The sequence below is a fragment of the Hemiscyllium ocellatum genome, chromosome 24 (assembly GCF_020745735.1).
Source record: "Hemiscyllium ocellatum isolate sHemOce1 chromosome 24, sHemOce1.pat.X.cur, whole genome shotgun sequence".
Lineage (NCBI taxonomy): Eukaryota > Metazoa > Chordata > Chondrichthyes > Orectolobiformes > Hemiscylliidae > Hemiscyllium > Hemiscyllium ocellatum.
The window spans coordinates 51,822,736-51,894,824 of NC_083424.1; the positions used below are offsets into that span (position 1 = coordinate 51,822,736).

Below are 72,089 nucleotides of genomic sequence, written 5' to 3' on the forward strand. Positions count from 1 at the left end.
AAATGATGGAGCAAGGTAATACGGAGCAATAGGAATGAAGAAGGAAATCGGCCAATAATGCAGAGTGAAGATAGAGGAACATTCACCCTATTATGTGGTGATACACCACAGATAAAGAGCATTAGGTTAATTGTGCTTGTGTTTACAGAGAAAAAAGACATTTGGCCAATTCCATCTGTGTCACTTTTAACAGTAGCTCTTGAATAGCCCCACGACCCTATTTAGGAACATAGGAGTAGGAGTAGGCAAGAGAGCCCTTTGAACCTGTTCTGCCATTCCAGATCATCTATCTCAACGATATTATCAGAGAGTACATAAAGCTCAGAAATAGGCCTTTCAGTCCAACTGCTCCATACTAACCAGGTTTCCCAAATTAAACTAGTCCCACTTATCTGTATTTGGCCCACATCCCTCTAAGCCTTTCCTATTAAAATACCTGTCCAAATGTGTTTTAAATTATGTAACTGCACCTCCATCCACACTTCCTCTGGAAGTTCATTCCACATATGTATCACTCTGTGTGGAAAAAGTTGACCCTCAGGTCACTTTTAAATCTTTATCCTCTCACCTTTAACCTATGCCCTCTAGTTTTTGAATTAACTATCCTTGGGAAAAGATCTTTGCTATTCACCATATCTATGTCCCTCATGATTTTGGAGCAGCAGTCCCAGAGCTAGTGCTTCTAAATAAACCTGTTGGACTATAACCTGGTGTTGTATGATCTTTAACAAGACTTTAAAAACCTCTTTAAGGGCACCCCTCAACTTCCTACATTTCAGTCAAAAACGTCCCAACCTATCCAGCTTCTCCTTATAACTCAAACCAGACCTGGCAACATCCTTGTAAGTCTTTTCTGAACCCTCTGCAATTCAATAATATCCTCCTTGTATTCTCTTGTTAACCCCATATCCCTAGTAATTAGAAATTATTGACTAGAAATCTATCGCTTTCTCTTTCGGGCGATTGCTGAGCCCCAATATCCATCTGTGGTAGAGAATTCCAAAAATTCATCATTGTCTGAGTGAAGGCATCTCAGCCTAAATAGTTTGATTTTTATTCTGAGACTGTGCTTCTTGGTTCTAGACTTCACAGCCAACGGAACATTCATTTCTGCATCTGTTGTGTGTGTCCCTGTTAAGAATTTCTATAAGACCACCTCTTTTTTTTAAATTCCACAGAATACAGGCTCAGTGTCCTCAACATCTCCTCATAGGATAGCCCCACCATCTCCAGAAATCAGTCTGATGAACTGATTGCACACCCTTAATGGATAAGATATCCTTTTTTAGACAAGAATACCAAAATTGCACACCGTTTACCTTGTGTGGTCTCACAAGTGATGACCTAGTGAGGACATTCCTGGTGAAGGGCTTATGCATGAAACATAGACTCTCCTGCACCTTGGGTGCTGTCTGACCTGCTATGCTTTTCCAGTGCCATACTTTTTGACTCTGATCCCCAGCATCTGCAGACCTCAATTTCTCTCACTAGTGACCTATACATTTGAAGCAAGACTTTGTTTCTCTTTTACTCAAATTTTCTTATACCGTCTGGCTTGTGAATTGTTTATTGCACCCACAAGATAACTTTCAGTGATTTATTACAAAGATACAGAGGTCTCTTTGGACACCAACACTTTCCAGTCTCTCACCAATTAAGAAGTCCTCTGCTCTTTGGTTTATTCCAAATGATAACCTCATGTTTAGCTACATTATAATCCATGCTCTTGCCCACTCACTCAGTCTGTCTAAATCATCTTGATGCCTCTTTACATCCTCTTCACAACTCTTATTCCCACCAAGTTTTGTACCATCTGCAAATTTGTAAATACCATAATTGGTTCCCATGTTCAACTAACCGATATAGATTGTGAACATCTGGGGCCCAATCACTGATCCTTGCAGTAGCCCACTAGTCACAGCCTGCCAACCTGCGAAAGACCCATTTATTCATACTCTTTGCTTTCTGCCTGTTGAGCAACCCTAAATCATGCTAGTACATTGCTCCAAATCCCAAGTGCTTCTAGTTTGTTTATTCCTTCCTGGGTGGGAGTTTACCAAAACCCTCGTGAAAATCCAAATTCACAACAACCACTGGCTTCTCCTTATCAACTGTGCTCATAACATTCAAAAAACTCTTATCAGATTTCAAACTATTTCCTTTCATAAATCAGACAATTACTTTCTAAATCTCCAATATGTATTGTACGTTTTTATGTCGAAATCAAATTTTCTTGACTCATGCTGGGAACTCTGTCTCAGTGAAAGAGCAATGAGCCTGAAAGATTTTTTTTGATACAATTGATTCCCAGCTGAGTCCAATCTTATCATTACTAAACTTTCACATAAATCCACAACAAGCTGAACTGATTGGAAGTGATCGGGGTTAACACCTTTTGGCTGATTCGTCCACTCCAGTGCCATGACTATGAATAAAACATTGCTGTCTGAACTATGCTAACAATTGTAAAGCTTAAGTCGAGCCTTGACCCACCTTCAAAACTTTCACTGCCACACCAGAGTCCGTTCTGGAGCTGAGTAGCTCAAAACTGTACAGTTTTAAACACAAACAGGTGTGTTTGTAGTTAGAATAATTTCAAGTTTGATCTGTTAGTGAACTGAACTATAATATTAGATTACATTCTTACATTTACAGTAGCTGTAAATAATGTGTACATGGTAGTGATTTTATTTCCAAGAAAATAGTCAAGAAAATGCTATCGTGCTTGAAGGTGACTGTGCATGATGTAGAACAAATTATATTACTGCTTTTAGATCCATGCCTTGAAGTCTCATTAGGTGTGTGCAATAAAAACCAGTTTAGGACAGACTAGTAGTTCTGTTTTTACAGTGAGTTGCAGAAAAATATATTTCTGTTTAGATAAATGCAATGATTGGTCTCATTTCACCAAAAACAGATGACCTAGAAACATAGCAAAGTACAAATTCGCACTGTTCTTTTGCCAGCTAGAAACTATTCCACTATGGGGTGGAGGGTAGGGGTGAATGGTGTGCTCGCTGTATGGTGATGGAACTCTGCCCCAGGCCATGTGTGAAGGTTAATGATTCATCATGGGGACAGAAGCTGGTCTGTTTGAAGAGCAGTGGAAATATCACAGGCTGCCCTGAAATCAAGTACTCCCAACTAGTGACTTGGGTGTAACATGGTAACAGCCTTCCAAGTATTGATAGCAGAGAGAAATACAGAACACCGAATCACAACTAATTTCTAAAAATGGAATTTAGAGTATCAAATTAACACACAAATAATGTGACAATCTACATATTCTAAACTATTTTGTTTTTCTTTTGCACAGTATATGTTACATTTTGATGATCTTGTGTTCTAACTACCATCCTCATTATCTTGGATCACAGAGTATATCCAAGCAGTTCTTTTGGGTTCTGTTAAATGTGGCGAAGAGAAGATTCAACAACAGCAATTTGCTTAAATGTAGATGTTTATTAGGTAAAAATAATGATAAATGGAAAAGAAAGGATAAAAAAGCAATAAGTCTCACACCCTTCTGCCGGTTGGGGACCGCTCAATTGAGGTCTGGAGTCTTAGGTTTGTTCCTGGCACCATTTGCAATCCTGAGGTGAAGTCCAACTCTTGGGATGAAAATCTCTCTCTCTCTCTCTCTCTCTCTCTCTCTCTTATATACAGTGTAACAAAGGACCAGCACAGAAACAAATACCGAAGACAAACTGCTTGCTAGTACAGAAAATATTGATTGTGCTGTCTGTAGCATGTATGGGGATGTTCAAGGTGATGCAAGGTCATGCAGCTGTCGAATATCATCAACAATTTTAGCCCTTCAGCCCATCCCATACACTCATTCATTTGTGAACCATTGAAAAGATCTGACCCTTTATCTTCTGTTCACAAAAGGATGCAACTGACTCTTCCTTTCAAAGAGTGCCACTTAGAAACTACTGAATGTCAATTTGTGCTCTTGTTTAAATTTCTCAATGCCTTCATGCCACCATCATGCTTCTAATACATTCTGATCTGGAGCTGTACATACAATGCTGTGGCTGTATCCATCTAGATTTTGTACAGCTCACTCAGTTCTTTCTCTTTCTTTAATTCAAATTGATTTTCTCAAAATATTTGGCATTTATTTTCTGTATAACATTTGGGTTTTACTTATAAACATCTGGTGGGACCCAGAAAGTCTAAAAGCGTCACGTTGTTAATGCCCCAGGGAAATACCATTGACTAGAAGCTGAACTCCACTCAGTGTGGCTTTAAGAGCAGCTCACAGATGCTGTGGCAAGAAACTCAGAGTGGCAGCAGTGGGTATCACAAAAGCTTCTTTGATAGCACTTTTATTTTACTCATTCATGGAATTTATTGCCTATCCCTAATGGCCCAGAGGCCAGTTCAGAGTCAATCTTAGGATCTGGAGTCACACATAGGTCAGACCAGGGAAGGATGGCAGTTTACTTCTGTAATGGATATTATTGAACCAGATGGGTTTCTTTTCCGATGACCAGTAATGGATTCGTGGTTGCTATTGGACGCTTGAGTTCCAGATTTTTATTGAATTCAAATTCACAATTTGCTGTAGCAAGATTCAAACCTAGATTTCCAGAACATTATCCAGGTCTCTGGATTATCAGTCTAGCGATAATACCACAAGGATATCATTTCCACACAATTTCTACTTTCCGGGCCTACAACCTTGACCACCTAAAAAGACAAGGGCAGCAGAACCATGGGAACACCAAGATCCCCTCCAAGACACACATCATCCTGACCTGGAATATATCACCATTGTTTCATTTTTGGTTGAAACCCTCCAATTCCCTTCTTAACAGCATTGTGGATGTAGCTACACCACATGCGGCAGCTCACCACCAACTTCTCCAGGGCATAAAGGGATTGCCATTAAGTGCAGGTCTAGCCAGCAATGTCCACACCACATAAAAAAATTAGACACAGATACTGGAGCTTTCTTTCATGGAGATGTTAAAAATATGTGTGGCAGCATGATCTCATGTTGGATCAGTCATGGAGGACTGAGTGATGAAGCATTTTGGGGATGCATTTAGGCTTGTCCAGGGCAACATAGTTCCTAAATCATAATCATATAACAATATTAACATTGAAAATCAAATCCGTTCCCCATTGATATTACATGCTCTTTTGAAATCATGGTCTTGGACTTCTGTGGGGTTTGGGTGACTTCTTAATATGATTTCTGTGGGAAACAAATGAAGTCTCCAGGAAACCAGCTATTTACTGCATTTGCCAGAAAAATACACTGGAGTTTTAGGGTCCACGTCTCTTCCAGTTTGATACCTTAGCACGGTTATTGAATGAAACTGTCTTTAGCGGATATTCTCAGTACAAATGTTTACATGGATAATAAAAATCTTTGTTCATTCAACATGTTTTTAAGTGTCCCTTTGGAAATGAAGATAGGAAAGAATTCTTCAGTATTTATTTCAGTTCAAATTGCTGGGGGCAATTTTATCTATCATCTCCGAACAAGACACAATGGCAAGGAAATGACTGATGAAAAGGTCATTTGAGCCTATCCTAATTCATTCTGTTACATTAAAACTTTTTTTTTAATTCCAGAATACTTGCCTGCACTGCTCAATCTGGAAATTGATTCCAAAATTTATTCAAGGTAAATTTTGTACAGCAACTTGAAAATTACCTTTTACTGATTTGAGGATGTGTCCCTTTTTCTATTCAAATAAATAATTGTATGTATTATGGCACATTACCTTTTATCTATACCTCTTTTATCTCTATCAAACCACCTCTCCAAAGATTTCCATTCTCAGCTGGTAATCTCAGGCTCCTTCGATATCTCCTTGTAATTCAGACAGTTGGTGACCAACTGCTGTATTTTCATTCAAGAGGCAGGCATTCAGAGGAGTCAGACATTTTTAAACTGCCTTGTCAGAAAGTACCTGTAAAGGCAGATTTTTCGCTACGGAACTGGAGATAACTCACGTCAGATCCATTGCTCAGAGAAGGAGGTTGGAGGCAGGGTTGCTGGGTGCTGAGGCAGTCTGGTAGATGTTCTGGGACTTCGTTTAAAAAGACTGACCTGTGCTCAACCCTTACACTCTTGCACCACTTCTCTCACACTCGCCATAGCTCCTCATGCCCTCTATGCCAACTTACGTCCCTCTCCCAACCTCTAGGGCCCCTCATACTTCCGGCATATCCCAATTGTTCTAGGCCAACCTATGGCTTTTTCATGCTCATTCATCCTATGAGAACTCTGTACATTGTAAGCTACACAACATTTATTGACACCACAAAGAAAGAACTGTTAATCAAACAGGGTTTTCTCTTGGGCAAAAATGGTTTTAACAGGCTAATGGATACCTGGACTATCAGCCAAGCATGCATAATAAACAGACAACATGGATTTTTTCATCCCAGGTCATGCCCTATCCCACTACCCCTGTTGTGTACAGTCAGTAGGAGCATCCTTGGGATTCATCAGCATTGAATTGGGCCCTATGAAGTTTCATGGTATCAGGTTAAATGGACAAGGAAGTCTGTAGCTGATTACTACCTCATTTGATGAATCAGTGCTCACCATGTTGAAGTTAGGGCAGCACTGACACAGAAAGTAGTCTGAGTGCAGAAATTCAAGCCCATTATCAATTGTGGCTCAGTAGCACCATTACTAGTTGAGTTCTGAAAGGCGTAGCTTCCAGACTGAGCCTACAACTAATGATAAGACAGAAAAAATCCTTTTGTTGAACTTCACTAATCTACTTAGAGTCATAGAGATGCACAGCAAGACAACAGACCCTTTGGTCCAACTTGTCCACGTCGACCAGACATCCTGATATAATCTGTACTTGGCCCATATCCCTCTAAATGCTTCCTATTTATATACACATCTAGATACCTTTCAAATGCTGTAATTGTACAAGCCTCCACTACTTCCTCTGGCAGCTCATTTGATACACACATCACAGCGTGAAAAGGTTGCCCCTTAGGTCCTTTTTATATCTTTCCCCTCTCACCCTAAACCGATGCCATCTAGTTCTGGACTCCCCCACCCCAGGGAAAAGACTTTGTCTATTTATCCTATCTATGTCCCTCAATATTTTATAAATCTCTATAAGGTCACCCCTCAGCCTCTGATGCTCCAGGGAAAACCCCCAGCCTTTTCAGCCTCTTAGAACATAGAACATAGAAAAATACAGCGCAGTACAGGCCCTCTGGCCCTCGATGTTGCGCCAACCCAAGCCCACCTAACCTACACTAGCCCACTATCCTCCATATGCCTATCCAATGCCTGTTCAAATACCCATAAAGAGGGAGAGTCCACCACTGCTACTGGCAGGGCATTCCATGAACTCACGACTCGCTGAGTAAAGAATCTACCCCTAACATCTGTCCTATACCTACTTCCCCTTAATTTAAAGCTATGCCCCCTCGTAATAGCTGACTCCATATGTAGAAAAAGGTTCTCATGGTCAACCCTATCTAAACCCCTAATCATCTTGTACACCTCTATCAAGTCACCCCAAACCTTCTTTTCTCCAATGAAAACAGCCCCAAGTGACTCAGCTTTTTCTCATAGATCTTCCTACCATACCAGGCAACATCCTGATAAACCTCCTCTGCACCCATTCCAGTGCCCCCACATCCTTCCTATAATATGTCGACCAAAATTGCACACAATACTCCAGATGCGGCCGCACCAGAGTCTTGTACAACTACAACATGACCTCAGGACTCCGGAACTCAATTCCTCTACCGATAAAAGCCAGTACGCCATATGCCTTCTTCACAGCACTACTTACCTGGGTGGCAACTTTCAGAGATCTGTGTACATGGACACCAAGATCCCTCTGCTCATCCACACTACCAAGTATCCGACCATTAGCCCAGTACCCCATCTTCTTGTTACTCTTACCAAAGTGAATCACTTCACACTTAGCTACATTGAACTCCATTTGCCACCTTTCTGCCCAGCTCTGCAGCTTATCTATATCCCGCTGTAACCTGCCACATTCTTCCTCATTGTCAACAACTCCACCGACTTTCGTATCATCTGCAAACTTGCTCACCCAACCTTCTAGCCCCTCCTCCAGGTCATTTATAAAAATGACAAACAGGAATGGTCCCAAAATAGATCCTTGTGGAACACCGCTAGTAACTGCACCCCAAGATGAACCTTTACCGTCAACTGCTATCCTCTGTCTTCTTCCAGCCAGCCAAAACCTCTAACGCACCCTCAATGCCATACCTCTGTATTTTTTGCAGTCGCCTACCATGCCGCCATTTCCGCCACCTCCAAACGGACCCCACCACCAAGGATATATTTCCCTCCCCTCCCCTATCAGCGTTCCGCAAGGACCACTCCCTTCGTGACTCCCTTGTCAGATCCACACCCCCCACCAACCCAACCTCCACCCCCGGCACCTTCCCCTGCAACCGCAGGAAATGTAAAACTTGCGCCCACACCTCCACACTCACTTCCCTCCAAGGCCCCAAGGGATCCTTCCATATCCGCCACAAGTTCACCTGTACCTCCACACACATCATCTATTGCATCCGCTGCACCCGATGTGGCCTCCTCTATATTGGTGAGACAGGCCGCTTACTTGCGGAACGCTTCAGAGAACACCTCTGGGCCGCCCGAACCAACCAACCCAATCACCCCGTGGCTCAACACTTTAACTCCCCCTCCCACTCCACCGAGGACATGCAGGTCCTTGGACTCCTCCACCGGCAGAACACAACTACACGACGGCTGGAGGAGGAGCGCCTCATCTTCCGCCTGGGAACCCTCCAACCACAAGGTATGAATTCAGATTTCTCCAGCTTCCTCATTTCCCCTCCCCCCACCTTGTCTCAGTCGGTTCCCTCAACTCAGCACCGCCCTCCTAACCTGCAATCCTCTTCCTGACCTCTCCGCCCCCACCCCACGCCGGCCGATCACCCTCACCTTGACCTCCTTCCACCTATCCCACCTCCATCGCCCCTCCCCCTAGTCCCTCCTCCCTACCTTTTATCTCAGCCTGCTTGGCTCTCTCTCTCTTATTCCTGATGAAGGGCTTATGCTCGAAACGTCGAATTCTCTATTCCTGAGATGCTGCCTAACCTGCTGTGCTTTGACCAGCAACACATTTGCAGCTGTGATCTCCAGCATCTGCAGACCTCATTTTTTACTCGAACCTTATCATATGTCTTACTAAAATCCATATACACCACATCTACCGCTTTACCCTCATCGACCTCCTTAGTCACCTTCTCAAAGAATTCAGTAAGGTTTGTGAGGCATGACCTGCCCTTCACAAAACCATGCTGTCTATCCTTGATCACATTATTCCTTTCCAGATGTTCATAAATCCTATCCCTTACAATTCTCTCTAAGACTTTGCCCACAACAGAAGTGAGACTCACCGGCCTATAGTTACTAGGGTTATCCCTACTCCCCTTCTTGAAGAAGGGAACCACATTTGCTATCCTCCAGTCTTCTGGCACTATTCCTGTAGACAACGAGGACATGAAAATCAAGGCCAATGGTTCTGCAATCTCCTCCCTTGCTTCCCAGAGAATCCTAGGATAAATGCCATCAGGCCCAGGGGACTTATCTATTTTCACCCTTTCCAGAATTTCCAACACCTCTTCCCTAAATACCTCAAAGCCATTCATTCTAATTAATTGTGACTCAATATAATCACATCGGCAACAATGTCCTGTTCCTGAGTGAATACTGACAAAACGTATTCATTCAGTGTCTCTCCAATCTCTTCAGCCTTCACGCACAACTTCCCACTACTATCCTTGACTGGACCTATTCCTACCCTAGTCATTCTTTTATTCCTGACATACCTATCGAAAGCCTTTGAGTTTTCCCTAATCCTACCATCCAAGGACTTTTCATGTCCCCTCCTTGCTGCTCTTAGCTCTCTCTTTAGATCCTTCCTGGCTACCTTATAACTCTCAATCGCCCCAATTGAACCTTCACGCATTATCTTTGCATAGGCCGCCCTCTTCCCTTTAACAAGGGATTCCAATTCCTTATTAAACCACGGCTCCCTCACACGACCCTTTCCTCCCTGCCTGACAGGTACATACTTATCAAGGACACTCAATAGTTGCTCCTTGAACAAGCTCCACATATCAATTGTGCCCTTCCCTTGAAGCCTACTTTTCCAAGCCACGCATCCTAAGTCATGCCTCACCGCATCATAATTTCCCTGCCGCCAGCTATAACTCTTGCCCTGCAGTACACACTTATCCCTCTCCATCACTAGAGTAAAAGTCACCGAATTGTGGACACTGTCCCCAAAGTGCTCACCCAGAACCAAATCCAGTATGGCCTCACCTCTTGTTGGCCTGTCTACATATTGGGTCAGGAAACCCTCCTGCACACATTGGACAAACACCGACCCATCTAACGTACTCGAGCTATAGCTTTCCCAGTCAATATCTGGAAAGTTAAAGTCCCCCATAACAACCACCCTATTACTTTGACTCTTCTCCTGAATCATTCTCGCAATCCTTTCTTCTACGTCTCTAGGACTATTAGGAGGCCTGTAGAAAATTCCTAACAGGGTGACCTCACCTTTCCTATTTCTAACCTCAGCCCAAACTACCTTAGATGGTGAGTCTTCATCCATTGTCCTTTCCACAACTGTAATACTATCCTTAACAAGCAATGCCACACCTCCCCCTCTTTTACCCCCACCTCTGACCCTACTAAAACATTTCAACCCTGGAACCTGCAACAGCCATTCCTGTCCCTGTTCTACCCATGTCTCCATAATAGCCACAACATTGAAATCCCAGGTACCAACCCACGCTGCAAGTTCACCTACCTTATTTCATATACTTCTCACATTGAAGTATACACACTTTAAGCCACCTTCCTGTTTACAGGCACCCTCCTTCGAGATTGATGCCATGTTCCTAACCTCCCTACACTCAAGGTCCTGCACCCTAAAGCTACAGTCCAGGTTCCCATGCCCTTGCAGAGTTAGTTTAAACCCTCCCAAAGAGCACTAGCAAACCTCCCCCTAAGGATACTGGTGCTCCTCAGGTTCAGGTGTAGACCATCCTGTTCCCCAGAAAGAACCCCAGTTCTCCAGATACCGGAATCCCTCCCTCCTGCACCATCCCTGTAGCCACACATTTAACTCTTCTCTCTTCCTATTCCTCAACTCTCTATCACGTGACACGGGTAACAAACCAGAGACAACAACTCTGTTGGTTCTAGCTCTGAGCTTCCAACCTAGCTCCCTGAAAGTCTGCCTAACATCCTCATCCCTCTTCCTACCTATGTCGTTGGTGCCAATGTGGACCATGACTTCGGGCTGCTCCCCCTCCCCCTTAAGGACCCAGAAAACTCCATCAGAGACGTCACGTACTCTTGCACCTGGGAGGCAACATACCAATTGTGAGTCTCTTTTGCCCCCGCAAAACCGCCTATCTGTGCCCCGAACTATCGAGTCCCCAATAACTATTGCTCTGCTCTTCTCCATCCTTCCCTTCTGAGCAACGGGGACAGGCTCCGTGCCAGAGGCCTGAACCCCATTGCTTACCTCTGGTAAGTCGTCCCCCACACAAGTATCCAAAGCGGTATACTTGTTCTTGAGGGGAATGACCGCAGGGGGTCCCTGCACTGGCTGCTTCCTCCCAGTCCCCCTCACTGTTACCCATCTGACTGCAATCTTTGGAGTTACTACTTCCCTAAAGCTCCGATCTATGACCCCCTCTGCCTCCCGAATGATCCTAAGTTCATCCAACTCCAGCTCCAGTTCTCTAACATGGTCTTGGTGGAGCTGGAGATGGGTGCACTCCCTGCAAGTGTAATCAGCAGGGACGACAATGGCATCCCTCACCTCAAACATGTTGCAAGAGGAACATTGCACTGCCTTCACTGCCATCCCTCTAAAAGTAACTTTTAAAAAAACTAGGTCTAAAAAATTGAACAAGCAAAATGCAGCACTTACCTGCTTTCCACAACGGGTCTTATTATTAGGTTAGAGGAGGAAGGCGGGTGAGAGGCACCCCTGTAGTGCCTCGGGTTCCTCTCCTGCGTGCCTTTATTGGAAAAACCTACCCAGGTAAGCTTGTGCTACACCAGCTTCCAGGTCCGCTCCACGCTTTTTTAAAAAAAACTTTTAAATTTGAACCATTAAAAAAACGTAACCGCGTCTACAAAGAGACACTGCCAAACAGCCCTTACCTGCTCCTCTGAGAGAGTGCATCCTATGACTCAAATCCCCCAACTCTGGTAACATCCTTGTAAATCTTTTCTGAACCCTTTCAAGTTTCACAACAACCTTCCGATAGCAAGGAAACCAGAATTGCATGTAATATTCCAAAAGCTTCCTAACCAATGTCTTGTGCAGCCGCAACATGACCCCCCCCCCCCCCCCCCCCCCCCCCACCGCCAACTCCTATACTCGATGCGCTGACCAACAAAACAAAGCAAAGCATACCAGCCACCACTATTCATGAATCTGTTCATGATACTATTGAATGGAGTTACCATTGCACAGTCCTTGTGGAGACCATGTCCCATCTACACTCTATACTAAGCATGCTTCATTTTGCTTGATACTGGAGCCACTCTAAATGTGATAGGTGCAGAACTGGTCTTACTGCTCAAAACTGGACATCCATGAAGTGTGCAATTCATCAAGAGAGGCAGAATTGTATTCAACCACAATCTGTAACATCATGGTCCAATACATCCCCCGATCAATTATTACCACCAAACTGCGGGACCAAAGCTGATTTGAATTCTAGTACAGGAGAGCATGCCAGGTGCAGCATCAGCTGGATCTAATGATGAGGTGCTGGTGAAACTGAAACACATGGCAACATGTTAAACAGCAGATCCCACAACCAAATGGAACAGATAATATTTCTGTAATTCTGCAAACTTTCATTGAAAATGGTGATAACCAATGAGATAGTTACATTAGATGGACTGCAGCAGTTCCAGGAGACATCTCAGTGCCACCTTCTCCAGGGCAGTTAAGGGTAGACAACAAAATGCTGGTTCAGTCAGTGACAATCACATGTCATAAATGAATGAAAGAAATTTGGGAGTTGCGGGATGGAGAATATTGTGCTGGACTGCTCATCTTCATGTGAGAAGGTCTTCAAGTCTAATGGACATCCAGAGACCGACAGGAATATGATTTGGCACCGGCAATAACTGGTCTTCAGGTGAGATGTGGCCAAGGCCATGATGATGCTTGGTAATATGTGTTCCTATTTGTGGGTGGAAGCAGCAGGCATTGCTGTTTGTGTTACTAAATGTATTTACCCAAGTAATCCAACATGATATGTGCTGTGAAGGGAACAGAGATTTGCAAAAGTAAGCACGGAGCTACGTAGCCTTTGAATTAGCTGTACAGCCCAGGGACAAACTCTCCAGCTGTCACTGTTGACAGTGCTACTGTAATGAATGATAGATGTGTTGAAACTTTTTTTCAGGATGTTGCATCACTTAACCTTTCTTCAAGTCAGGGAAGGTGTTGTAAAGACCCATGCTGAGTTTTATTGCGATCTCAAGAGTCTAATAAAAGAATGGAACACTCAATGAGTCGCACCACTTTAATCTTCCTTCAAGCCACCGATTGAAACTTATTCAAACCTTTCCAATCCTTACACACTGCACTTGTATTATAACTGTAATTGGGAATATTAGCAATGACTTTTCTTCGAATCAGTGCAGAGATTAATTTGTCAGATACCACGGTTTCCATGTTGCATTTTCTCGAATTCTAACGTATTTGTCAAGCTTAGAAATATTGGTAATAAAAAGCTGAATACTAATAAGGTAAATTGGGCCAGTTGATGGCACGATGGCTCATGTGTTAGCACTGCTGCCTCACAGCGCCAGAGACCTGGGTTTGATTCCACCCTTGGGTGACTGTGTGGGGTTTTCACATTCTCCCTGTGTCTGCATGGGTTTTTTTGTGTGTGCTCCAGTTTCCTGCCACAGCACACCTTTCTGAGATTCCTATAATGTTCTACTTGCATATGAAGTCTCTGTCAAACATTCCAACTGATCAAAGTTCTACCCCCCGATTTGAGAGCCTGCTTATTCTTCAATGTGTAATCAGGGGGCCTCTTTGCTGACCAGCACCAGATTCATGACAAACTGTGTGATTGTTTGTTCCTCAAGGTTTTAGCCATGCTGTGAATGTTGAATTTATTGAGAGTCCCTTCTTTCCCCAACAAGGTGTTGGAGTACTTGCTTTGAATCTGCTACAATTTGTGGTGATGGTGAGATGGTAATGGAGCAGTTTTTTGTTGACATGGTATTGGAGCGGGTTGTTGGTGAGATATTGGAGCAGTTTGTTGGTGAGATGGTATTGGAGTATGTTGTTGGTGAGATGGTTTTGGAATGGTTTGTTGGTGAGATGATATTGGAGCGGGTTGTTGGTGAGATGGTATTGGAGCGGGTTGTTGGTGAGATGGTATTGGAGTGTTGTTGGTGAGATGGTATTGGAGTGTTGTTGGTGAGATGGTATTGGAGCGTTGTTGGTGAGATGGTATTGGAGTGTTGTTGGTGAGATGGTATTGGAGTGTTGTTGGTGAGATGGTATTGGAGTGTTGTTGGTGAGATGGTATTGGAGTGTTGTTGGTGAGATGGTATTGGAGTGTTGTTGGTGAGATGGTATTGGAGCGTTGTTGGTGAGATGGTATTGGAGTGTTGTTGGTGAGATGGTATTGGAGTGTTGTTGGTGAGATGGTATTGGAGTGTTGTTGGTGAGATGGTATTGGAGTGTTGTTGCTGAGGTGGTATTGGAGTGTTGTTGCTGAGGTGGTATTGGAGTGTTGTTGCTGAGGTGGTATTGGAGCGTTGTTGGTGAGATGGTATTGGAGTGTTGTTGGTGAGATGGTATTGGAGTGTTGTTGGTGAGATGGTATTGGAGTGTTGTTGGTGAGATGGTATTGGAGTGTTGTTGGTGAGATGGTATTGGAGCATTGTTGGTGAGATGGTATTGGAGCGTTGTTGGTGAGATGGTATTGGAGCGTTGTTGGTGAGATGGTATTGGAGCGTTGTTGGTGAGATGGTATTGGAGTGTTGTTGGTGAGATGGTATTGGAGCGTTGTTGGTGAGATGGTATTGGAGTGTTGTTGGTGAGATGGTATTGGAGCGTTGTTGGTGAGATGGTATTGGAGTGTTGTTGGTGAGATGGTATTGGAGCATTGTTGGTGAGATGGTATTGGAGTGTTGTTGGTGAGATGGTATTGGAGCATTGTTGGTGAGATGGTATTGGAGTGTTGTTGGTGAGATGGTATTGGAGCGTTGTTGGTGAGATGGTATTGGAGCATTGTTGGTGAGATGGTATTGGAGCGTTGTTGGTGAGATAGTATTGGAGCATTGTTGGTGAGATGGTATTGGAGTGTTGTTGGTGAGATGGTATTGGAGTGTTGTTGGTGAGATGGTATTGGAGTGTTGTTGGTGAGATGGTATTGGAGTGTTGTTGGTGAGATGGTATTGGAGTGTTGTTGGTGAGATGGTATTGGAGCGTTGTTGGTGAGATGGTATTGGAGCGTTGTTGGTGAGATGGTATTGGAGCGTTGTTGGTGAGATGGTATTGGAGCGGGTTGTTGGTGAGATGGTATTGGAGTGTTGTTGGTGAGATGGTATTGGAGCGTTGTTGGTGAGATGGTATTGGAGCGGGTTGTTGGTGAGATGGTATTGGAGCATTGTTGGTGAGATGGTATTGGAGTGTTGTTGGTGAGATGGTATTGGAGTGTTGTTGGTGAGATGGTATTGGAGTGTTGTTGGTGAGATGGTATTGGAGCGTTGTTGGTGAGATGGTATTGGAGCATTGTTGGTGAGATGGTATTGGAGTGTTGTTGGTGAGATGGTATTGGAGTGTTGTTGGTGAGATGGTATTGGAGTGTTGTTGCTGAGGTGGTATTGGAGTGTTGTTGGTGAGATGGTATTGGAGTGTTGTTAGTGAGATAGTATTGGAGTGTTGTTGCTGAGGTGGTATTGGAGTGTTGTTAGTGAGATAGTATTGGAGTGTTGTTGCTGAGGTGGTATTGGAGTGTTGTTAGTGAGATAGTATTGGAGCAGGCTATTAGTGAGGTGATATTGAAGTAGTTTGCTGGCAAATTGTATTGGAGCAGATTGTCCATGAAATGATATTTGAGCAGGGTATTGGTGAGATGGTATTGGAGCAGTTTGTTTGTGAAACGGTAGTTGAGCAGGTTGTTATTAAACGGTAGTGGAGCAAGTTGTTAGTGAAATGGTTTTGCTTCATAATGTTGATGATTTCACATTCCGTTTCTGGTAAATCAGCACTTGATTGGACCAGATTAAACAACCATTTATTGTGGCGGAGGTCCTTTCTGACAGTGAAACCGTCTTCAACATGGCCACAAGGTGTTTAGGATTATAAATGATAGTTTGCCTTAACCAATTAACACATCTGACCCCACTGCATGAGCTGAAGTAAACGTACATTGTGAGAACAATCTGTGACAATTGTTTGCTTTCAGCTGTTAACTTTTACCTGATAAGCTTTGTGGCCTTAGATGTTAACTCTTTGCATGCCAATTTTAAAAGCAGAAATATTATTAGTTAAAAATTCAATACGGACAAAAGTAAATCAATGTTATCATGCAAGTAGTGCTGTAAAGCTCAGTGCCTGCAACTGCTTAAAGATACAGGCCACCCTCCAGTGTCAATGTAGTGTCTAATTCTGTTACTGTCAAGCTGTCATTGACCTGTATCTTTTGCATATTCCTTTCCAGACACAAAAATTGCATGTCTCCCAGTACCACTGGATGCTGTCAGTGGTTGTGCTCTTAGCATCCAGTATTGGTAATTGATACGCAAGTAAAGATATCACTCTAATGGAAAGAATTTAACAGAATATGATGGGAGGTGATGGGCTAGTGGTGTTATCACTAGATTGTTAATCCAGGTAATGTTCTAGGGACCTGGGCAGATGGTGGAATTTGAATTCAATAAAAATGTCTGGAATCTAATGATGACCGCAAATCCATAATTGATTATGGGGAAAAGCCCATCTCGTTCACTAATGTCCTTTCGGGAAGGAAACTGCCATCCTTACTTGGTGACTCCAGACCCATAGCAATTTGGTTGATTCATAACTGCCTTCTGGGCAGTTAGGATGGGCAATATGCCACCCTCATCCTATGAATGAGTTAAAATAAATGCACAGTTGGAAGGCATTTTGTGGAGAACCAGAAGATGATTATTGATGCAGAATACATTTGGTATTAATGCAACATGTCTCCCTAAAAGTGAACAAGGGCAGCAAGAGGAAAGGAGGCTGAGGAGTAGCCTGAACCATGCGGGGCATTGATATGTTGAATAGCCAAGGCCTTTTTCCTTGAGTGGGAGAGTCCAAAACTAGACGACAGCAGATTAAGATGAGAGGAGAAACGTTTGAAAAGAATAGTTAGCATCACTCATCAAAGAGAACAATTGAACAATAGCAAACTCTTGGAACGTGAACTGCAAAATTGACTTCTTATCCAATAATCTCTGCTATTAGTTTGGGAAGACCTTTAATGACCAGTTCCTGGGAAAGAATTCTCATTTAATATGTTTCTAGACAAGATATCTCAAATTATCAAGCTTCTGGATGAGGAAAGATGAACTGGGCTTCTCTTCTTTACTCACTTGGTCATTTCGGTTGGTCACAGCAAAGTGATTAAAAAGGAACCCCTCCCTCATTGATACGTTTTGCCCTGACCCAACTTATCTTATGCTTTAAAAGGGGCCAATATAATCAGGCTTTCTTTGTTTAATGAAAGAGTGAGTTTACAAGTTACCATCTGCTAGAAGAAATAATAACACACCACACATACACAAGGCTAGAAATGTAAAGTGAGTCCAGAAAAGATAAAAGTTAAAGCTTGTAAAGGTCAGTCTCAGTTATTTGTGAAGAGTAGATTGTGAACAGTTCATTTTGGGATTCTTAGCCTTGTAGGCTAGCTGAAATTCTTTTGTCCACTTTCTCTTTGGCTTGCTAGCTGCCTTCCAACAATCAGAGTGAGAACCTTGCAATGAAAGGATGACTACTGGATTGTTCTTTGACTGTGACTTTCACAACACACTGATGCTTGAACCCAGGCTAAAACATAAATGTATCTCAATCCACTAGCACACACAGACCACAGTTTAAACTTGCTTCTGTTTCTTTTTCTGTTCTTAATGCCCAAGTCCCAGTGGGCTGAATCTTACTAGAAATCAGTTTTGATTTTTGAAATATTTCACAGAGGGTTTCTGTCTGTGAGTCATAAGATGGTTTTTCTTATGTTACCACTCAACTCACCTCATCAACCATGTACCATGTCTCCTTCATGTGCCACTCATCGTGTTCTCCTACTCACTCCAGGTGAAAGTACTTACCACTGTCAGGGTCTTTTGGGATCTCTAGCACTTTGAATCCTAGCTGTGCACTGATGAGTTGTTGGCAGTCCTGAGTTGCCCTTCACTGTGCACATGGGGATACTGTAACCACCCATGACTGCTGGCTTCGGGCACATAGGCAGCACAGCTGACACTTCGTTGCTCATGCAACTGCACGTTTGTATATCTATCGCTATATAAGCACCAAGCTACACAATTTGCCTGACCTATGTCACATCCCAGCTTACAACCCTGCCTATGTCAATGCTATCCTTTCCCCAAAGTCCCCATATATTCCAGCATGTGAGACACCACATACAGGAAAGCCTTCACAGGCTTCAAACCATTGACTTTTATTCAGCAGCAGCAAACGTGAACAAAATAAAATACATGGAAGCTACATTTGGCATTAAGAACAGAAACAGATTGCCTGCCTTCGAGTACCACCATATTTATCATCAATGAGTAATCCTTGTACCCCACACATTTGTTGGGACTTCGTGTCAATTGAGTCCCATCTGGTTTGTTGCACTTGATGCTATTGTGCTCTGTCGTGCAGAAGGTGATAGCCTTCCTGCTCAATGTCCTCATCTTCCTCCTTAGAAGACAACTGTCACTCTCTCAGATTTTCGGAATCTGTCACTTTCCCTGTTTGCCTGCTCCAGTTCTGCATAGCACATTGTATTGGGATTATGTGGTACTTTCTATCTGGAGACAATAGATCTGCATGATGAATGGGCTGCATTATGTCTACGCTGTGCCTCAATCAAAGGAGTTGTCAAACTTAATCATCAGTCATGAGCACAGAGGAGAGCCCACTGATACTTGTATCCATCCCTGTGAGGCATCTTGAAATGCAGCAGGAACATGAGAATTCTCAAGGATACCATTATGTCAGCTCCCAGGATGCCTGGTGTAGACTTGTAATCTGGCTTGCACACTGATAGAATGGGACCCTTTTATGTTGATGAACTCCATAATGAAATGCCATCTCAACACAACATGTGTACAGTCCATCATGTCCTGTACCTTGGGAAACAACTATGTTGCCTAGTCATGAGGAAAAGACATAAAGCAGTGTGGTCCAGCACAAATTGCATTGGTAACAGCCTTGATACATTTGTGGTTCCTTGGAAGGAGCTAGTGGCATTAAAAATTCAAAACAGCTGTCACCTTGACGGTCACTGGAATCAGATGGCCACTCATTCCTTCATATTGCAGATCTTGCTCCAGCATCTGGTATAGTTCTGGGAAAGTGGCCCAGGAAATCCTCAGGCTGTGGAAATACTCTTCTCTCACTCAATTGGAGGAAGTTGCACTGAGGACAAAAGACTCTGGCCCTTCTGATACTCCTGCGTATTGTGATGGACCTTCAGTTGTGACCTCCTTATATAGAAGCTGTTTGACATCCACAGGAGGTTGCTGCTGACCCTGTGCTTGCTGACACATCTGTTCCCCATCCATTTACCTTTGATGCACCACAGCAACAGCGATGATAACACCTGTTATGAATGAAAACATCAGTCACATTTGCAATTAATCCTTTCAGGGGCATTTAAAAGCAGAACAATTCCTTAGTAATGCGAAAAGTCAGCATTCTCATTGGTCACGAATAACAGTTATAGCATAGGCTTACATGAAGTGCAACAAGGAACATGTTGACATAGGACATCATTTTGATGAATGTACCAGCAGTCATTAGGAGATTGTAAGTGCTGTGTAAACACTTAGATCTTATCCTCACAGTCCCACATCACCTAAGCAAAATGACTTTACATAGAAGAGCATGTTGGTGAATACTTAAAGTTCATAAGTTCAAGGTGAGTAGGAATCAATTCCATGTCCACTGTGCAGCTAACGAAATCTCACATCATCTTTGTGCTTTGTGGTTGTCACTTTAAAATCATCTGTGATTACTTCCGCTTCACAGAGATGATGATCTTAAATCTGCAATGACCCAATTTTATGGTCAAGATTGCCAGTATTTGTATCCAACACAATCGGACAATATTTACAAGTGACTTCAACATGTAATGCGAAGGTAACCGATTAATGCAGTTCCTCCTTGAAAGGGCTGACATTGTCCACAAGTGGAGCATGTATTTAAGACAAAAAAATAACCACTGACTCTGCTCAGTCTGTGTGTGTGTGCAAGAATTTGCAGTTTGCCTGAGTTGCAAGTTGTGCCTGGTAAGCAAGATGCCGCCTCCACTTCCCTTTTGTCCTGACACTGCATGGCCAGCCCATCACTACTGACCTTCACATGTTTCCATCCGGCACTGGATTTACATTTGTAGCTGTTACCATTACCCTTATCCTCGGTCCTACAGTTTAGTCTTGCATACCATCATGCTTCACATTCTCCTTGCTGAGGTCACCTTTACAGTGACTATTGACTAATAAACCCTTTCCTATGGGCACCCATGTACATTGTACTCCCTCAATTGCCTCACTGACTTCCCGAGAAGAGGCATGGCCCCTGATGACCCCAAGATTGATCCTAAGACTGATTGTGCCCCCTTCTGGACTCACTTGTGAGCATCTCCTTAACTGATTTTCCATGAATCCTGTGAAATTATGGACCTGCTGGACTGACCGTGACTGTAGTGAAACTGACCGCTTAACCCTGACTGCCCCAAGTGGGCAACTGATCCAACTCCTGGGACTGAGATTGGTCAATGCCTTTGACTTAATGTACACGGATCCCCTGATTGATGGCAGCCTCCTCTGGCCTGATTGAGATTACTCCTCTTTGAGACATGGTGAACGCTTTAGATGTGCGATTGACGTAGCACAGTGCAGTGCAGCAACATGTCCACCCCTTGACTGTTAACCATAGAAGCTATTTGGCTTGTATCTGCAGCAAGTAACAGAGCAAGATAGAAATACTGTGAGCTTTCAAAGTGTGGCTAAGGGGAAAAAGCATCAAAAGGCAAGGCAGGAATGCTGTGATAACCAAAGCAGGCACAAAGTGAGTGAGTGCTGCATGATCACTGTAGTATAAGTGGATCAGAGGTTTGCCATGAGGGTGTGGTAAAGCTGATACTTGCTGAGTGCCAAGGTCTGTGGATGGGGAATGTGTGCAGTCTTTGCCCAAGGTGTATGCCCCATAATGTTGGTGCTTAGTGTCCAAGATAATAGTCAGGTGGAGCAAACTATGAGCTGGAGTTGCCCAGTAACATTTCATGTCAGGGATTGTGACTATCTAATTTCTATCCATCAGTTGAGAGAATAGGAAACTGCATGTAATGGGGCAAAATTAACTAATAAGAGGGGCTAATGCATGCAAATAGCCTCTCACTTCTCACTTGCAAGAATCTAGTTTTCTCCATGCAAAGTTTGGTTGGAAAATTAGATTTTTGTTCCAGACATCTAGAAAGGGTCAGGTGAATTGGCCATGTTAAATTGCCCGTAGTGTTAGGTAAGAGGTAAATGTGGGGGTATGGGTGGGTTGCGCTTCGGTGGGTTGGTGTGGACTTGTTGGGTCGAAGGGCCTGTTTCCACACTGTAAGTAATCTAATCTAATCTAAAAACTCCCGACTGGCCATCTCATGTGATTTTCTCCACTTTCTCGTCATGGCCCACATCATTCGAGGCCTGGAAAGATTACACCCTATGTAATATTGAAAAGGGAAAATGCAAACATGCCTCTCACCCAGACTACTTCACCATTTGAGATGCTCATAGGAGTTTACAGTTCAGTTTCTAGTGCGTTAGTCCCTTGAAGCTTCTTTGATATTGCAGGCATGGCAGTGTTCCTCTCCATGATGATGTAACTGAAATTACATCTGTAGTCATCTTTTGACTGTATTTGATCTGCTTAAAAAAAATTGTTACATTTTAAAGTTCAATACCCCCACATGTGATCCAGGGTTAAGATTTGTGGCCATGACAAAGGCAACGTTAATACTTGTGAAGAACAGAATACAACTAGATTCTATGGGGGATGCAACTTTTCTGTAATCATGAATTATCAGATAGAATGGATATTAGAAAACAAAAACAGAATACTTTGAAAAGGTCCAACACGTCAGCAGCAGCAGTGATTTAACAGTGAAGATGTGAACTGTTCCTCTCTCTGCCAGACTTGCTGAGTATCCCCAGCATTTTCTGCTTTTGTTTCAGATATCCAATGACCACAATGTTGGTTTTATGTTTAAATGTAATCCTCAACTTGTGAAAATGATTGCGCAATTTTTGAACGAAGTTTGAATTGCCATTCAATCCCCTGTTTTGTAACGACATATTGTTTCATCTTTAATTGCGTGAGTGTGCCAGATTTGGATGCTTTGAAACTATGACAGAACAAGCAATGGCTGAAACATCAGGTTAAATCCCTAAAAGCAAACCATTCTGTCCAATTGAACAAATGTCAGAAGCACAACCTAAATTTCTCATACAGTGAGTCAATTTTAATTTGCAGTTGACCACTAATGCATCTTTGTCTGGCAAAGCAGTGCACAGTGTGTGGCCCACTAGAACAGGAATCTTACTGAGGATGATGCATGTAAAAAAGATCAGATGAGTTAATACTTTATGCAAATAAACACTTTACACAAAAAATGTGAATAGATTAAAATAGATTCTGCTTTCACAGGATATTTAGACTCTTATGACAGAGTGTTAAGTGAATGTGGTAATGTATTTGTGCAGTATGCCTTTATTTCTGTTGTGGCAGGTGTTTGCTCTGCTTTGATGCTAACTGTAAGTATTACTTTGAATGAGACGGGGAATATCAGTTTTCCAGTTCAGCTCCTATATATATTCGAATGAGCAGTGTAGACAATAACAGCAACAGTTTACTAAATGACATAACATTGTTCAAAAGTCATTTTACAAGTGCAACAACTTTACTGAATGTTTCAAATGCAAATAATAAATGGAAATATCATGAAATTGGATTAAAACATGTCTTGTGTTTGCAACCTTTTGGCAAATTAGTTACTTTTTAAATCTGTCACTTATTAACAACTGGGTGAAAAATCATAAAGATCTCTGGAGAAATCTCTTCTCAAGATAATAGGCCAGGGACCTGAGCAGAATTTCCAATGTTTCACATCCACCTGAAAAGGTTGACAGGGGTTCAGTTCAATCTCACATTGGAAAGGTGGCAGCCCAGATTTTTGCAGAGTTTATAAAAGGCTGATCCTTTTTTTCCCGTGAGAAAGAGGGTGAGTCATGAAGCACACAGGGCAGAATTGTCAGTTACCTGGGCTATTTTAATTCAGTGCATATAACAAGTACATGTAAATACACAAGGAATGTCACATTTGTAAACTGTCAAGTTATGTAAATCCCCACCTTTTAAAGTTTAAAGAGAAAAAAAAACTGCCTGCCTTTGTCTGATTAAAAGAATTGTTCCAAACAATTTGAAGGCTGTTGACAGCACTTGCCCATTGTGGCAGCATTTTTACTCATGTACTTCCACAACCTGTTGTTATCCCAGTGGGGGCCTGTAAGTTCGCAGTTTGATTAACATCTCAAAGAGGATTAATGTAAGGTTACATCCTTAATGTAAAGTTATGAATGCAAATGCTTCTTTTTATAAGTAATTACGTACCTGCAAAGATTTAAATGTTATTGAATGGGTTTTCATGATTGACTATTTATTTTAAATACGGTAAATCTATAATAGATACTTAGAACTTGCCCTAAACGTCGATTTCGCTGCTTGTTGGATGCTGCCTGAACTGCTGTGCTCTTCCAGAACTTAGAACTTTATTTCATCTGAGAGTGGTTCTTGAGGTCTGCCTGTGATGAAATGACATCTGGCCTTGGAATGACAACATTTATGTCACTCAGTTGCCAGAAAGTGACTATGTCAAACACGAGAAAAAATAATCATTTCCCCAGAGATGTAACAAGCAAAGTGAATAATCGGGCTGCTGTTGTTGGAGTATATTTGGACTTCCAGCAGTTATTTGATAAGGTGCCACACAAAAAGTTATTGCATAAGATATGATCATATGAGGTTGGGGCAAAATGTTAGTTTCGATAGAGGATTGGCTAACCAATAGGAAGCAGAGAGTTAGACTAAATGGGTCTTTTTCTGGTTGACAAGCTGCAATTAGTGTGGTGTCACAAGGTTCAGTGTTCAGACTGCAACTATTATAATCTACATTAATGACTTGGAGGCAGGCAGAAAATTTGCTGTAGGTAAAATAGGTAGGAAAGTTGCAATAAAGAAATAAGAAACTTAAAAATGGATTTGGATAATTAGGTGAATGGATCAAAATGTGGCAGATGGACTTTAACATGGATAAGTGTGAAATATCCAATTTGGTTAGAAGGAAGAAAAAAGCAACTTATTAACTAAATGGAAAGAAACGTCAAAACTCTTCTGTGGGGAGGGTTCTGGGTATCCTCTTGCATGAATCATAGAAAGCTGATTTGCAGGTACAGCAGGTAATAAGGAGGGCAAATGACAATTTGGCACTTGTTGCTGAAGGAATGGAGTATAAAATTAGGGAATGTTATTGTAGCTGTGCAAGTCATGGAAGAGACTGGATCTGGAGTACTGCATACAATTGGTCCCCTTACTTGAGAAATTATGTAATTGCTTTGGTGGCAATTCAGAGACGATTTACTTGATTAGTTCCAGAGATGAAGGAGAAGTCTTATGAAGAGAGGTACAGCAATTTAGGCCTATAATCACTAGAGTTTAGAAGAACAACAGGAGACTTAATTGATATATATTAGATGGTAAAGGGTATTGACAGAGTAGATGCAGAGCAGATGTTTCCTCATGTGGGACAGTAAAATTATCTATTTTAGTGATTTGGATGAGAATGTATAAGGCATGATTAGTAAATTTGCTGATGACACTAAAGTAGGCAGTATCATGGACAGTGAGGAAGGTTCTCAGAAATTGCAGCAGGACCTTGATCAGCTGGGGAAGTGGGTTGAGAAATGGCAAATGGAGTTTAATATAGGTAAGTGTGATGTCTTGCATTTTGGAAAGTCAAATCAAGGTAGAAGGTTCATGGTGAATGGTAGGGCCTTAAGGAGTGTAGTGAAACAGAGGGACCTTGGAGTTCAGGTTCACAGCTCTCTGAAAGTGGAGTCACAGGTAGACAGGGCAAGAAGAAGGCTTTTGGCAAACTAGCCTTCATCTGTCAGGGCACTGAGTATAGAAGTTGAGAAGTTATGTTGCAGTTATACAGGATATTGGTAGGCCACACTTGTAGTGTGGTGACATCTTGGAAAATGTCTGTACTACAGAGAAGGAAGTGCTGGATGTCTTGAAATGCATAAAGGTGGATATAGGTGGGGGTATAGCTCAGTGGTAGAGCATTTGACTGCAGATCAAGAGGTCCCCAGTTCAAATCTGGGTGTCCCCTTTATAGGGTGGCATGGTGGCTCAATGGTTAGCACTTCTGCCTCATAGCACCAGGGTCCTGGGTTCGATTCCTGCCTGTCTGTGTGGAGTTTGCACTTTCTCCCCATTTCTTCTGGTGCTCCGGTTTCTTCCCACGATCCAAAGATGTGAATTGGCCATGCTAAATTGCCCACAGTGTTAGGTGTGTTAGTCAGTGGTAAATGTAGAGGAATGGGTTTAGGTGGGTTTCTCTTCGGAGGAACGGTGTGGACTGGTTGGGCTGAAGGGCCTGTTTCCACACTGTAGTGAATCTAATCTAATCTAAACTAATCCCCACGACCTGATCAGTTGTACCCTAGAACTCTGTGGGAAGCTAGGGAAGTGATTGCTGGGCCTCTTGCTGAGATATTTGTAACATCGATAGTCACAGCTGAGGTGCTGGAAGACTGGAGGTTGGCAAACACGGTGCCACTGTTTAAGAAGGGTGGTAAGGACAAACCAAGGAACTATAGACCGGTGAGCCTGACATTGATGGTGGGCAAGTTGTTGGAGGGAATCCTGAGGGACAGGATGTACATGTATTTGGAAAGGCAAGGACTGATTAGGGATAGTCAACATGGCTTTGTGTGTGGGAAATCATGTCTCACAAACTTGATTGAGTTTTTGAAAAAGTAAGAAAGAGCAGTCAATGTGATCTATATGGACTTCAGTAAGACGTTTGACAAGGTTCCTCATGGGAGACTGGTTAGCAAGGTTAGATCTCATGGAATACAGGGAGAACTAGCCATTTGGATACAGAACTTGCTCAAAGGTAGAAGACAGAGGGTGGTGGTGGAGGGTTGTTTTTCAGACTGGAGGCCTGTGATCAGTGGAGTACCACAAGGATCGGTGCTGGGTCCCTCTGCTTTTCACCATTCATATAAATGATTTGGATGTGAGCATAGGAGGTACAGTTAGTAAGTTTGCAGATGATACCAAAATTGGAGGTGTAGTGGGACAGCAAAGAAGGTTACCTCAGATTACAACGGGATCTTGATCAGCTGGGTCAATGGGCTGAGAAGTGGCAGATGGAGTTTAATTCAGGTAAATGTGAGGTGCTGCATTTTGGGAAATCAAATCTTAGCAGGACTTATACACTTAATGTTAAAGTCCTAGGGAGTGTTGCTGAGCAAAGAGATCTTGGAGTACAGGTTCATAGCTCCTTGAAAGAGGAGTCGCAGGTAGATAGGACAGTGAAGGCGGCATTTGGTATGCTTTCCTTTATTGGTCAGAGTATTGAGTACAGGAGTTGGGAGGTCATGTTGCGGCTGTACTGGATGTTGGTTAGGCCACTGTTGGAGTATTGCTTGCAATTCTGGTCTCCTTCCTATTGGAAAGATGTTGTGAACTTGAAAGGGTTCAGAAAAGATTTACAAGGATGGAGGGTTGGAGGATTTGAGTTATAGGGAGAGGTTGAATAGGCTTTGGCTGTTTTTCCTGGAGTGTCAGATACTGAGAGGTAACCTTATAGAGGTTTATAAAATCATGGGGGGCATGGATAGGATAAATAGACAAAGTCTTTTCCCCGGGGTGGGGGAGTCCAGAACTAGAGGGCATAGGTTTAGGGTGAGAGGGGAAAGATATAAAAGATACCTAAGAGGCAACATTTTCACTCAGAGGGTGATATGTATATGGAATGAGCTGCCAGAGGAAGTGGTGGAGGCTGGTACAATTGCAACATTTAAAAGGTATTTGGATGGGTATATGAATAGGAAGGGTTTTGAGGGATATGGGCCAGGTGCTGGCAAGTGGGATTAGATTGGATTGGGATATCTGGTCGGCATGGACGAGTTGGACCGAAGAGTGGACATATCTATGTCTCTAATAACTTTTCTCAAAGGGTCATGAATCTGTGGAACTCACTACTGTAGAGTATAATGGATGCTGGAACACTGAATAATTTTAAAGAGGAGATTGACAGATTTTTAATTAATAAAGGATTAAAGAGTTGTGAGGGGCGGACAAAGAGGTAGAGTTGAGGCCAGGATGTGATAGTTCAGCCAAGATCATATTAAATGGTAGAGCAAGCTTGATGGGCTGAATTGCCTCCTCCTGCTCCCAGTTCATATGTTCTAATGTTCTTGGCATTCAATGGCATTATTGCTGAATGCCCTCACTGCAAAAACCCTGAGGTTATCATTCACCAGAAACTGAACTGGGCCAGCCATGTAAATTTTGTAGCAACAAAAACAGGTCAGAAGTTAGGAATTATGCAGCAAATAACTTCCCCACTGACTTTCCTAAAGGCCATTAAATGAATTATAGGTCAGGATTGTGGTGGAATACACTCTATTTGCAATGCCCTCCATCTCCAATGAGTGCAGCTGCAATAATATTCACGTAGCTCGACAGTATCGAAGACATAGCAGTGGATTTGTTTGGCATTTCATTCATCACCTACAGCACGCACACCCACTACTGTCACACAGTAGCAGCAGTATTTGCCATCAAGATGCACTGCAGTAATTCCCCAATGCTCCTTTGACACCGCCTCCCAAACTCACAACTTCTACCATTGAGGAGAGCAAGGGCAGTAGATGCATAGAAACACTGTCACCTGCAAGATCCCCTCCATGCCACACTTGACTTGGAACTAGGGGAGAAAGTGAGGACTGCAGATGCTGGAGATCAGAGCTGAAAATGTGTTGCTGGAAAAGCGCAGCAGGTCAGACAGCATCCAAGGAACAGGAGATTCGACGTTTCGGGCATAAGCCCTTTAGGAATGAGGAAAGTGTGTCCAGCAGGCTAAGATAAAAGGTAGGGAGGAGGGACTTGGGGGAGGGGCGATGGAGATGCGATAGGTGGAAGGAGGTCAAGGTGAGGGTGATAGGCCGGAGTGGGGGGGGTGCGGAGAGGTCAGGAAGATTGCAGGTTAGGAAGGCGGTGCTGAGTTCGAGGGATTTGACTGAGATAAGGTGGGGGGAGGGGAAATGAGGAAACTGGAGAAATCTGAGTTCATCCCTTGTAGTTGGAGGGTTCCTAGGCGGAAGATGAGGCACTCTTCCTCCAACCATCGTGTTGTTATGGTCTGGCGATGGAGGAGTCCAAGGACCTGCATGTCCTTGGTGGAGTGGGAAGGAGAGTTAAAGTGTTGAACCACGGGGTGGTTGAGTTGGTTGGTCCGGGTGTCCCAGAGGCGTTCTCTGAAACGTTCCGCAAGTAGGCGGCCTGTCTCCCCAATATAGAGGAGGCCACATCGGGTGCAGCAGATGCAATAGATGATGTGTGTGGAGGTGCAGGTGAACTTGTGGCGGATATGGAAGGATCCCTTGGGGCCTTGGAGAGAAGTAAGGGAGGAGGTGTGGGCGCAAGTTTTGCATTTCTTGCGGTTGCAGGGAAAGGTGCCGGGAGTGGAGGTTGGGTTGGTGGGGGGTGTGAACCTGACGAGGGAGTCACGGAGGGAGTGGTCTTTTCAGAACGCTGATAGGGGAGTGGAGGGAAATATATCCCTGGTGGTGGGGTCTGTTTGAAGGTGGCGGAAATGACGGCGGATGATACGGTGTATATGGAGGTTGGTGGGGTGGTAGGTGAGAACCAGTGGGGTTCTGTCTTGGTGGCAGTTGGAGGGGCGGGGCTCAAGGGCGGAACTACTAAACTGTTACTATACTTTTACTGAATCAAAATCCTGGAATTCTCTTCCTAACAGCACTGTTGATGTATCTCCCCATCACGGATTACATCTGTTAATGATTGTGACTCAGCACCACCTTCTCAAGGACAATTAGGAATTGGCAGTAAATGCTGGGCATTGACTCCCATAGTCCTTGAAAGATTTTCTTTTAGCAAAAAAAAACACAGAAAGATGGTGGGTTGGCATGAGTGGCACTAAATTGACATAAGGTACCATAGGACTGAAAGGGAGTTTGTGTGTTGGGAATGCGTTGTGTAGGGGCCATATGGGTCCATTTGGATGAGTGGGGTATGTGAGCATTATTAGAGACTTTTAGGGGTTAGTTGGCTTTTGGATTGGCATGTTATTGGGGGATTAGGACTGGGTGAGGGTGGGGGTTGGGGGCAGGTTGAGAGATCGTATGAGGTGAGGGCTTAGGGGCCTAATATTTAATGAAGCAACTAGGAAAAAGCTTTAAGAATACCAAGGTGGAATTAGACTTTGGGGCAGAGGGGGATCTGACAGATGTTATGTGGGGCATGGAAAGGATGAATAGAAAACAGCTGAACCCTTTAATCGAAGGGAGAAAAAAGATGTGTACATAAAGTCTAGGCAACTGAAGACAGATGAAGCTTTGAAAGAATATCAGGAATGTAGGACCAATCTGACACAAGGAATTGAGAGGGCCAAAAGGGGTCATGAGATATCCTTAGCAAACAGGATTAAGGCAAATCCCAAAGCTTTTTATTCATATATTAGGACCAAGAGGGTAACTAGAGAAAGGGTTGGCCCACACAAGGACAAAGAAGGAAAGTTATGCACGGAATCAAAGAAAATGCGTGAGATTCTTAATGAGAACTTTGCATTGGTATTCACTGAGGAGAGGGACATGTTGAATGTTGCGGCTAGGAATAGACTTTTGATTACTCTGGGTCAAGTCGGCACAAGGAGGGAGCAAGTGTTGGGTATTCTAAAAAACATTAAGGTGGATAAGTCCCCAGGTCCAGGTGGGATCTATCCAGATTATTGAGGGAAGTGAGAGAGGAAATAACTGGGCTTAAACAGATATTCTTGCAGCATCCTTGAACATGGGTGAGGTCCCTGATGACTGGAGAATTGCTAATGGTGTCCCCTTGTTTAAGAAGGGCCAATAACAGAGGGGCATCATTTTAAGATGAAAGACAGGAGGTTTAGAGGGGATTTGAGGAAAACCTTTTTCACTCACAGGTTGGTGGGGATCTGGATTAAACTTCTAGGGAGGTTAGTTGAGGCAGGAAACCTCATAATTTCTAAAAGGTATATGGATGAGCACTTGAAATGTCATAGCATTCAAGGCTAAAGTCCTAGTGATAGAAGGTGGGATTAAATATATTTAGCATAGATTTGGTGATGCAGGTTTAATGGACTGAAGGGCTTCTTCTGTACTGTATGATCCTATAATTCTATGTTTCTAAACACACCCATTTCAGCAGCCTGGGTCCCCATCTCCAGTCTCCAATCTGAAGAGTGTGCATTGCCTTCTGAGCTGTAGCATGGAAAGGTAATTCCTGGAGGGAGGATCCAATTGTCCTCCTTACAGTTTCTCCAAGTGGGTTGGGGCAGGGTTGAGAGAGGGGTGAAAGGAGGATAGTGTTGTTCGCCTCCAGTTAAAATTACAGCAACAGATCAGTAGTAGCCCCACACCTCCCCAGTGGAATAATATTTGAATAGAAACTTCTTTGAGAAAGCAAGCATTTGCCCAAATTGCATAGGATTTACAAAATTATAGAAAAATACTAAAATGAGACATTCAGCCTAACTGGTCAATGCTAACATTTACGCACTGGGTCTGAACTTCCTTGCACTCTACCTCATCTAATCTTATCAATAAAACCTTTATTTCCTTTCTCTCATGTGTTTATCAAATGTCTCTTTGTGTGAACCTCAATCTCACATGAATGCAACTTCAATATTTTCACCACCCTCTGGGTTTATGATGTTCCTTCTGAATTCCGAATTGGATTTATGAGTGACAGGCTAGTACTGGTGCCACTAATAAGTTAAAGATCTTTTGCCGTAGGTTTGGTAAAGGTCTTTCACTTAAAGAATAAAAATGAAGATCGAAAATAAAGCTGCAGTACCCACAAATTAATCACCTACCTCTTGTCCTGTGACCTCAGGCTTTCATTGTATTTTGATGATTTACGGTCCACTTTTGAGTCTGTAATGCCATCTTCTCAGCTGCTATTGTGTTTATATATCTCCAGTCCTCTCCTGCATTGCTTAGGTCTCTGTTGTTGCTACTGCCATACTGTTTATAAACCTTCAGTCCTCTGCCATGATACTCTGATCTCTGTTGCGACTCTAGTGCTTATGTATTCTAGTGTACTCTCCATGCTGCTCTAATCTGCCCAAACTGTTTTACCAAAGTGAACTTAGCTCAAGTTTGCACTCAAATGACTTAATAAATTTTCATCAATTTAAAGCCCTCTGTGAACCAACTGATTGAGCAGTGATTTGGAATGTAATACTCGATTATTTCCTCTTCTGTTAAATGTTTTCTTGAAATGACTATGATGTTATTTTAATTTGGTGTTGTTTTAATCTACCCAAAGTTATGACTTTAATGACTGGATTCATAGTGACCATGTACCTGTGACCTCAGATCAATGTTTACTTCAGAGCCTCTTATTTCCATTTCTTTGGTCATGCCTTCTTGCTGTGGTTGAACTGAGCTGTCAGTATATTTTTTTAACTTCTCACTTTCCCAGTCTAGATTACTTCACTATTGCAACACTTCCCCTGGCCCACCAGGGATTTTAAGCTTTATTCATAGCAACTCCAATGTCTGTTCGCTCATCACTAAATTCTGACTTGGGATTTCTCCCACAGATCACTGCTTTATATTGCAGTCTGTACCTGCTTTGGAAATACTAATTCTCCTTCTCCAGGGAGCCAACTCTGCTGTTGAAATCTATCCCTTCACAAGTCAGAAATACATTTACCATTTGCTGAAGTATTCTCCTTTGAGAATTGCCACGAAAGTTTCTTCTATAGGGTGCTTAAATCTTTAACTATTGACAGTGCTGTATGAGTAGGTAACTTAAAGCTGCATCTAAAGATCTCACACTGCTGCTCAGCATGTTGTATTAGCATCCAAATCAAATCCCCACCATTGCCCACCATGTTGTATGGGCAGAGCTAGGTTACTACGTTGTATAAGTTGTTGCTCATGACAAAGGCTACTGCCACCATCCTAGTGAGCTTGTACAATCTAGTGTGAGGGGGGTGGGAGTGAACCACATCCTGGTCTAACTAGAAGAGTTTCTTGTCACTAACAAGACATGGCTTACTGTACACTAGCAACAATCATGTACACTCATGTACTGATCTGGCCAGTCGTGGGCTTCCCAAGCCATTGAGCACCTAAGAAAGGAGAAAGTCAAGCCCTGAAAGTTCCCAGCTAATTAGAGGCTGGCAGCTCTCCCCAACTGGGAGCTGCTGGTGATATTCCAAAGTTTTCATCAAGGATTGTTTCTGGATCCCTGGAGACAGGAGCTGGTGAAATGGGTTTCACAGAGAGGGGATCACTTGCAAATGGGTCAGAGGTGCCAGATGGAAGGGTGGGAAGTGGCTATCAAAAGCCCCACAGCTTCTCATTAACAGGCCTCTGAGTGCCCGTTAATGAGGGACCTGACCCCCACCCACAAGAAGCCCCAGTAGTTATTGCTCGACAGCTTACTGACATGTAAGGGGAGCTTGCAAGTCCCCTTAAATCCCTGAATCATCATTAAATCCTGGTTGGTTTAGAGGTAATTAGCTTGAAATGAATTGGCAGCGAACCACTTGTGGATTTACAGGCTGACAATCAACTTGTTTTGCCACGTTGTGAACGCACATTCCATGTTCGACAAGCTCTGTAGTGGGTCTCAAACTTATGATGCAGAAGCCAGAGAATGCCACCCACAGTGCCACTGGTCACTGATTACCCTAACTTTACAAACAAACAATGAAAGAAGACTGATTAGTAATCACATCAGTGAAGCCCCCTGCATTAAAAAACAGTTCTGTTAGGATGCATAAATGATGCCCTTGCATATATTTCAAATATAACAGTTGATATCCTCTTTTCAAAAACATAAGGAAACAGAAGACCAAATCAACCTGGTTGTCATAGAGATTGGCTTAGAACTACACATTCAGTATCTTATTATTACACTTAATGCAGTCTGTGGAGTTTTTGTAGCAAAATTGAAGAACAAATGCATCAATGCTAAAGAGAGAACCACATGTAGTTGTGAAATATTAGGAACAGCAATTGTTGTGCAGTTAAGTCATTTATATTGAAATTAATGGGGGTAAAGAGGGTGTCCTTCCTCATCCTTACCTCAACTTTCAATCATTGTTTATTTCAGCTGTTTTAATGGAGACAAAGCAAGGACCATACTCTATGTTCATGGCAGGAGTCATAGTTGTTAAACATGTACACTTGGCTTGCTCTGGCTTCATGCTGCACTCTGTGTCATTGATCTTGATTTTAGTCTCTGTCCATGCCATCCAAACCTACTTTTACATTCCAGCTATTCAGTCTGGTAGTCTCTATATAAATTCTTTCTCCTATTTCCCAGAGGTCTTTCATTCTACCAAATTACTTCACTGCTTACCGATATTTACGTTTGCTACACAAGTGAAGGTAACCTTCCTCATAATTCCAGATATTTTCTAAATGATTTATTTAGGGATGTTATTACACACTTCTGGCATATGTGAGACTTGAACCTGGGTCTCCTGGACCACTGCACCATAAGAACTCTGACTATCACATACAGAGAGAAAGTGAGGACTGCAGATGCTGGAGATCAGAGTCGAGAGTGTGGTAGGAAATCCTGATGAAGGGCTTATGGCAGAAACATCGATTCTCCTGCTCCTTGGATGCTGCTTGACCTGCTGTGCTTTTCCAGCACCACACTCTCGACTACTATCACGTGCAACCTGTTTGCTTCCATTTGAAACAATTTGTATAATTAACTACATTAACCATCGTGATATCACAACAGTGGATTTACTTGTGGCTCAAATTTAATTATTTTATGGCCAGCAGATTGACAGAAAGTTAAAGCCTGTTGCAAAGTTTTTTTAATTATGACAATAGAACAGCTCCAATGTTCAACGAATAAAATGAACAAATTGTAAAGAAAGCCTTTGTTAATGTTACATTCATCCAGAACTAATGCATTAATACTCAAAGGAAATTGTCTTCTCTTTTTCCCTACTTTCTTTTCAATTGCATTTTCAGTGTTGCTTTATTTCTATCTGGCACACCAAGTTCTGTTTATTCTATTCCTTGTTAGACAATAAAAAATAAAAGCAGAAATTATAGGCTGTTTAGCCCATTAAGGTCTGTGAGATCAATGAGATCAAGCTGACCTGATAATCCTCAATTCCAATTTCCTGCCTTTTCCCCATAACCTTTGATTCCTTTATTGGTTAAGAGTATGTCCATCTCATCCTTGAAAATGCTTAATTATATAGGCTCAACAGCCCTCATCAGTAAAGAATTCCATAGATTCATTATCCTCTGAAGAAGAAACTCCTCCTCATCTCTGTCTTAAACGAGAGATCCTTTACACTGAGATTATGCCACTTGCTGCTTCTGTGGAGGCAAATGTGATGGTCGCAGACACTAATTTCCCCTCCCATAACCTGCCATTCCCTCTGATTCTGATCCACGTACCACCCACTCATCTTCAGATTCCATCATCTCTGTCCTTGTCTCCAGCTGTCCAAATGCTCCCAAGCCTTGATTTCCTTTTGACAGTGGTATCCCCACCTTGCTGCACTGACAGGTCCTTGAATTAGATGGACCACCACGATTGTAATTGATCTTGGCTTTTGACCAATGTTGATGTGAAGTCGAGAAGTTCTTAGACATGAGAGATGTACAGCACAGAAACTGACCCTTTGGTCCAACTTGCCCATGTCAACCAGACATCCTAACCTAATCTAGTCCCATTTGTCAGTACTTGGCCCAGATCCCTCTAAACCCTTCCTATTCATATACCCATCCCTTTTACCAGCCTCCACCACTTCCTCTGGCAACTCGTTCCATGCATGCATCACTTTTTGCGTGAAAAAATTGCCCCTTAAGTCCCTTTTAAATCTTTCCCCCTACCTTAAACCTATGCCCTCTAGTTCTGGACTTGCCCAACCTAGGGGATAGACCTTGTCTGTTTAACTTATCCATGCCCCTCATGATTTTATAAAGATCTATCAGGTTACTGATGCTCCAGGGAAAACAGTCCCAGCCTGTTCAGCCTCTCCCTAAAGCTCAAAACCTCCAACCCTGACAACATCCTTGTAAATCTTTTCTGAACTCTTTCAAGTTTCACAACATCCTTCCTTTAAGAGGGAGACCAGAATTGCACACACAATACCAAAAGTAGCCTAACCAATATCCTGTACAGCCCCAGCATGATCTCCAACTTGTATACTCAATGCTCTGACCAATGAAGGAAAGCATACTAAATATCTTCTTCACTATCCTATCCATCTGCAATTCTACTGTCAAAGGACTATGAAGACTCTATGACTCCATGACTGACCAGATATGTCATTGCTGTCTTTACAGCTCTCTGACCAAAGATATGTGACTTGCCTGACTGCTACGACTGGTCCTACAGGATTGACAGCTGAACACTCCCTGGACTGGACTGGGACAGATTTCCTGAATGTGAGCATTCCAAATGGATGATTGACTGTGGCCACGCACCTGGACTGTGTGCTGACTGTGCCTTTGACTGATTTGACTGATGTTTGAGAACCCCTTACTGACAGTGGCCCTCACGTACTTGGACCTGTCTTCACCAATTGGGAGGGGGGAGGAGAGAGGCAAGGGCTATTTGGTTGAATAAGTGTGCGTTATGTTTGCTGTGCAGGCAATTGACACATGTTTTAGGTGTTAGATTGGTATCTTAGTGTACCTGACATCAATATGTCACCACCCCCATCCCTGGGACAGATCCCTATTGACAAGTAATCTGTGTGTCTGCCTTTATCTGCATCTCAAATCACATTACTGATAATCCTTTTGTATCACTGTAGCTCCAACACACTAATGGGCACCATACGGTAAGGCTTGGATTCTGCAGATGTGGAAGTAGGTGTTAAGCAAGGCAGCAAGAAACCCTGAAATGCAGCCTGATTCAACACTTGAATTGTGTGCATGTTCCTGCATGCAAAATGTCCCTCAGCAGCCTTTCAATGCTGGTTGCTGATGTGACCTGCAATGCGAGTCTGAGATTCTTAAATGGCCTGCAAATATATTGGAAGACAGCCATGAAGGTCATGAGAGTTTCACATATGCTGGGTGTCAGTGTTTGTGGATGAAGACAGCATCTGCCTGGTGTCCTGTGTCAGGATCATGTCCTGAGATGCAGATTGGTGTAAGCAACATGGAGATTCCTTGGAACAACTCGAGAACCAGAGGACCAGTTCCACCACAGAACACACCAGATAGCCTCCTTCTTTAAAGACCACAATTTCCCCTCCCACCAGAGACCTATTTCCCTCCCCACCCCTATCTGCTTTCAGTAAAGACCATTCCCTCCGTGTACTACCTCATCAGGTCCACGCCCCCCCAGCAACTTACCTTCCCCTCCCGGCACCTTCCCCTGCCACTGCAGGAATTGCAAAACCTGTGTCCACAACTCCCCTCTTCCCCCCCCTCACCTCCATCCAAGGCCCCAAAGGAGCCTTACACATCCATCAAAGTTTCACCTGCACTTTGAGGAGACACGGTCTCCTCAACATTGGGGAGACAGGACGCCTACTTGCAGAGCGCTTCAGAGGACATCTCCCAGACACCCACACCGAACACTTCAACTCTGCTGAGGACATGCAGATCCTGGGCATCCTCCATCGCCACTCCCTTAGCACCCCACACCTGGATGAAGAACCCCCATATCTTCCACCTCGGGACCTTCCAACCCCATGGCATCAATGTGGATTTCACCAGTTTCCTCATTTCCCCTTCCCCCACCTTATTCCAGTTCCAACCTTCCAGCTCAGTACCACCCTCATGACCTGTCCTACCTGTCCATCTTCCTTCCCACCTATCCATTCCACCCTCCTCTCCGACCTATCACCTTCACCCCCACCTCCACCCACCTATTACGCTCTCAGCTACCTTCTCACCAGCCCCATTCCCCCTCCCATTTATCTCACCACCTCAAGACTCCCAACCTCATTCCTGATGAAGGGCTTTTGTCCGAAACGTCAATTCTCCTGCTCCTCAAATGCTGCCTAATCTGTGCTTTTCCAGCACCAGACTTTCGGCTCTAATCTCCAGCATCCGCAGGCCTCACTTTCGCCCAGAGAACTGAAGATGTCAACCATCCACTCTGGTTTCCACATTGTTTTCTTGGCATCTACCATGTTTGCATGTTTAATTTGACAGCTGACAATTAATGAGGCAGGTTAGACCTTCAGCAAGACATATGGCGAGCAATAATTTCCCCCTAATTGGCCACCCATTGCAGATTGGGAGAGACTGGCCACCCCTGATGTCAGAAGAGTAAATGTCAGAGTAAGGTGTTCCCAACATTGAGATAGGCCTTTTTGGACTTCTCATGCAATTTTGCTACAACTCTTGCCATATTCCATGGCACCCTAGACCCTTGTAAGATTCCACCATTAGCATTTTTGGGAAACTATTACTGTCCTCCACCCTAAAGACTGATGCAACTGATTTATTCAACGCTGCCATTTCTTGGTTCTCCATTGTTATTTCATGTGTCTTGTCCTCTGGGGGACCTTTGCTTAGTTTGGCTTCACTCATATATTTAAAGAAGCTTTTATTGTCTGTCATTATATTTCTTGCTAGCTTGCCCTCATAGTTTACTTTATCCCTCATCATTATTATTTTGGTTATTTTTTATTGACTTTTAGAACTTTATCAATCTTCCCGTTTGCCATTAATCTTTGCCATATTGTATGATTTTTCTTTCAATTTGTTAATGTCCTTAACTTCCCTAGTTAACCAGACTCAGTGTATTTAACTTTTCTGCTAAATTCCTTTATTAGTGCTTTCAAGCCAACCCAGCCCTCATCCCTATGTAATTACCCAGACTTAAGTTCAGCGCAATTGTTTCGAACAAAAGTTTCTCACTGTCAAACTGTTTGTTAAATTCTAACATGTTATAGTCCGTGTTCCCAACAGAGTCTTTACACTGAGATCATTTATTAAACCTGCCTCATTATAGATGACCAGATTCAAAAGAGCCTGGTCCCTGGTTAGATCCACAATGTAGCGTTCTAGGAAACTGTCCTGAACTGTTCAGTTGCATTTATTGCATTGTCCCAGACGTTTATGGCAAGATGAAGAATGTGCTTCTGCTGCTGATTGCCTGTTATTGAATGGATGAGTGTGTGTTGAACAAACCAGTCATTTTTATTCTTGCATTTTTATACCTCATGATGTGCTTCATCTTTGCAGTAGTTGATTTTTCATTGGTTTCCAATAATCTCAGTGACTCTTGGAGTATGAAATGACTGTGGGATAATGGAAGTGGCTCTCTCTTACCATCGTCTTCACCACTCTGTGAGAATGACAGACATGTGACATGCTGCCCTATCCATCATCTTGTTGTATGGCATTGGCTAGGTAAAGAAACCTGCAGTACTTACAGAAAGCCTTTGCTGCATTTTGCTGCTTTCTGTCTCTTAAAACTGGCTGGGAAGTTAGTGCCTTTGAAGGGAAACCTACACTTGTGTGTCAAATTCACTGTGTTCAGCTAATTGAAGAAATCAACTTCACAGGGTGAAAAAGACAGATGCAGACTGGCTCTGCATTTATTAAATCCTGTCTTCCAGCTCAGATTAAAATCAGCACCGTGTCAATGAGTGGGATTCATTTTAAAAATGTGATCACTAGTTTTCTCGTAGTTTTAATCTAGCAGTAATTACATCAAAATGGTGATGGTAATAAGTCCTTGGTTACTGGAACAGATAACATACGAACATGTGGCTTTGTTGCTTAGAAGCATGAGTAATGAGAAATCAGAAAGGCAAATTGTTTAGCTTGCAACAAAGAAGCTTAAGAGAATCATCTTACTTTTATATTCTATCCTATTATTCAACCCAGTGATCCGGCATAGTTTTTTAATTATCTTCTCAACTTCTTATACTTTCAAAGATTTGTGTGTACAGTTCTGTTACTCTAACCTCTTTGAATATTTACTTACATTGTGTTTATTTATTTCTTCTTGCTTCCCTTTATTTTGTTTAATGAATATATCATTTCATACTTCTGCGTTGTTGGATAAAAATCCTGGAATGCCCTCCTTAAAAGCATTATGGGTGATCCTACACCACCGTATATCCCAAAGATTGCAGTGGTTCAAGACGGCAGCTCATCATCATCCTGTCCAGAGCAGTGATAACACAGGAATGTATCTTAGGTGGACAAAAGCTGTCTGATGAAATAGGCAGACGTGAGCAAACAGATGAAATTGAATGGAGGGCAACATTTTTAATTTGTTCAAGGGAATGTGGACTACACTATCTAGGCCAACATTTCTACACATCCCTTGTAGCCCTGGATATGGTGTCTCTGCCCCTGCAAAATGATCTCCTTTTTTGTTCCTAATCTGTCTTACTCTCCCTTTCACTGTATTTGTTTCTATTTGTTTATAAAAGACTTGGGCTCCATTTTATGTTCACAACAAATCTATTCTCAGCCTCTTGTTGCTCCCGATTCCCCTCTTAAATATCCTTTGTGCTCTTTATTCTTAATAACAGTCAGTTGGTCCTCATTTAGTTCACCTTATCTTCTTCAAGACCTACCTCAAGGCAATCTTGACATTTTTTCATATCATGAAGTGTGGTGCCCACGTGGCCAAAATACTGCTACTGGGTCCTAACCAGTGTTGAGAAAGATTGAACATACCTTCCTTGCTTTTGTACTGTATACTACTTTTATAAAACAAAGGGTTTCATATTTATTTTAACATCTTTTTCACCTGGTAAAATCTCTGCTCTTCCATTATCCTTAAACTTGTACAAATTCTTGCTAACCATTGTGGAAGAGAAAGCAATGGGTTGTCAGCCAGTTTGTGCTTCAGATGTTTGCCTGTTAAAATCTGGATTGAAACCTCCTGAACTAATTTCAGTTCAGGATCTTTACAACTGGCAGAGAGAATACTTTAATTGCATTAGTCTGTTGCTCAATCCAAATCCAAGCCACCCCATTTTTTCAAGCGATACTTAATTTCAGTGTATTGTGCTAACTACAATGAAAACGTATGAGTTGGAAGCTTTATCAAATTTTAATCAATTTTCTGTGTAATAGGATGGTTTTAAATGCAATGATGAAACAGCCTGCTATTCGTCTTTTTCCGATGATTGCAATCAATATAAACAATATTAACAAAGGAGTGATATTTTGCCTTTATTCATTGAATGGTTAAGATTCGGACTGCATTGACTGAAAGAGTGGTCGGAGCAGATTGCTTTGTCATATATATACATGAAAGGAAGAAACACACTGAAGTATGGAGTAAGAACAACGGGGTTAATTGACAGTTTAAAAAGCTGACATCATCATGTAAGCTCAGAAAGTTTCCTTCCTTGCAATATATCTTAAGATTCAATAAATTTTGAATTTCGACCATCGCGTTACCTACAAGTCTGTGATTAGATTGTTCATTTCAATCTGTTTCATTTTTTTAACAGACTGCCCAGGTCACAAGTTACAAATGACATATCATTTTCATCTCCATTGAAGTCTATGCAATGTCACAATGCAGTACCAATTCTTTATGAGGATATTTTCCTGAGGCAAATATTTATTCTCATCACCATCTCCTTTTGTTGTTGAAACTCTTGAGTGTCTAAGTATTGATCCTTTTGTTCACGTTGTATGATTTTGCATCCAAATCTAGTCTTGTTGCATGAAATGCATTGTAATTTTCTCCCCAGGGTGGATTTAATAATCTCAATATTTCCTTTGCTACAACCAGTTGTGCTTATAAGCTAATGCAGGCGCTGCTGCATTTTCTGTGTATAAAAAATAAGTTAGTAGGTATAATGATGGGCTGGAGCAGAGGCAACTGTGACCAGGACAGATGTCTCCTTAATTGAGCCCTATATTTTGATGTAGGAGCATAAAGAGCTTGGAGACAATACACTCTCATATGAATGACCAGTTCACAACATTCTCATAGTCTGTTGCATACTGAACAATTATGGGTTTGTTAAATGCAAGTTAAATTCCAAATCTGAGACTGATCTATTTACCTGCATTACTTATTTCTTCCTTTTGCAACCTTTCTTTCATCAATGGCTTTCCTACCTTGTAAGAGATCCAAGTGCCAGAAACATGGCTGAACTAGTGTCTTTCCAGTTGAAGGAGTCAGTCGTATGGAAGACAGATTAAATTGCTTTTCAGATCTGATGTTGAACCAAAATCATTGTCACCTGAGATTTAAAGGTCCCATAACACCTTTTCACAGAAGAGGTTCTTCATTGAAGGACGTTCTTCATTGTGCTGGCCAATTTTATCCCTCAGCCAATATCACGTAATCAAAGAATTATTATGGTGCAGGAGGATCTCAGGACTTGTCATGACTGCACCGGCTTTCTGAATAAGCAGTACAATTTATTACCATTCTCCTTTCTTTCCACAAAACCCTGAACATTATTTCTGTTTAAGTAATCATCTGATGTCCTTTTGAATTCCTTAGTTTAACCTGCCACCACTCCACTTCCAGGTAGTGTATTCCAGACCCTAATTCATTTCCTTCTTTTGCAAATTACTTGATCTATGCTCTCTCATTTTTGATTCATTAATGAGAAGGAACTATGTCTTTGGATCTACTCTGTCCAGCTCCCTCATAATTTTTAAAATAAACTTCCTTTGAAACTCCTCTTAGCTTTCTTCTCTCCAACGTCTCCAGTCTCTCCACATGACTGAAGCTTTTTGCCAGAACCATTCCCATAAATCTTTTCTGCAAGCTGTCCAAAGTGTTAACGTTGTTCCTAGCTGAGGTCTAACTAGTGTCTTATACAAGTCCAACACAACCTCTTGGTTCCTGAACTCCATATCCCTATTAATAAAACTTTGGATACTGTATGCTATATTTAGTGTTTGCTACTGCAACTTTAGTGATTTATGCACACATAGATTTGTTGTTTTGACTAGACCCTGGATGAGTTTCCCCAGGATCCCCAGGGTAGTAAAGTGGCTTAGTGGTTAACACAGCTTCCTTACAGTGCCAAGGACCCAGTTTCGATTCCAGCCTTGGATGACTGTCTGTTTGAAGTTTTCATATTTTCCCCATGTCCACATAGGTTTTCTCATCCAATCTAAAGGACATTTAGAACATAGAACATTCCAAAGCAGTGCAGACCCTTTGGCCCTCGATGTTGCGCCGACTTCTAAAACCAATCTGAAGCCCATCTAACCTACACTATTCCATTATCCATATGTTTATCCAATGCCTATTTAAAAGCCCTGAAAGTTGGCAAATCTACTACTGTTGTATGCAGGGCGTTCCATGCCCTTACTACTGTCTGAGTAAAGAACCTACCTCTGACATCTGTCCTGTATCTATCACCCCTCAATTTAAAGCTATGAACCCTTGTGCTAGCCATTACCATCCGAGGAAAAAGGCTCTCCCTGTCCACCCTATCTAACCCTCTGATCATCTTATATGTCTCTATTAAGTCACCTCTCAACCTTCTGTCTAACAAAAACAACCTCAAGTCCATCAGCCTTTCCTCTTAAGACCTTCCCTCCATACCAGGCAACATCTTGGTAAATCACCTCAGCACCCTTTCCATTGCTTTCATATTCATCCTATAATGTGGTGAGCAGAATTGTATGCAATACTTCAAGTGCGGCCACACCAGAGTTTTGTACAGCTGCAGCATGACCTCATGGTTCCAAAACTCAATCCCTCTATCAGTAAAAGCTAACACACTGTACACCTTCTTAAAAACCCTATCAACCCGGGTGGCAACTTTCAGAGATCTATGCACATGGACACCGAGATCTCTTTGTTCATTCATTCTAACAAGAATCTTACCATTAGCCCAGTACTCTGTATTCCTTTTACTCCTTCCAAAGTGAATCAGCTCATACTTTTCCATATTAAACTCCATTTGCCACCTCTCCACCTAGCTCTGCAGCTCATCTATGTCCCTCTGGAAGCTGCAACATCCTTCAGCATTGTCCACAAATCCACTGGTGTTAGTGTCATCTGCAAATTTACTAACTCATCCTTCTACACCCTCATGCAGGTCATTTATAAAAATGACAAAAGCAGATCCTTCCGGTACACCACTAGTAACTGAACTCCAGGTTAAACATTTCCCATTAACTACCGCTCTCTGTCTTCTTACAACTAGCCAGTTTCTGATCCAAACTGCTAAATTACCTTCAATCCCATCCCTCCGTATTTTCTGAAAAAGCTATCGCAGGGAACCTTATCAAGTGTTTTACTGAAATCCATATACACCACATCAACCGCTTTACCCTCATCCACCTGTCTGGTCACCTTCTCAAAGAACTCAATAAGGTTTGTGAGGCACGGCCTACCCTTCACAAAACTGTGTTGACTATCCCTAATCAAATTATTCCTTTCTAGATGATTATAAATCCTATGTCTTGTAATCCTTTCCAACACTTTACCCACAATCGCAGTAAGACTCACAGGTCTATGATTATCAATCTCCTCCCTAGCTTCCCAGAGAATCCTAACAAAAATCCCATCTTACCCAGGGGACTTATCTGTTTTCACACTTTCCAGAATTGCCAACACCTCCTCCTTATGAACTTCATTCCCGTCTAGTCTAATAACCTGTATCTCCATATTCTCCTCGACGACATTGTCTTTTGCCTGTGTGAATAATGATGAAAAATATTCATTTAGCACCTCTTCATCTCCTTGGACTCCACGCACAACTTCCCACTACTGTCTTTGACTGGCCCTAATCTTACTCTCATCATTCTTTTATTCCTGATATGCCTATAGAAAGCTTTGGCATTTTCCTTGATCCAACTGCCAAAGACTTCTCATGTCCTCTCCTGGCTCTTCTTAGCTCTTTAGGTCCTAACCTGTAACTCTCAAGCACCCTAACTGAGCCTTCATGTCTCATCTTTACATAAGCCTCCTTCTTCCTCTTGACAAGAGATTCAGCATCTTTAGTAAACCACGGTTCCCTTGCTCAACCACTTCCTCCCTGCCTGACAAGTATTTACTTATCAAGGACAGTAGGTGTTCCTTGAACAAGCTCCACATTTCAGTTGTGTCTATCTCCTGCAGTTTCCTTTCCCATCTTACACAACCTAAATCTTGCCTATTCACATCATAATTGCCTTTCCCCCACCTGTAACTCTTGCCCTGTGGTATATACCTGTCCCTTTCTATCGCTAAAGATGTGCAGATTCGGTGGATTAACCATGATCATAGTGTGCAGAGATGTGCAAGATAGATGGATTAGCCATGGTAAGTGTGGGGTTAAAGGAATAGGGTGAGGGGACGTGTCTGGGTGAGATGTTCTTCAGAAGGTTGATGTAGATATAATTGGCTGATTGGCCTCTATCTGCACTGTAGGAATTCTGTGATTCTAGGTTATTATCATTGCAGCAAGATACCTGAATTTGTTAAACTCCCAGGGGATGAAACATAAAATGGCTTTCTTGCTTTATTCATCCATCCACTTTGATGGTCATGACAGAGTTATTTTAAGAAGGATCCTTTCAGTCCCAAATGAATTACTGTTTTAAAAGGAGCCAATTTAAGTAGGTTTTCTTGAATTAACAAAAGAATGAGTTTGTTAGTTATTCAGTTCAAAAGAAGGTATAACGTAATGTACATATAGACTGATTAGGAGTAAGAAGTCAGTCCAAAAAGATGAATGTTAAATTGGTCAGTCTCTTTGTGTGATTTATAGAGAGTAGGTAGTGGGATATTGACATTTGAACAGTTGATTTCATGATTCTTGGCTTTTGTACATTAGGTGAAATGCTTTTGCCTGTTTCCTTTTGATTGTAGTTGGTTGGCAACAGAAAGCAAGAGAGTCCTTCTTCACCTATGTCTTTTTGACTGACTTGATAGCTAGTTATATTTTAGCACTCCAAGTTAGAGAGAGCCCTTTTACTCTAGGGGTGGCGAGCAATTAGTTCTTCAACTGTGGCCTTCATGACACACGAGCACTCAAATGTAGGCTAGTACGCATGGACCTCTGGTCACTAGTGTATCTCATCCACTAGTACATCTTCTTTTGTGTTCTCATAGGTCAGGCAATTGCTTTTTAACCCCTTTTTTTTTGTTATTCCCGGCAGGACAAAACACCAAAAATGTCTGCAAGAGATGGCTTTCTGCTGTGCAGAGGAAGAGATAATCAACTTTCTCATTATCTCTTCCCGTTGTCTCTTTCTCTCTCTCTCTTTCTCTGTTTGAACTTTCCCTGACAGTCGACAAAACCCAACATTCCATGGCTCCTCCATAGGACTTGGCTAGACAGTGACTGAACTTACACCCACAGATATTCAAAATGGCAGTGCTGGCAGGGTAGGGAGCTCCTGAGCTCACCCATTCGCAACTAGCCACTTCCTTCCTTATCCTTTTCATTTTCTTTCTTCTTTACCTCATCATCTTCCTGTCAGTGGTGGCAGAGAAAGTGACATTTCTGAGGAGGGTAGCAAGCAGTACTGTTGCTGAGTTGGATATGGAGGCATGGCCTAGCAGCAGAGCCAAGGGTCTCCTGGTTGCAGTTGACCCAGAGCGGAGACTCCGGCATTGGTGACGTGGCAGCTGCAGTGGCGACACTGTGGTATGCCCAAAGCGGGGACTCCTGGTGACATCAAAGCAGCAGCCCGCCCAGGGACTCCTGGTTACAGTTGTGGTAGGCCCGGAGTTATCAACGAGGTGGCGGCGGCAGTGGAGCTGGTGCCTTTTGGTTGCAGCACGAGTGTGAGTTCAGCACAGGACTTGATATCAGCATCCATGGCGACTTTGGCAAGGTGGGCCCAGCGATGGAGAGGTGGCATTTGAAGAGTGGGACTCCAACATTGATGGGTCCGGTGCAGTCAGGAAGGTGACACAGATGTGTTAGTGAGCCAGCTCAGGGCTCAGGACTCATGGCAGACAGAGGCAGCAGAATGAAGTTAGACTCTCTTTCAGTTATATCTTTTTGTTCTTAAATGCTGGTTTGTGGCAACAGTTGAAGCTTTTCAGTGCAATTTACCCTTCTATTCACCGTAAATTATAAATGACAATAAATCATTCAATTCAATTCAGACTTTTTCTTTGGATTGTGGCAGTGCTCTTTTAAAAAATACATTTTGGAATCAAAAATTAACAGCATTCATAATATTTGGTGTTCAGATCTATTGTCTTGATGCTACTTCTGCCCACCTTTTAATCACTAGGACTGATTATCCCATTGCTATTTGTGATAGCTTGCTGTAAACTCAAGTTAAAGCCCACATGTTACTAGTTTAAACTCCAAATAAAGGATATTCACACACCTTACATCATACAATATTGCTGGGATGTCAGAGCAGAATTATACTGATGTCAGAGCAGTCTTGCTGTGATTCTGGAGAATATTGCAATGTTGTCAAAGCAGTAATGCTGTGATATCAAAGCAGAGCTATTTCTACATGACAAACCTTCTCAAACAGCAATGTGATAAACAACCACATAATGACAAACAACCACATAATGATAAACAACCACATAATGACAAGTGGTTTGTGATTCTTTTGCATCAATCTGAGAAAGCAGAGGGAAGTTCAGTTTTAACATCGAATTGTGCAGCAATCTCTCAACATTCAGTGCATGCAAGATGCCCAACTCTGCACAGTCAGTTCAATCTGGCTGGCAAGAAATATGTGGCATTATTAGAATGGCTCATTTGCTTTGTTAGATGAATATAAAAGTGCCATTAATGTGAATCGGGGAGGATTTTCTTGCAGTTGCCAGTGGTTTCTTCAATGCTCAATAAGCATCCTTCATGGTATATTTTAAAACCATTGCTATTCTATCCAAACTCTCTATGAAACATGTTATGTTCATCTTGTCTGTGTTTATTTGAAATGTCAGTGACGTCAATGCTTAGGCTAAATGTACTGCTTGAAACAAGAACCAATTTTTTCTGCTTTTTGTGTTGTATAATGTTTTGTGATTGGCGGAGGGAGATCATTAATGTTCCGTGTCTCTGAGTCAGCTAAAATGAGTCAGTCCTGCTTTGTCCAGCTGTCTCTATAATCTCCAACTCTGCTTTGCTCTCCATGAATAAACAAACATGCAGACTAATCATTACCTCGAACCAGCGACACTGGTTTCAAGTGCAGCCATCTCCTCTTACCTCACCATACCTTTAGCCAATCAGGTGTCAGGTTCTGGGATTCTCTCCCTAAGCTTCTCCATTAATCCCTCCTTCACTGCTGCTAACATCTCCTTTTGCTTGCTGTGTACGTCTTTGCCTCTGTAGACCCCTCGAGAGTGTTTGCTAAGGTCTTCCTAATTATGATATAGTGCGACATAAATGATAGCTGAAAATGTGTTGCTGGAAAAGCGCAGCAGGTCAGGCAGCATCCAAGGAGCAGGAGAATCGACGTTTCGGGCATGAGCCTTCCTGAAGAAGGGCTCATGCCCGAAATGTCGATTCTCCTGCTCCTTGGATGCTGCCTGACCTGCTGCGCTTTTCCAGCAACACATTTTCAGCTCTGATTTCCAGCATCTGCAGTCCTCACTTTCTCCAATATAAATGATACACATGTTTTGTGTATGAGAATGTAAACATGAGCAGCTAATAAAATGGTAAGCAGTTTGGGGAGAGGATACGATGTGATGGGTTGGGAATGATGTACAGAGATGGACCTGATTGAGAAAGAGTTGGTTATTGTGTGAAGAGTTACTGTCAGGAGAGAAGATAATGATTGTGTAAGGAAGCAGTGGGGCTCAGTTCTGGTTAGGATAAGTGGTGCAATGAAGAGACAGGGCAAGATCATAGGAATCAAATTTTAGGGAATGATCTGGAGACAAGATAATCAAGAAAGAGGATTGTGAATGGAAGGGGGTATTATTCAAGAGAGAGAATGATTGGGATGGGGGAACAGGGTGAGCAAAATGTGAATGAGGGTGTGGTTAGGGAGAGATGAGCAAGATCAGAGTAGAGAAGGCTATTCAGGAGGGAAGGAAAATTAGGAAAGTAAGGAATAATCAGTGAAGATCAGGAGGTGTGGGTGATCAGGGCATAGAGGAGATTATTACAGAGGGAAATCAGAGGAGGGTGGTAGTTGGATGAATAGGGTAGATTGCAATGCAGATGGCAGTTGGGAGAGAGGAGAATGACTGAGATTAAGGCAAGGTGTGGGGTTGTGGTTTTGGGATGCAATTTGCGGCTGGCAGCAGCCCATGGTCTTAATGTGCAATTTGGAGAATCTCGCAGCACCATGTGCAGGTTAGGGTTCATAATCTTGTACGTTTAATGGCTTGTAGAGTGTTGTTTTAGGTATCACCAATTGGGCTGGATACCGGAAGGTCCTCAGCCTGTTCTGCACAGCTCATAGTTTTGTAAAGGGCACCAAACATCTTGGTGTAACACCTTTTTCAGGCATTGTCCTGGGCACACCTTTTGATGTTAATATTAATGTGATGGCCAGTGTGCTTTGACACAGATTGTTTACACACTACCCACTACGCTAGACATCTTGGTGTTAGTTTTGTGCAGATAATAAAGGAGTTGTATTCCTGAAGTTTGAGATGTTTTTTCATGGAAATGAAATAACACTCAGTCTCTACAGAGTACAAATGCAAGAGATGTTGGAATAAAGAGACCAGAAAATCTGCAAGTACTGAAACAAATACTCAGCAGAATGCAAGTTTCTGCCATGTTTCTGTGGTGACTCCAGGGTCTGTTGAAGGTGTGCTTGGAGCTATTGTGGTTACATAGGGCACTATTGAAGGCACAATTTAATTTATAATCGTACTTCTTTTTGTAAGAAATGAGAAATCTGGGCGTTACTCCCATTTTTCCTCCTGGTATATGCAAGAATTGAAAAGGCTAGAGAGAGTGTTGATGAACAACTCACACTCACATCTTATGATGTCACTTAAACCCCTGATAAACTACCTTTTTTGTAAACAAATTCAAACTTCTGTTTCTAATATATGTGCAAACATTTAAATGACTATATTTGGATCCTTCTTATGCTCTAAATAATTCTGTGGAAACAGTTGGGGTTCTTCATTAGAATAACAATATTCATTTCAGCTTTGTGATAAAGAAATGTGAAAGCTGCTTGAATACAGAGCTCTGAACCACTCTGAAATAGCTTTGCTGTTTGCTGCTAACTCTCCATCAGTTTTCATCTCAGTTTCACAGGCAGTGTAGGTGGAGTTCAGAAATATCTAACAGATGTCGATGAATAAATAGCACCAGAACCTCACTGCACTAAAAAACTTGATAACAAGTGGTAAAGAAAAAGGCAGTTTAACCGCGTGGGTGGAAATTGTCGTCAGAGCTCTGCTATCCTATTGAGAAATTTACCTGAATCCTTGCAGTCCAACCCCAGCAACTGTAACATAAAGTCTAAGCTGACCATGCAGGGCAGTATTGAGAGAGTATTGCACTGTCAGAAGTATGGTCCTTTGAGTAAGAAGTTCAGTTGGTTCTCCACTGACTTTCCCTTAGAGAAGATGGAGCATTGATTTAAGATCTCATCAGAGAGAAGTCAACACGCTCAGTGCTTCACTCTAGTGACAATGTGATTTTGTGCTTGTCTCTTCTCTTTATAAAGCTGTTTACATTTCATATTGTAACATTCCACAGGCTGCTACAGTTCTAAACACTCTCCCAGGCTTATTGTTTTAAAAATTTAGATGGCATACCCATCAGAAAATCTCATGCAGTTCCCTATTGTCCCAAAGGAATATTGAAATATATATTTTCTAATGTTTCTTACCCACAGCTCGTACAGTTCAGGATGGGTGGGATATTGACCAATGCCCCTTTTGCAGACCTGCCTTGATACCATCCCAAACCAAGGAGGATTGGAAGGAAATGACTGCAGTTCGGTAATCATTCCGCTTATGCAAAACAAGCCAAACCTTCTTAGCTGCAGCTGGTGCTTTCACCTCGACAAGTACATGCCAGTGTGGAAAAACACTCCGAGTGTTGAAACCTGATGATGGATGTTCTGAATCAGCAGCTAGCAAAGTGGCCCAGAAATGACTGAGTGACAATAGGAGACAAATGCTTAAAGTGCTTGTGTTATGTGACTTTGTCCACTATTTGGATACAGGCATTGTTAACCTGTTTAATGGTTAAAGCCTAATTTCAATGAGACTTTGACAGCATTTCCCAAACCCATGGCCTCTGCCACCTAAAAGGACAAGAGCAGAAGATGTTTGGGAACACACCACCTATAAATTGTTCTCCAAGTCACACACCATCTTGGTGTGGCACTATATTACAGTCTCTTCATTGTCACTGGCTCAAAATACTGGAAATCCCTTCTTACCAGCCTTTGTGGGTGTTCATGAACAAGATGGACTGCAGCAATTCAAGAAGGTAGCTCACCATCATTGTTTCATAGACAGTTAGGGGCAGGAAATAAATGTTGGTTGTGCCAGCAATGCCTGCATCCCATGACTGATTGTTTTCTTTGAATGGAAAATTCAAAGCCTGTTAGAATGAGAGTGTACTATTTAAGCTCTGTCACTGTGCATTCCAGCATGTATCTAGAATGTATCGTACTACATGCAGGATATGTGCATACGCTTGGCTGTGTGCCAATTTTAGAAGGAGCACACTGTGCATCAAATGGGTTGCACATAAAAAATGGAAAATAGTTGCTGGACGGGCAATATAGTATCAGTTGTCAGTTTTATATCTGCAATACTCAGACCAAAGGAAAACAATCAGGTGGGATATTTAACATTAAGAAGATGCAATACTGCCTGTTTATAGGCTATTATTGCTTGTAACTGTTTCTGTGTTTTAGTAACTAGTGTACTGTAGCTGGAAACTAACCTCTCTGAACCAAAAATAATTTACTGGCAGGAAGCAGGCAGTTGCTCTTTTGTAAATGTGATCCAGCTTTATGGGTTTAGATGATGGAGGGAAGAAAATGAGATGATGTGCTTTGAAGTGTAAAAGAGTAGTAACAGCTGGGCCGTGTCAGCAGTAAAAATAATCAGGCAAGCTGCACCTGAAATTGTTCCTCATTTCAATTGACAAAATGTATTTTATCCTGTTCAGAAATAATTTGACATTGACATATAGTAACAACTAAGCAATGATTGACTGCAGTCAGCCAATTAAATGTTACCATGATAAGATATAATTTAATCTAGATTCAGTGAAATTTATTAGCTAATGTATTGGCTGCCCTGTACTCAATACTAAATGTAAGAAGATATGTGAACATTACATTGTCTATTTCTCATTAGATTATTTTACCTATTGCTCAGTGACTAAATTCTCAAAAGTACCCAGAAATGTCCAAATCCAGATGAATGCAGACGATGCAAACAGACTTGTGTTTTAAAAAGTTTGCATTTTCTGTAATGTCTGACTTGAAATGACATGGAATGTACTTTTTGATATTTTATGGGCAAAATACATTTTTGTAAAGCAAAATGCACTTTCTGTCTGGAATATACCTTTACAAACTATGAAGAGAGCTTTGATCTTTCTTCATCAATCAGTTGTAACCACTGAACCCAGCTTCCCTGCAGAAGGCAGCTAACACACTTATAAGGGAATGAAAGTCACAATCTTCATGGCCAGTAGCATCCAGTTGCCACACCGAATTAATGTTTAACAAACTCATATCATAAAATTATTCAAGTGTAGCCAGGAGCAGAGAGGTACGTTTTTCTGTTCCTGTGCAATGGACTATGAGAACATTTAAGCTGCAAATACAGGAACATTGAGTAGAGGGAGAACAACAGTGCATCTGTGACTGAGAGAGAGCAGCAGTGCCTTTATATCTGGAAAAGTCCAGCAGTGCCTGTCTGTCTGAGAGAGAATAGCAGTGCCTTTGTATCTGAGAGAGAACAGCAGTGTCGTTGTCTCTGAGAGAGCGCAGCAGTGCCTTTGTATCTGGACAAGTCAAGCAGTGTCTGTGTATCAGAGAGAGTACAACAGTGCCTGTGTACCTGAGGGAGGACAGCAGTGCCTGTGTATCTGAGAGAGGACAGCAATGCCTGTATACCTGAGAGAGAACAGCAGTTGTTCTGTATCAGAGAGAGAACAGCAGTGCTTGTGAATCTGAGGGAGAACAGCAGTGCCTGTGTATTTGATGGAGAATAGCAGTCAGTGTTTATTTGAGAGAGAACAGCAATACGTCTGTATCTGAAAGGGAACAAAAGTGACTGTGTATCTGAGAGAGAGCAGCAGTGCCTGTGAATCTGAGGGAGAATAGCAGTGCCTTTGTATCTGATTGAGAACAGCAGGCCTGTGTATCTGAGAGAGAACAGCAGTGCCTCTGTATCAGAGAGAGAACATCAGTGCATTGTATCTGAGAGACAACAGCATTGCCTGTGTATCAGAGAGAGAACAGCAGTACTTTGGATCTGAGATAGATCAGAGAGAGTAAACAGCAGAGCCTGTATATCTAAGAGAGAACATCAGTGCCTGGAGATTTGAGGGAAAACAGCAGTGCCTGTATATTTGAGGGAGAACATCAGTGTATTTGAGGGAGATCAGCATTCAGTTTTTAACTGAGAGAGAACAGCAGTGAGTGTGCATCTGAGAGAGTACAGTGATGCCACTGTATCAGAGAGTGAACAACAGTGCCTGTGTATCTGAGAGAGAAGAACAGTGCCATTGTATCTGAGAGAGAACAGCAGTGCCATTGTATCTGAGAGAGAACAGCAGTGCCTGTGTATCTGAGAGAGAACAGCAATGTCTCTGTCTCAGAAAGAAAACTGCAGTGCTTGTATATATGAGAGAGAATAGCAGTGCCTGTGTATCTAAGAGAGAACAGCAGTGTCTGTGTATCTGGAAAAGTCCAGCAATGCCTGTGTATCTGAGAGAGAATAGCAGTGCCTGTGTATCTGAGAGAGAACAGCAGTGCCTTTGTATCTGAGAGAGAACAGCAGTGCCTTTGTATCTGGACAAGTCGAGCAGTGCCTGTGTATTTGAGAGAGAACAGCAATGCCTCTGTATCTGAGAGTGATCGGCAGTGCTTGTGTATCTGAGAGAGAGCAGCGGTGCCTGTGCGTCTGAGGGAGAATAGCAGTGTATTTGTATCTGAGTGAGAGCAGCAGTGCCTGTGTATCTGAGAGAACATCAGTGTCTGTGTACTTGAGGGAGAGCAGCAGTGACTGTGTATCTGAGAGAGAGCAGCGATGCCTCTGCATCAGAGAATGAACAACAGTGCCTGTGTATCTGAGAGAGAAGAGCAGTGCATGTGTATTGGAGAGAGAACAGCAGTGCCTGTGTATCTGAGAGAGAACAGCAGTGCCTTGGTATTTGAGAGAGTATAGCAGTGCCTTTGTATCTGAGAGAGAGCAGCAGTGCTTGTGTACCTGAGGGAGAACAGCAGTGCCTTTGTATCTGTGAGAGAGCAGCAGTGTCTTTGTATCTGGAAAAGTCCAGCAGTGCCTGTATTTGAGAGAGGACAGCAGTGCCTGTATATCTAAGAGAGAACAGCATCACCTCTGTATCTGAGAGAGAGCAGCAGTGGCTTTGTATCAGAGAGAGAACAGCAGTGCTTGTGCATCTGAGAGTAAACAGCAGAGCCTGTGTAATCTTCTAAATGGATAAAAGATTAGCAAGGCTCCATTAGGTGTGTGTAATCCTTGCTACCTAGTTCTATGTTTTCACTGTACTCAAGTAATACAATTGCCTCATTTGTTAGAACAGGGGAATGAACTCTTGCATCAATAGTGATTTGTAACAGAGAATGCTACAATTGAAGACTAGCTGTACAACTGCAAGCATTTTCTAACTGCTTAAATTATTTTTGGGTTTACTTTACCTTTTTGACCTCTTAGTACAACATTATTAGTCAATCGAAGAAATTTAGCACTATTTACCTTGTCATAGCCATTTATCATCTTGACCATTACCAGCTTGTCCCTTATCCTTCTGAGGTCGAGTGATAGAACCCAATCTTCTCAAATCTCTCTATGTTGCATTGCAACTACTGTCCGAGAGAATTTACACTTTATCTTTTCCTTTCTTTCAGAACCTTGCTACACTGGAGTGCCTGAATTGGTGCACAGTGCAGCAAATAATAAGGTACAGGTCATTTTGCTTTAACGTGCATTTTGTTAGCACGAATTGTCTATAGCGCAATTGACAAATAGGGAATGCTGTTCCTAAAGGGTGAACGTTTACAATGTATTACAATGTATTGGCTGTAATGCATCACCGACAGTTGAAGTGTTATTTTTATTGTGCAATCTTTATATAGCGTGGGGTCGCACAAGAACACATCCATTGTGTTGTAGAAGAGCTACCTTTATTTACAAGCTTAGCACTTTTTTTGGCTCTTTGTATTCAATGTCTTTTGTTGTAATATGGAAAATCTGCCTTCACTTTTCTTTCATGGGATGTGGTGTCATTGGCTAGACTAGCATTTTATGTCCTTCATCAATTGCCTTTGAGACGATTGTGGAGTGCTGCCTCATTGGACGTTTGCAGCTCCTGTTAAGAATGAGAGGTAGACAAGCAGGAGGCTGGAAGAACACAGCAAGCCAGGCAAAATTAGGAGGTGCCAAAGTCAACGTTTCAGGTGTAACCCTTCTTCAGGGCTGGGGGTGGGTGTAAGGGGAGCTGCAGATAGAGGGGTGGGTGGGCAGGGTGGTGATGTGGGGATAGGTTAACACAGGTATAGGGTACTACCTGGTTGGTTGATGGAAGGAATGAATCCAGTTGGTGGCTGAAAGGAAGAATTGATGAGAGGAATGGAAAGGAGGGGGATGGGCTAAAAAGGGTGTCAGGGGATGGGAAGGGAGATTATTCGAAAGTGGAGAACTCAATGTTGAGTCCTCCGGGCTGTAGGCTGCCAAGCCAGAAGATGAGGTGTTGTTCCACCAATTTGAGGTATGATTCGCTGTGGTAATAGATGAGGCCAAATAGGAATACAGGAGCCTCAACTCTTGCCCTTGTCTAACTGGTTTGAGATTCTTTGTTCCCTGTGTGGATAAGAGCAGGGGCTATTGGGAGAAATTATATCAGCATTGGAGATCAAGACAAAGAATAAGTCAGGGTAGAAGTTAGAAATAGCAAGGGAAAGAAATCCCTGGTTGGAGTAAACTATAGTTCCCCAAACAGTAGTTCTGCAGTGAGGCACAGTATAAACTGAAAAAAATACTCAGGTCTTGTAAGAAAGGTAACAATCATGGGTGATTTTAATATGCATACAGACTGGATTAACCAAATTGGCAAGGGTAGCCTTGACAGAGTTTATTGAATGTACTAGAGATTGTTTCTTGGAGCAATGTGTTGGAAAACCAACGAAGGAGCAGGCTATTCTGGATTTGGTTTAGTGTAGTGAGTTAAGATTAACTAATGATAGTAAAGGATCCTCTAGGGAAGAGTGATCATAGCATGCTAGAATTTCAAATCCAGTTGGAGGATGAGAAATCCCACGTTAGAATATTGGAGTTAAACAAAGGTTAGCACCTAGGCATGAAGACAGATCTGACCTTCGAAACCAGACAGTGAGGATAAAAGTGGATTGCACACACCAGAAATGGCAGTCAATCACTGGCTGATTCTTAAAGGAAGTGGCAGCAGAGATAGTGAATTGTTATAGCAGTCCAACTTTTCCTAAATGAGGACAACATTCCAGTGTATTTTAAGAAATGCTAATGTAGCACCCTTATTCAAAAGAAATAAAGACAGAAAATTCAAACTATAGTCCAGTTAGTTTATCATGTGTCATTGGGAAATTGTTAGAGTTCATTATTAAGGAGATAATAACAGGACATTTAGAAAGTCAAAATCAGAGTCAGCATGGTTTTATGAAGGGTAAACCATGTGTGATTAATTTATAAGAATACATTGAAGATGTAACAAGCAATATGGAAAATGGGATCCTGTGAGTATTCTATACCTGAACTTCCAAAGGGTATTTGATAAGATGCCACATAAAAGATTATTCCACAAGGCAAGATCATGTGGGATTGGGGTAATTTGTCAGTTTGGATATTAGGCAGGATAATGGATTTTTTTTCTGGTTGGCAAGGTGTAACTAGTGGGATGTCTCAGGACTTGATCCTCAGGCCCCAACTATTTACAATCTGTATTAACAACGTGGATGCCAGGTTAGGAAGTACTATAAAAATTTACAGATAGCACTACAATAAGTCAGTTGCAATGAAGTATTAAGAACTTTACAAGTGGATTGGATAGATTTGGTTGAATGGGTCAAAATTTGACAGACAGGGTTTAGATTAGATTAGACTTACAGTGTGGAAACAGGCCCTTCGGCCCAACAAATCCACACCGACCCGCCGAAGCGCACCCCACCCATACCCCTACATTTATCCCTTACCTAACACTACGGGCAATTTAGCTTGGCCAATTCACCTGACCCGCACATCTTTGGACTGTGGGAGGAAACCGGAGCACCCGGAGGAAACCCACGCAGACACGGGGAGAACGTGCAAACTCCACACAGTAAGTCGCCTGAGTCGGGAATTGAACCCGGGTCTACAGGCGCTGTGAGGCAGCAGTGCTAACCACTGTGCCACCGTGCCGCCCTTTAATGTTGGCAACACCGTTTAATGTTGGCAAACATGAGGTCATCCATTTTAGTTGAAGGAATGGAAAGGCAACTTATTATCTAAATAGAGAGAAACCTCAGAGTGCTTTTGTGCAGGGGGACCTGGGTGTCCTCAGCATGAATCACAGAAAACTAGTATGCAGCAGGCAATAAGGAAGCCAAATGAAATTTTTGTCATTTATTGCTAAAGGGATAGAATATAAAAGTAGGGAAATGTTGCTGTAACTGTACAAGCCATGAGTGAGACCACACCTGGAGTATTGCATACAACTTTGTTTTGGAGGCAGTCAGAGGAGGTTCACTAAATTGATTCCAGTGATGAGAGATTTGTCTTATGAAGACAGATTGAGCAGTTTATGCCTATACTGTCTGGAGTTTAGAAGAATGAGAGGAGATCTATTTGAAGTATATAAGATACTAAAGAGGATTGACAAAGTTGAGGTAGAAAGGATGTTTCTCCATGTGGGCCAATCTAGAATGAGAGTTATAGTTTCAGGCTAATGGGGAACATATTTAAAATAAAGATGAGGTGAAATTACTTCTCTCAAAGGGTCGTGAATCTGTGAAATTCACTACTGCATAGTGCGATAAATGCTGGGACATTGAATAAATTTAAGGAGAAGAGAAGACAGATTTTTTTTATTTTTTTATAGATATTTTTATTAGAAATTTAACATTTTTACATGTTTACAAAAATAAGCAAAACTGTCAAGTACAAACATTGATATACAATTAAATCTTAAATAAATAATAACCAAAATTTAGCAAAAGAAAAATACCGAGAAAAATAACTCAACTAACTACTAATCTAACCTACAACTAACCAGAGTGTATAATTAAGTCTCTTACATTATTCAAATCAGAGAAAGAAAAAAAACCAACGGATAACACAGAAATTGGGTAGTGAGCTACATGCTCGGAATGTGTTAACATCGAATGTAACAAAACCCGTATTCGTGCGGGATTCCTCTCCCAAGGGGTCCCGGACCAGCCAGGTTCGTAATCTCAATTAAATAAAAGCCCTTGATAGGATAGCCGAAATATCTGTATTTATATAATTCAAGAAGGGCTGCCATATTTTATGAAATAATTCGGTCTTTCGGTGCACCATATTTGTAAGGAAGTCAAGGGGAATACATTCCATAATTAATCTGTGCCAGTTTGAAAGTCCGGGGGGGCCCTCAGCCACCCAGTTCACCAAAATATTTTTCCTTCCACAGAAAGTGAGAATAGAAAATAATCTCTTCCCGTGCATATCCAGGGAGGGTAAGTTTGAAAAGCCCAAAAGGAGAGATACAGGGTCCACTTTAATTTCCATTCCTAAAATTTCTGTCAGGGCACTTGCTACTTTAGTCCAGTATCTACGGATCTTATGACAGAGTACAAGAGTGTACAAGAGTGCCCACCTCTATTTTACATTTGGGACACATAGGAGATGCATCTGCCTTAAATTTTGCCAATCAATCCGGTGCTATATGGGCCCTATGAAGTATCTTCAGCTGGATAGCCTGAGTTCTGTGCAGATGGTTATTCTTCTGGCGTTTTCCCAAATCTCATTCCACGTTTCTATAGAGATTTCTAGTCCCAAATCCTGATCCCATGTTTTAAGCAGATTGTCCATATCTCCCGATACTTCATCATGTAGTAAATGATAAATAGTACTGATGGAAGATACCCCCATTGGTCGTAGCACTCTACATTCTCTATCTGATTTATAAAGACTATCTAATAACATAGTCTTCTTCTGTATATAATCTCGAATTTGGAAGTATCGAAAGAGGTCTCCATTAGGTAATCCGAATTTCTGACGCAGCTGTTCAAAAGACATCAGGCCCCTTCTTTAAATAGCTCCCCTAGACATGAGATACCCCTGGATCTCCAGAGTTTAAAAGTGGCATCTGTAACCCCCGGTTGAAATCCCCATGCTCCCACTATCGGCACATAGGGGGATGTTTTATGTGAATTACCCTCATTTTGCCGCATTATATTCTAAGCTTTAATTGTGTTTGGTATTATAGGGTTTTTACAGTGATCCGTAATGATTTTCCTCTTGTCTGAAAATAAAAGGTTAATAAGTAGGCATTTTACTTGAGAAGCCTCAATGTCCAGCCAGATTGATTGCGGATCAGACAAGACCCAATCAGCTATGTAACTTAATAGGGAACTTAACTGATATTTCCTAAAATGAGGGGCCGTCTATGATTCCAGATAAAGGAACCCAACCAGCCATATAATTTACATGGTGCCAGCCTTGGCAGCATCACTGGGAGCATTCTCATAGGGTATAGGAGACGGGGCAGGACATTCATTTTAATTACCCAGCCAGGAAATTGGAAGATCTCCCCATCGCTGGAGGTCCTGCCTTATCCTTTCCAGTAAATGCACAAAGTTAGCCTTGTATAACTGACCAAATACTGGGCTAATAAAAATGCCTAAATATAAGAAACCCTCCAGGGACCACTGAAAGGGAAAGTGGGATCCGTCCACTAAGCGGGGTATTATAGCAAGGCAACCCATTGGCATAGCCTCCGATTTTGAGAAATTAATTTTATAGCCTGAAAATGCGCTAAATGTATTAATAACTTGGATTAAGCGAGGTACGGACCTCAGAGGATTACTGAGGAATAGAAGAACATCATCTGCATAAAGGGTAATTTTATGTTTACCTGTACCAATCCTCGGGGGCGTTATATTAGGATCAGCCCGTATAGCTTCTGCTATTGGTTCAATTATTAGCGTAAATAACAATGGCGAGAGAGAAGATCCCTGACGGCAGCCCCTACCCACACTGAAGCTATCCAAGCCTAATCCATTGGTAACCACAACAGCTTTGGGATCACTATACAATGTTGAGACCCATTTGGTAAACACCTGTCCAACGCCAAACCTTTCCAATGTGTAAAACAAATATGACCATTCAACCCTATAGAATGCCTTTTCCGCGTCTAATTAGACTACTACTCCTGGTATCTTTCCCTGATGGCAGGCTTGAATCATATTCAAAACCCTTCTAATATTATTGGATGATCTACGGCCCTTAATAAACCCCGTCTGATCCTCCTTTATGATATGTGGCAATACCCTTTCTAGTCTCAATGCTAATGTTTTAGAAAGGATTTTAAAATCTACATTTAGCAAGGATATTGGTCTGTATGACGCATAAACTTCTGGGTCCTTTCTTTTTTTGAGAATAAGTGAGCTATTTGCCTTTTTCGATGAAGGCGGGAGACAGCCCTGACTGTATGCATAGTTATACATGTCCATAAGTGAACCAGCCAATATTCCTGTAAATTCTTTATAGAATTCAGCTTGAAAACCATCTGGGCCAGGTGCCTTACCACTCTGAAGTTGCCTGATTGCGTCAAGTATTTCTTGGACTGTTAGGGGAGCATTTAAGACCGATACCTGTTCCGGAGTTAGGTCCGGAAAGGTCAAATTTTTAAAAAATGATTGCACCCTCCTAGTCCTGTCTTCACAATCCTGCGATTTATATAAATCAGATTAAAATTCTCTAAAGATTGCATTCATCCTTTTATGATCATGAGTCAGAATACCCATACTTTCCTTGATAGACGTGATAGTTTGAGGGGCCTTTTTTTTCTTTGCAAGAAATGCTAAGTATCTACCCAGTTTGTAGCCAAATTCATATAACTTTTGTTTTGCAAATAATATTTCCTTCTTAGCCGTTTGGGTAAGCGTGGCGTTTAGAGCTGTCCTAAGGGCTGTAATCCTTTGCAATTTGATAATAGAAAGTCAGTCAGCGTATGCTGTTTCAGCTGCTTTTAAGTGAGCTTCGAGCAGACGCTGTTGTTCTCCCTTTAATTTTTTCTGGGTCGCTGAGTAGGAGATGATCAAACCTCGCGCGTAAGCTTTGATGGTCTCCCACATCATTGATGGGTTGCTAGCTGTACCTAAATTAATTTCTAAAAAAGTTTTAAATTCTTAAGAGAAGTACTTTACAAATTTACTATCTTTCATTGGGAAGGGGTCCATACACCAATGCCGAGGGGATGTCTCATTATTCCTCGCCTTGATTTCCATATAAACAGGAGCATGGTCGAAAATTGCTGCACTACCTATTTTAACAGGATGAAATGGAATTTTAAAAAATTGAGGGGGCAAAAAGCATATCAATTCTGGTATGACATTTATGTGGATTGGAGTAAAAAGAAAAATCTCTGCCCTGTGGATGAAGACATCTCCATACATCTACTAATCCTAATTCTTTGTTCAGATCCACCAATTGTCTAGATCTGGGAGATACTCCTGCAGTACTCGGGAATCCTATCTATCTCTGGATCCATAATACAATTAAAGTCTGCCCCTATAATTGTATGATGGGCACCAAGAGCCATCAATTTTGAGAAGGCTTCCGTTATAAATTTAAAGGGGCGTGCCGGGGGGCACTACAAATTTAAAATCCCATATTCCTCTCCATTTATAAGGGCTTTAATCAGAATATATCGTCCAGATTTGTCTTTTATCTGATTTAGGATTTTGAAAGGGAAATTCCTCCGAATAAGAATAACAACTCCCCTGCTTTTTGAGCTAAAAGGAAAAAAGGCCTGTTCAAATCCACCCTGTCGTAATTTCAAGTGTTCTTTATCCACTAAGTGTGTCTCCTGTAGGAGAGCTATATCAACCCTTTCTTTCTTGAGATTTGATAATATTTTCTTCCTTTTGACTGGCGAGTTACTCCCCTTGACATTCCAGGTGCACCACTTTAACCGACTGATCAACCATAATCGTCCAGGCAAATCCGAGACCCCTCGGGAGGGGAAACCCTATCCAGAACATCCCGAGCATAGAGCATATAAAATTTACAAAAATAAATGCTCTCTGATACACTCACAACACTATAATAAAAAACGATTTCTAAATGGAGATTTTCCCCCTTGTTCCCAGGGGATATCACTTCCTTTCCAAAGGTCCATCGTATCCTCTCCCAATCAGTGCCCTACCCTTGACCCAGGCGCTCCTCAATAGGATGAGGAGAATTCAAATATACTACAGAGCTAGGGTTAACAGCGAGCACTCTACCCCCACCCCACCACCTACACCAACACCTGGATATACTTGGTAATGTTAATACTATGTATAAACATATATAACTATAAAATTACAACCTCAACAAGTAATAATTAAATATAATAATACAAAATAACAAGGGAAAACAACCCCGCTCCTAGAGACAGAGGTAAAATAGAATAAGGTAACCACCTCCCCCCACCAACATTAACTCGACCCCCTGACTTAATAATAAAAAAAACAAGGGGAGGAGAAAATCGTTAAGTAGAGAACAAATAAATAAATCCCTCTTTCCCCCCCCCCCCCCCCAGATAATATTAAACAGTAAGGTAAAAAAAAAGAAAAAGGGGGGGATATAAACCGGAGTGGGGGGAAGACAAACCAACATCCATTATCTCTTACAATTAATCTAAGAGACTCCAAAAATTCCTTAACCTTTTCTGGCGATCCGAAGTTATACACGGATCCTTCATGGTTAACACGCAGCGTCGAGGGGTAGCGTAAGGAGTACGGAATATTTAAGTCCCTTAAACACTTCTTCGCCTCATCGAATACCTTCCACTTTCGGACCAGAGCTGGGGAAAAGTCCTGGAAAAACATTATCTTGGATCCTTTATAGATCATGGCTTACCATGATTACCATCTTTTCCAAGATTTCTAGAGGCTTCTAACAGTATCTGCCTCTCCTTATAGCTCTGCAGTCGGAACAGGACCGGGCGGGGGCACTGGTTTGAGCCGGGCCCGCGTACTGCAACCCGGCAGGCCCATTTCACCCTTACCTGGCCTGATCCAGCCTCCAGATTTAAAAGCTGTGGAAGCCACCATCCGAGGAACGCTGTAAGCTGGCCTTCCTCTTCCCGTTCGGGAAGGCCCAGCAAACGAATGTTTTTTCGACGATCTCGATTCTCGAGGTCGTCAATGCGATTTTCTAAGGTCCGGATTCACTGTTCGAGAGTCCGGACCTGATCCACGGCCGATTGCGCTGTAGTTTCGGAGGTCGCAGCCTTTAGCTCCGCCCCTCCGACTCGGCGCTCGATTTCCTTAATGTCTCGGTTGTGCTTTTGTAGCGCGGCCAAGAGTGAGTCCCATCGGCTTTGGGATTCTCCAATAAAAGCGTTGATCTTCGCATCCAGTTTGGAGATGATTTCCGTGAGGCTCGCCACTGTAGGTAAGTCCCCCGGGGCAGCTGTGGACGCCTCTGCTGCAGCTGGAGAGGGTGGGGGAGGGGTTCCTGCTTGCTGAGAACTGCAGACTCCCTTCCCTTTAGTCATTTTTACTGAAGATTAGATTGTTTAAATTTAATACTAAGCAACTAATTAAATTGAACAGCTATTTTAAATGATTTGGTGAGTGTGGTGGGGTGGGTGACCCACTTTGCCCAAGTCTTGGGAGGAGCACTGTAGACTCAGACTTGCTGGGTCGCCGCCATCTTGGATCCCCCCGAAGACAGATGTTTAATTAGAAATGGTTGAAGGGTTATGGAGAGCAGACAGGAAAGCAGAGTTGAGGCCAAGATGAGATCAGCTATGATCATATTAAATGATGGAGCAGGCTCGATGGGCTAAGTTATTTACTCCTGTATCTAGTTCTTATATGTTTAGTGCCCTAGGCCCAACATCTTCAGCTGCTTCAATGACCCTTTCTCCATTATAAGTCACAAATGGGTTTGCTGATGATTGTACGTTGTTTAGCACCATTCATGACTCATCAGATACTGAAGAAGTTCAATGTCCAAATACCGCAAGGCCTGGATAATATCCAGGTTTGAACTGACAAGTGGCAAATAACATTCTTGTCAAATAAGTGCCAGGCAATAACTATCTCCAATAAGAGAGAATCTAATGATCGTCCCTTGACATTCAATAACATCTTTATCACTGAACCTCCTGCTATCAATATCCTGGTGATTACCATTGACCAGAAATTGAACTGAACTAGCCACATGAATCTGTGGCCACCAGAGTAGATCAGAAGCTAGGAATGCTGCAGTGAGTAAAGCACCTCCTGACTCCCAAAGTCTGCCCACCTTCCAAAGGCATGAGTCCGGAGTGTGATGAAATACTCCCCACTTGTATGTGTTCTGGATCAGATCAAACCCCCTCAAAATATTCCGAAGACAGTCTAGACCCTAACCTTTTCTTATTTTCAAAGTAAACCTAAGGTTTTGCTTTCCAGATATAATTCAATTGTTCAAACTACTGGATTTAAAGCAAAACAAACTTTTTTCATCCACTATAGTTAAAATACAACAAAAGAACAAAGGAATTGGAATACCTCAACTCTATTGGAAAACTTACCAGAATAATAAATACAGTAACTATTACAAATTAACTGTTCCAATATAGTTACATCCCATAAACACACTCTTGGCCTTAGATAAATTCAGAAAACAGATTATCCCACATGCAACTCCAGCAGCAGGAAGAGAACCTCCCAGCTTTTGGCTGTAACTGAGAGAGAGAAAAAAATAGCTTCCACTTCTTTGAGATCCTAATAGCAACTGCTGAAAGCTAGAACTAGAAATCCTGGTTCTGTATGAGCTTGACCACACCCATTCAGGCTGCTTCTATTATTCCAATTTCTTTAAAAAAAATCACAAAACCTCACTAGCTATTTACTTTAGTAGCTCTGGTAGACTGCTCGTCACCTTTGCCTGAAAACCTCTATTCAAAGAAAACAATGATAAAATCGCTTCTTAAAGCCACAGTATTGTCACACCTGGATGAGTGGAACTTTGACAAAACTTAAGAAGCTTGACACGATCCAGGAACAAGCAGCCTACTTGATTGTCACCACATCCACAAACACACACTCCCTTTACTCCAGTAGCATCAGATGCCCTGCAGAAATACCCAAGGCTCCCTAGACAGCTCCCATGACCACGACCAGCTAGAAGGTAAAGGGCAGCAGATACATGGGAACGCTATCACCTGAAAATTCCTGTCCACGCTACTCACAATCTTGACTTGGAAATAGGTTGCTATTCCTTCAGTGTTGTTGGGTCAAAATCCTGGAACACTGTACCTAATAGCATGGGTCTACCTTCACCAGATGGATGCCACAGTTCAAGAAGGTAGCTCTCCATCAACTTCTTAAGGGCAACTAATGATGGGTAATAAATACTAGCCCTGCCACTGATACCCAGATAGCATGAATTAATAAAAAAAACCCACCTAATGAACTATTGTAGTTCTCTCTCTGAGGGATATATTTTCTTTCTTGGATAAGGAGACTAAAATTGTACACAATCATCCAGATATTATCTGTAAAGGCCTTATGCTCTTTAATAAGACTTATTTACTCCATGTTCTTAATAATAAAAGCTAGCATACCATCTGTTTCCAATTTTCTTGAGCTGACAGTGTTTCTATTATTATTCTGCTGCTCTATTACTTATAGGCTGAAGTCACAAGTTTGCTAAGTACTGTTTGAATACATCTGGGTGAGTTACAGCAGTGTATCTTGTGGATGGTACATTCTGTTGCATCTGACATCAATCTTCTTGATGTGGTTTGCCTGCACTCATCCAGGCCAGTGGAGAGCATTCTAAGCGACTCCTGCCTTGTACCTATAAGTGATTGTGACACTGGGGAGTCAAAAGATGAGTGGGCATGTAGAATTCCTAGCCCTTGAGCTGCTGTTTTAGTGATAGTATTTATTTAGCTTGTCCAGCTGATTTTTTAAATCAGTTATCACTGTCAAGATATTGATGCTGAGGGATTCACAGAAACTAACTTTCTTGCGTATTAGGGGGAGATGCTTAGCTTCTCTTCTGGGGCAATCATTGCCATTATGTGTTTCAAATGTCACTTATCAGCCCAAAACTGAATGTTATCAAGGTCTGCATTGAGCGGCACATATGCTTCAGTAGCTGAAGAATTCTGATTGCTGCCAAATATTTTACATACGTACTTCTTCTAATCTTATGATAGAGGGAAGATCACTGATGAAGTCAGTGAAGGTAGTTCGGCCTCAGATACTGCCCTGAGTAACTCCTGTAGCGATGACTTGGAAAAGGATAGCAAATCCACCAAGCTACAATATATTTTAAATTAACATGCTACTGATCCAGATATTGCAAAAGCAAGACTTTTTTGTGACTATGTTAATTTTTCATCGACTTTGAAGCATAGCTTTATTCACATAAGATTTATGTAAGATGAAAGTTTTGGATCAGCTAACAAACAAGTACATTCCTTAGGAATAGAATGCATTGATCCCAAAATGTTCAACAAAATCAGGGAAGAGAGTTGTGAGGCACTGTAATCATTATGAAGAGTCAGCAGACACCTAGAAGATGGCAGTAGTTTGGAACCAGAGTACATAAGTTGTTGTTAAAAAAAAGTGATTAAAAAATGACAATATTAGACTCATTAGTCTCACTTCTATTCTACATAAAACAAAGGAATTGGTTATCTAACTACAGGTTAGTAACCATCATCATTGCCTAATTGCCTTGCTGAAAGGTGTTGGAGAGTATAACCATCCAACCTCAATGTTCTCCAGGTTTAACATTAATAAGTCCATTATGAGCAAGCTGTAGAGTCCACGAGAAGTTCTGTTGACCAACAATTGTAACGTCAAGCACAGCCAGATACTACCAGCTGGACGAGCTAGATCTGGGGCTGGTAAAATGGCAAAGTTGACCACACCTGGGATTGTTCAGATGCCCATGTAATAATCCAGTTAGCAGCATGGCTTGATAAGATCCTGCTTGAACATGCTCCTCAACCTTGGTAACAAATGATAACTTGTGGCATTCCTATGATATATTATGAATTCTAAAAAGTGTTTGACAGAAATGCACAAGAAAGGCTATTAATTAAACTCAGAATTGTGGAAAATCAGGGTAAATGGATAAGAAAGACATTATTTAAAGAAATATTGAATGCGACAGTGGTGATGGGACTTTTCGAGTTAGGGAGCCAAGTTGGACTGAAGGGATTTCTTCATCTATAATTATCTCATTGTGATTTAGTGATATTAGGCAGCATGGAGGGACTGGCTGCTTGCCATTTGCCCATTCCCACAATGATTTTAGCTTCTCTCATCTCCTTACCAGGGAAGGAAACTATTGATGCAGTGAACAACATTAGACAATAGTGATAAACCATTTGACGAATGTTGATTGCGGAATGTTAAATTCTTTTGGATATTTGCTGTAAGATGTTTTATGTGTGTTTTAAAAAGGGAGGAACCTGTGTGTGTATGCATATATAATGTATATATTACTCCTTATCAGGTTTCTCAGATATATCCAAAAGCAATTCCTATCCAATAAATCACTTTGAAATGCAGTGATTGTTGTGTTGTAAGCTAAGATTTATTGAACATGGGCCAAGTCTGAATAATTAAGATTGCTTCTGCTGTACAGTATTCAGTAAAATAAAAGTGTGACTTGCCTACAAATTACCATAAAAAAGGTTTTAAAACCTTTATAAAACTGCACTCAGGTTATTGAAATGCTAGAGCTCCAAGTTATTCCTCTAATCAGGATTTTAGCTGAACAAAAAAAAAGCAAAATGCATTGAATGCTGGAGATCTGAAATATAAAAAGCAGGTTTGCAGCTTTAGCCACTTTTTAGCTTAACAAATTGATCTATGGTTCCAGATGGGGTGTGAAATAATATTGTTACACTATGATTTTACTAAGTATTTTGTTAACATTCTGAATATATGCAGTAGACAGAAATAGTGTGATTGATTAAAATGATTTGAAGACATCTTTGAAGACATTTTTTACAAAATGTCACAATCATGCCTTTTTGAATTCTGTAGATGGATCTCAGTGAGAGATCCACAGTTAAATAAAAAGGATATTTAAACCACTTATAGATAAATATATATAATTTATAAAAAGCAGAGACATTTTGAAAATTATTACCAATAATTGCACAGATAGTTGAATTTTTAGAATCAATTGCCAACCTCCTAAAAAGATTCAGCACTGGTGAAACAGGTCAGAACAATGACATAACCCATAATGATTAGAAAGATGGTTAGTGAAGAAGAAACTGGAATAATGAAAGGTGCTGGAAAAACATTAATAATACTGGCATAAATGTGGTTACTCTTGATTTATGACCCTTGATCAAATGAAGAAGCACTGGAGCATTCATGCAAATGCACATCACAGAAAACGTTAGTAAATCTGTCGTCGGACCCAAGCTATTCTCTTGATTGGTTGGGGGAAGGGATCAGGCTTAAGATGCTCAATGAAAAAAAAGAGCAAATCACTTATTATATTAGACTTTTGCATATCAATCGCTTCCCTTTTCTCTCATCTTTTCAATTTCCTTCTCTTCTCTCCACCCATCTGTCACCTCCATTCTTCTTATTCCTGCCCTCCTCACTCCTTTTCCTACTTTCCGCTCATCTCTATCCACCCCAGAATTTTGTGTCATCTCTGTTTCTCTCCTGTTCATACCTCTTCTCTTCACTCTTTTCTTTTCCGCTCTTCATGAATCTGTTCTCCTCTTACCTCCTCTCTATTGTCTCAATGTTTCTCTCCATTCTCCTTACCTCATCCCTCCTCCTTCTTCACCTCTCCCTTCTCATCTCCTCCATTGAAGATTTTAACTTCTTCTGAGTCTGTAGTTCCATAAACATAGGCCATCTGGTACCTTAATGGACCAGCGAGAGGATGCTGCAGGGACATTATATTTGAGCCTAGTTCTTTTCCCATTTGATATCCTGTGAACATGTTCCAACAGGAGTAGCAGTTAAGAATCAAGAATCACACAGTCATAAAATGGCTGGAGGTCTTTTGGCCAGTCATGACACTTTGTCGCTCTGAAAGACTAATTTAGCGAATGCTACTCCCTATCCTTTCTATGCAGCCCTGGAAAATGTGACCCTTCAGATAACTAGCCCCCAGTTCCCTTTAGTAGCCACAATTGATGCTTTGAGAATGTGGTGCTGGAAAAGCACAGCAGGTCAGGCAGCATCTGAGGAGCAGGAGAATCTATGTTTCGGGCATAAGCCCTTCATCAGGAAATCCGGATTACGCCTGGAATGTCGATTCCCCTGCTCCTCGGATGCTGCCTGACCTGCTGTGCTTTTCCAGCACCACACTCTAGTCTCTGATCTCCAGCATCTGCAGACCTCACTTTCTCCACAACTGGTCCTTCCTCCATCACACTAGCTAGAAGAGCCTTTGTGTTCATAACCACTTGCTGTATGTAAATGTTATTTCTCATGTCTCTGTTGGTTCTGAAGCTAATCACCTCTGAGTCAGTGCCCTCTGGTTGTTGATTTTCTTTCACAAATAAAAACAGTTTCATTTTATTGTAAAGCCCAGTTGAGGAGGAGTGCTCAGCTGCTGTCATTTTCAAACCCTCTTGTCTGGTCACCACAAATATTTTTTTTAGCATGTGGCTATCACACTTCAATTAAACCGAGTGAACAAGATCAAAGTGAAGAAGAGACAATTCCAAGGTTTTCTTGATTAAAAAGAGTTGAGTTTTATTAAATGTGATATAAATAAGAACACATGATATCTTACACTTGCACACATCACAGTTCAAAAACTTAATCAGGAAAGGTGGGGAAGAGGGTGTCTTTTCATATGAGAAAGCACAGACAGTTACTGTTAAAAGTTGTCAGAGTTCTTGATTTGTCAGCATCAAATCTGAGTCGCAGTAGTTTAGCTGTTGTTCTGTTTCCTCAGGAGTGGAAAAGTCTGCAAATAACCATGATTTCTCAATGAATAGTAAGTTTTACAAGTTGCATTATCACCAGCTCTAGATTCTGAGTTTGACAGAGAGAGAGTTTTCAATACCCTTGCTGTTGTCAGTCCATGTTGCTTTCTCCTACTTTTTGTCCAGAGTTTGTTGTTGATGTACTCATTCCTTTATGGATTCTGGTATCTGTGTCATTGTTTCATTTACAGCGAGATAATTGTGTGTGTCTTCTTTCAAAGTATGAATTAGTAAAGCAAATGATGTGAATTTCTTGACATCTTGCTGAGTTTCAGAGCCTCTGGATTAAAATGGTAATCCTGACAGAACTGGTTTTGTTTATTCTATGTACATTGCCTGAGCTAGTCAGGTGATCACAGCAGTGTCCCTTTTAAAACTACTTTTAGTTCATGAAAATCTTAGACATTAAATTCAAATGGTAGTTGAATGTTGATAGTTTATTTTCACTTTAGTTGCAACACTGTTCTGTCCAGACCGTTCATGATTGTGAACTCTCAAATGTTGTTTTAATCTTCTCTTCTCAAGGAGAACAATCCCAGCTTTTGCAAACTATCCATTAACTTAGTTAAAAATCACACAACACCAGGTTATAGTCCAACAGGTTTAATTGGAAACACTAGCTTTTGAAGCGCTGCTCCTTCATCAAGTGGTTGTGACCACCTGATGAAGGAGCAACGCTCTGAAAGCTAGTGCTTCCAATTAAACCTGTTGGACCATAACCTGGTGTTGTGTGATTTTTAACTTTGTACACCCCAGTCCAACACGGCATCTCCAAATCATGACTATGCAGTAACTGAACTTAATCATGCCTAAAAACATTTCTGCACCCTCTCTAAACTCTTAACACCATTCCCAAAGTGTGGTGTCCCGGACATCTTCAACCTCTCCCTGCAGCAGGCCACTGTCCCTGCCTGTTTCAAGGGGTCAACATCCTCCCTGTGCCTAAGAAGGCTCATGCAGCATGTCTCAATGACTACCGCCCAGTGGGCCTACTGTCGGTGGTCATGAAGTGCTTTGAAAGGCTGGTCATGGCATTAATCAACTTCAGCCTTCCCACTACTCTTGACCCACTCCAATTTGCCTATCGGACCAACAGATCCATATCACTTGCCCTTCACTTGCCCTTGAACATTTTGACACCAAGAACAGCTATGTAAGAATTCTACTCATTGACTACAGTTCAGCCTTCAACACTGGTGATACAATAGGCTGTCCCCAGACACATTTTCCAAGAGCTGGAGCTGAAAATAAAGGGAAAAAGACTGGAAAATCACTACACCTGCAATTATCAATATATTTTCATTCAGTTAATCACAGATTCCATGATAGTGGCGATTCCAGGAGGACCATCAGCTGTTGCTACCAGAAGTACAAAAGCTGGGAGAATACTACTCTATGTAATATTCTGAACAAGGCTGTGTTAGTGAGAAAATACACTACTTGTCACTAACCTGTCATGAGAAAGATGCCCCACTGTTAATCCTCATTCTCTATTGGGATAGCTTGGCTCAACTGGGTGGTGGTGGGGCCACTACACGGGATACATTTGAAGAATGTAATCATGTTCCATTAAATACAGCCTCCTGTGTGTATGGCAGTCTATTAGACTGTTTAACTTTCTCCATAAAAGAAAAGAGCAAATAAAATGTGAAAGTAATACTTCATTCGTGGTGGCTCAATGGTTAGTACTGCCACCCCACAGTGCGAGGAACCCAGTTTTGATTCCACCCTTGGAAGTCTGTGTGGAGTTTGATCATTCTCCCTGTGTCTGTATTGGGTTTCCTCCCACAATCCAAAGATGTGCAGATTAGGTGATTTGGCCATGCTAAATTGCCCATAGTGTTCAGGGATGTGTAGGTTAGGTGCATTAGTCAGAGGTAAATGTAAAGTAATAGGGTAGGGGAGTGGCTTTGGGTGGGATACTCTGAGGGTTGGTGTGGACTTGTTGGGTCAAAGGGCCTGTTTCCACAGTGTAGGGATTATAGTTCTAGTTCTATTATCCCTTTGAAACTGATTACTAGACTTAGTGATCTCGGATTAAGCCCCACTCTCTGCAACTGGACCCTCAGTTTCCTGACCCACAGGCCACAATCAGTGAAGATTGGGGACAATATTTTATCCTCACTAACACTCAACACTGGAGCCCCCCCCAGGGATGCGTACTCAGCCCCCTACTGTATTCACTATATACCCATGACTGCGTCACCAAATACCAGACTAATACCATTTACAAGTTCGCTGGTGACACCACCATAGTCGGTCGAATCTCAGCTGGCAATGAAACAGGC

At 42.0% G+C, this 72,089-nt stretch overlaps 1 non-coding gene across 1 annotated transcript; it reads left to right on the forward strand.

Annotated features, from left to right (window-relative positions):
• The first annotated feature begins 25,635 nt into the window (after positions 1 to 25,635).
• On the forward strand, positions 25,636 to 25,707 carry trnac-gca (transfer RNA cysteine (anticodon GCA)). Its single transcript has one exon. It is a non-coding gene; the product is annotated as a tRNA-Cys (tRNA).
• Positions 25,708 to 72,089: the final 46,382 nt, after the last annotated feature.